Here is a 72,089-nt window from a genome sequence, read left to right as displayed (position 1 = left end):
TAAGCTTAGTCTGTAGTGGAAAAGGTGGCTGGCAAGTGGCCATAAAAGTCTGAAGTTTCACAGCCCAGTTCCAGAGTCGTATGTGTGTCTAGAGCTGGGCTGTGAAACATCAACAGGTTGCTATTATTTAAGGTATTATTAAAGTTTAAACTTTTCATAAAATCACCCCAAATGAGCTTATAGAAAGAGAAGAGGATGCATGGCAAAATTTAAAATGGTAGAGGAATACCCAACAAAGGATAACAGAACAAACAGATGTTTTGGGGGATGAGCCAGCGCAGTACAATATAAACTTGAAGAGTGTTCTTTATGAAAGTCAATACAAGATAGGAAGGTAGACATTAAGAAAAGTATTCAAAACATAATTTCAGATAATTTCAGATAAAGTATGCACAATCAAGCTGGAAAAGGGGATAGAGCGTGATGGAATGGGGGTGGCTTTTAGATAGGGTTGCCCTGGAAGACCTCTCCAAGAACATGATTTATGCAGATGTCATAACACAAAAGAGCAAGCCATGTGAAGTCCTGGAGAGAAAGTTCTGGAGGTCAAAGGAAAATGTTTATTGAAGTTGGAAAGGGTACAAACTTGAGCTGTTAAAGGAACACCAGTACATCCAACATGGCTGGAGTGGAAAGAAATGTGGTCTGAGAGGCCAGGTCAAGTGTGAATTTGTGTACTATAGTAGGGAGTTGGCATTTATGAATGGTAGTTTTTAGAATTTGATAAAACAATGAGTTAAATAGTACTGAGAATCTCCCAAAGTGTATAAAATTAAGAGAAATCCTAATGATATTTGTAACAGATTTGACCCTTAAGAGTTTTTAGAATAAAACTTAATTCCTTAACATTACCATGTTTACTTCAAACTCAACTTGAAGATTTAAAGATAGGTAGATAGATATGTATAAATATATAGATTACAATTCATGGGAAGTAGTTGAAAATTTTGAGAAAAATAGTATTATGAAACTATACTTAAATGCAAAAATCATTATAATGAGGATAAAGACTATATAAAGTACAGAAGGTAATTTCAGTAATTCAGAATGGGTATGATGGCAGCTTGTATTAACTGGTGAAAAATCTCTAGTTTTGACAATATTTTGAAGAAAGATCCACAGAAGAATATTGATAGATTAATTATGGAAGGTGAAGGAATGAAAAGACTTGGTGATTGATAAGAGAAAACACTTTATGTTTTTATACTTAATTTATTGACCAATAGATCCAATATATTTTTTGATACACAAAATAGCGACTTGCTCATGGACAAAACACATACATGTTTTTAACATTAAATAAAATTTTGGCTTGAAAAAAAGTCTCCTTATGTTAAAATATTTAAAGAAAAAGGTAAATTAAAAATATCAAAGGTCTTGAAGACAATTTCTCAACTTCTTTTTCATTCTTCTTGAGAACAAAAATTAATAAATAAAAGCTAAAAAATCTAAAACGTGTTCATAGGATCTAGTCATAATTATATGTGATTGTATGCTAATGGTGATTATAAAATAAAAATGATATACTATTTCTACCACCAATGGAAAGGATGAGAGCAAGCTAATCATATAAAATATGCATGCAAGGAAAGGTATTTAAGAAAATATAAAACTGGGTGAAATTTTCTGTGAACATCATATAAAGATATGTTTTATTTGTGTTTAATATATTCGTGTATATTTAAATTTTCTAGCTCTCTTTGAAGTAATTAGGCTAAAGTGAAGACATTGTGCCTTATTCTCAAAAGTTTGAAGGTCAAATATGTTAGAATTACCTGAAGGATTTCTCTTAATTTTATACACTTTTGGAAAATTACCCAAAGCTCTTTAACTCGTTTTATCAAATCTTAAAAAACACTATTCATTAATTTGACATATTATATATTTTGGTCTATAAATAAGAAACTAAAAACACATGACATTCTTTGATTGAGGATTAAATAATTGGAATAGTATACTGTCAATTTTCCACTTGTCCTAATATATAGAAATATAAAAAATATAGGCAATTAAAGGATCTGTTTTACTAATGATATGGATACTGAAGATCTAGTATCCCTAATTTTAGTCATAGTATGAATATCCAGATAAATAACTGTTATATTTGAGATTTATAAGGCCACAGGACAGAAAGACAGAGTCACCGAGGCTGTAATTATCAAAAGGAGTTTTATTGTCTAGCTTGAGCTAGGGTCTGAGCCCCCGGAGTGCCAGCACAGTGGCCTCTTTTCTGGACAGGGACCCTCTTTTATGTGTTAGTTCCCTTTTTATAACTCAGTTGTTAACACACTGGTCATGCATCCGCCCCACAGTGATTTTTACTTTATTCTGCCCCTGATAGGCTCTAACCTGTTTTGGGTCCTAGTTGAGAGACTCCGGTTTCTGTGTTTTTTGTCTTTTTCCTCTGTATCTCATAATGTACTCATAATGCCTTGCGGTTAGCAAACAAGCAGTAAACAGAAGCTGGAAGGTGTCTTTTGTTCTTATAGCCCAGTATCTTACATAACTGTGGCTAAACATTTATAAAACACAAAATATTTCGTGTTTTTGCATGAAAATATATAATCTCAGTTGTCTCCTTCCATGTACATTTGGAAAGGTTTAAACTTTTCATACTTCCTGATATGATAGCTAAAGCCTCTTCCCCCCACCCCCAATTCTTCTCAGCTGCCAACCATATCTGGAAATGACTAATTCAGGAATAAACGCTATGTATTCAAGGGACCAAAATACCTAAATTCACCTTACTTCTCTCCTTGCTAGTCTGATGTTCACCTACTTGTGTGTCTTAACTTTCTCACTTTTAGTTCCCATTAATTTTTCTATGTTAGTAGGTCCTTGTTTTGTTTTATGAGCATGTTGTTGAGTCCTTTAAATGAATCTGCTGTTTGGTCTTTATTAACTTAAGTGTGAAATAAGTAATTGGAGAAAGGGTATTAAAAAGTTTGGTAACATTCTGGTTTAACAATTTATAGCATTTTCATTTTTTATAAGCACAAAACTTTTGGAAGTTATATGTTTGTCAAATAGGTAGATTTTAAAATATACAATTCTATAAAACTGCATTTCAATATGGCCACTATAATAATTCATAACTATATTAATTTCTGGATTATCCTACAGTGCTGGAGATTTTAAATACAAGCGAGAATGATGGACTATAATTAAGTGTATTTGTCCATGCCTCCTGGAAGCCTTTTACAGTCTATTAATTAGTAGGATTTTTACAATGTTCTCAGTTAATGGATTCTGTCAGATTCAAGCTCCATTTTTTTCTTTTTTTTTTGTGGTTGAGGGCTGTTTGTGAGTTTGAATTAAGTGTTATCTCAAGGATGTGTGTGACTATTACTAAATGCTACTTATCTATCCCTTTATTCGTTTTTAATGGATAGAAACTCAGAAAATTTATTGAGGTTTTCACAATTTTGGACCAGTAAAAATTAAAAAGTACTTATTGTATGCATAATTCCACATGGTCCATAAAATAGTACTTAACCCTTTATTAGGGCTAGCATATGTCAAGCAGTATGTCTTCTCAGCACAGCAGGGGTTTTTTTTGGGGGGAGGGCAAGAAAAACACATCCTTTATTCCTTTAATTCAACATGTACATCATTGTTGTAGATAGATAGATGATAGATAGATAGATAGATAGATAGATAGATAGATAGATAGATAATAAATACAGTTCTCTGGTCTTTCTCATGGTTCCTGGGAAGGAATTTCTAAACTTTTGAGATACTCCCGTCACTAGGTAAATCTCAAAAGTTTAGAAGTATAGGGTGGCCCTCGAACCACACCTGAATTGATGCCAAGAAGATGACTCAGGGTGTGGACCGGTCATACAAAAAAGATTACCATGTAGTTAGAGAATTGGGGCTTTGGGCCACATAATATTAGCTTGACCTCCTAACTTTCACAGAGGAGACTGAGGGTGGATATTGATTTCAGTCACATGGCCAATGATTCAATCAATTGCACCTCAATGAAACCACAACAAATACTCCAAAAACTGAGGCTCAGGTGAGCTTCCTGGTTGGTAAACACATAGATGTGCTGGCTGGGTGACACATCTGAATTTCACGGAGAAAGGATATGGAAGCTCTGTGCTCAGGACCCTCCCAGACCTCGCCATATGTGTCTCTTCATTTGACTGGTCTTCATTTGTATTCTTTACAGTAAAATGGTAATCATAAGTATACTGCTGTACTGAGGTTTCTAAGTCATTTCAGCAAATTATCAAAACTGGGGGTCAGAAGAAACTCCAAATTTGTAGCCAGTTAAACTCCAAATTTGTAGCCAGCCACTTCCAAATTTTTAGAAGTGCAAGTGGTGGTGAACCAAAGACCCCTGAAGTTGTGGCTGGCATCTGAAGTGAGAGCAGTCTTGTTGGGGACTTGTGCTAACTTTGGATGGTCTCTGTCAGAATTGCATTGCACTGTTGCAGCCTTTCAATTTATTTCTACCTAGAACTCTCCATTTCACTCTGGAAGTGCAGCCTAAAAGCCTCTAAGAAAGTCAAATTCTAAACTTTGTAAATGGTATCAGGTGTCAGCTGAATGACCTGATTCTCTGTATTGTGATCACTGGTGCTATACTCTTCATTATATGAGTGAAACAGACAATAATAATGTTGTGGAGAGGGAATATGGCTCAGTGAAAACAGAAAGCGACTAGGTGTTACGAGTTGAGAATTCTCAAAATAACTCTATCACTAACAAGATCTGTGGGCTTGGAAATAATTGTCAATCACTCTGGACCTGTTTATTAATCCAAAAAATAAGGAAGCTGAACTAAACAACCCACAACATTCCTGGTAGCTCTTAGGTAGTAAGATTCTTTGAATTTCAATGCCTCAGTTTCCTTGTCAGCAGATGGGAGTCAATCAATCTCCCTGAATCTCATGCAACTATGATAAAAAAATAACTGAACCATTTCTCTCTGTAAAAAAAAAAAATAGACTTTATCCTCTCTGAATATGTTATGATTCTCTTAAAATTTCCGTAGAAATATTATCAAAAAAATAGTAATGCTACTCATTTTAATACAAAGCAGTTTTCCCTTAGTATTCATCAGTGAGCCGAAATGTAATTTACACAGAAAGAAGTCGAGACAGAAATGTGTCTATGTTTGATTTCTACTTGGATATAATTTTAAAAATTAATATACAATGGCAATTTTAGTTAAAATATGTTTACAATAAGTGTCATGATAGCTGCTTACTGACTGAATGTATGTGTTCAATTCTGTTTTTCTTTTTTTCCACTTCAATTCTGTTTTGTTTTGTTCATTATTACTCATCTCACTCTGGCTTTTTGAGGGAAATTACTCATATCAGTGCACAAGCCAAAGTACAAATCATGACACTCAGTCACACATTAACCCACATGTGACACTGAGCACTATGGGAGAACTAAGGAGCTATGAACATGGAGTTTGGAATCAAGCAGGGCCATATTTGTGTCCTAGCTGCACCACACACCAGCTATGTGACTTTGAACAACTTACACTAACTTTTCCAAGAATGGTTTTCTCTTCTGCAAAATTTGTATTTTACAAGACTGCAAAATATTGAATGTTTAGTGTAGTGATTAGAAAAGAATATACAATGGATAAATGGTAACACTTTTGAGGTGATGATGAGGTCCCAATTTTTTGTTGGCTCCAGTTTTTTCTAGCAAATGATCAGTTTGGGCTGGATAATTGCTAAGGGCAATCCCATCTTTAACATTCAGATTCGTGTTTTTTTCTTTTTCGTTGACATTCTGTCATCACCTCACCAAATCAATGTAATTTACAGGATCACATTATGTAATATGAAACCTCTGTTATTTCATGAAAAGCAAAAAGTTAACTCAAAATATTTATATCATCCCTGGTATTTCACAATAACTCTGGTAGAATGATGGAGTAGCATAATAGATGCTTTGACATTATTGTGTTGCCACACTCCTCCCCATCATATTTTAAGATGTTCATATACTCTGACCTGTCCTCTCTGGGACATATTGTCACATCTTGTAAAGGCATAGGTACATTATATAGTGGTAGAACAATGTTAATTTTAAAATGAAGTATCTCCACCTTAGTAGTTGCCCAAGATTTGGTCAAGAACTCTTGTTGAAACAGGAAACTTTTTACAAGCATTTGCTTGGCATACCAGTTAAATAGACATTCCAAATTAAAGACTCATTTTCAGTAAGTATACAACATTGTGTTAAATGAAATGTTCATGTGAAAATTTAGATTAACCCCACAGAATGACTGGGGAATAATAATGGGTTTTACAAATGAATATAAATACAAAATTTAGTTAGATTGCATTTACTTTTTGTGTTTTCACAATGAATGATTTATCCATTGGGATTCACATTCAAAAATTTACCATATAAATCATTAGAACTGTAGTCTATTTTGCAGATGTTGAACTTTGGATATTTTCATTCTTAATGCAGAGACAGTCACATAAATTGGATGCTAAAGATTAAGAATTGGATTTTCTAATTAACAACCAATTTAAGTATATATTGCCAAGCTTTGGATTCTAAGTAGTTTGTTTTTCAGAAAGAATTAGTGTTTTGAGTTTCTTTAAAATCTCAGCTTCATAGCATGATTATTATAAAGTAAAAATAAAAATCCTCATCTTTAAAATGGTTGAGAAGGAGGACAAAGTGACTCAAAAAATTATTTATTTAAACAGCTTATCTTGGACTAGTGAGAAAAAAAAAACAAATCCTATAATGGAAATTTCCTATTTGCTAATGAAACTATTAGAAAAAGATACTACTTTTTCAGAAAAGCCAAAATGTTGTCCAAGTGCTCCAACTCTACATTTTTTTGTGTGCAGCAATTTTCAAGACTATCCTCATCCTCTCACTACAGATTTGATTTTTATAAGGCTCAAATTTTCTTTGTATTGAACTTCTGTTGCATTGTAGTCTCAAAATAAGATTTATTATAGCACAAATCTTTTGCTAAGTGGAAAGCTGAGCCTGCAAAATGACTTGATAGTACGGTAGAAGAATGTCAAACTTTCAGACAGAGAAATGTTTTTGTAATATTAGTTGTTAACAATCATAACATGGAAGTTTCCATTAATAATAAGAATTTAATGGCCAATAAAAGTTGTATGGGAGAAGGAGAATGAATATAACAATATGAAAAATTTGACAAAAATGCTGTATACTTTGGCTTATCACAAAAATGTTATTTGAAATGAAAAATGAAAAAGATATATGAAATTAGATTTATTTTTTAGGTTATGATAAAAATCTTAGAAATGGGCCATATTTAACTTCATTTACAACTTAACTGGGTATGTATTATAAAATCATAATTCAAAGACAGGATGTAACTAATTACAATTGACCTCTATGTATGCCTATTTCCCAGATGCATTGTTGAACAATTCATCAACTAACACAGAGTAGAGCTTTGTTTTCCTTTATTATTCATATATTTTGCATTAATTATCAGAGATAATTGATTAGATCTCTACTGCATATTTTTTTAGGTATAGAAACAAGCTATGAATCTTCCCAGAAGGCAGGTGGTCTCATTTCTGGCCAACTACAATCATATTTTTCTTACTGGATTTCTCACTGTCCATTTCCTCAGGCACTAACAAATCATACCAAGTGTCTGTATCTGGCTCTCACTTTTCCTTCTGTCCCTGGTGTTATTAGTAAGCCTTCTAACTAGGTAATAAACAATGTGAGAGGGTGAATCAGGAACAAAAAATCTTCCAGTATTCTCTGGTCAAAGATGTTAGAGGGGTTAATCTTGATTCTTTAGTTGTTCTTCCAATAAATTTTACAAGTTCTCTCCAAGCAGTATCTTTATTTCAAATACTTTAATCATACTAGATATTCATTAAGATGTGGCTGTTGTTAAACTTGGTGATTAGGGCACAATGAGTCAAAAGTCATATAAGTCTTCAATTATAAAACATAGGAAACAGGCAAGACAAAATTCACAGACATATAATTTTGGGTACGATCACTAATTTCTTTGTGTAGAAATGCATAGGAATACATGAGGAAAAAAGCAGATGTATATCCAACATCCAAGAGATATATTAAAAATAGGCCATCAAAACACAAAGACATGTATCTTGGGTGACACTGTTTGAACCATAAATACCTTCATTTTATATAAATCAATAGCTGGTGTTAGTCCTGTTTAGCTCATAACATTCATAACATCATTAACTTAAATATAGTAATTTTTCCTTTGTGTGTTTATTGATTATATCCATAGCTCTTTTTTCATTAATGTGAGCTTTTTGATGGGCAGCTTTGTCTGCTTCATTAGTCACTGTATCCCAAACCGTTGCAATAGTGCCTGGCCCACTGTAGAGCTCAATTAATATTGGGGGCTGAATAATAGTGAATTCTTATTATACATTATTTCTAGTGGGATGACATTGATGCTAATATTTATTTATATAGCACTTCACAAAAATTTTTGATATGGTATCTTTTTAAACTTGCAATAGCACTAGGGATTAAGGTATGCATTATTTTTTTCATTTAATAGTTGAGAAGACAGGGGTATAAATAGTCAAAGATCTAGAAATTGGATCTAAGTTATCTCACTAAACAGCTTGTGTTCTTTCACATATGATCTGATTTTAGAAGACTTAAGTTTTGCTCTTCTAGTTGCTATTTTATAATGATCAAAGACTGACTATATTCCATGGGACAAATCAGTCCATTAATGAAAACAAAAGGAATTGAAAATATGATCTAATAATTAAGTCATTGGTTTGATAATTAATACACTATGTGATAATTTGCCAAAATAAATAAAATGTTAAATTATTCTGGAAAGGTCTGTCAGCATTTGATAGAGCAACTTTGAACTAATACCACTGAGATATATTTAAATAACAATCAATATTTATTACTACAGTATTTTTATACATGACTAAGCCATTGTTTAAAACTTAAAGAATTAATCTGTTTTGTTGCAAAAACTAATAACCGAAAGCTAAAAATAAAGTAAATGTTTATTTTGATCTATGAGGGACTATTTTTATCTCTAATATTTAATAATAGAGATTCAAAGCAAATTATGACTGCACATTGAAAATTTTATTTCTACATGCTAATTCAAGTATATGTGTGTTTTGCCTGGCAGGCCAATATGGACACAAGTGAGGTAGGAAAATTTGAAAACAAAAACAAAGCAAATCAACTGTGGATTTTACATGAGATATAATTATTTGGTCACAAAATTCGTAACTAATATCAAGGGTTTGTTATTTCATATGTCTAAAAAGTAATAATGTACTCTTTGTATCACTGGTTTGTGGGAGATTTGCTAATATAAAATTTTACTATTCTCGTGTACATATAGTATCACATAGGTTGAAGAGTTAAATAATAAGCTTATAAACAACAATATTCATTTTTCTTTCCTCCTATAATTCATCTATTATGATTCTTTATTATGAAAAACTTTGATTAAAAGGAATAAGCTATTATTAGTATCAAGTTGGACCAGTCAGCACACTTCAAACATAGCACTGAGATCAATATGATAGATATGCTGTATTAACCTTTTGAGGAACATATAAATATAAACATTTTGAAGCTGAAATTTTAAAGCTGAAGACCTTTGGAATCCAAATTTAGAGCTTGGATAAAATAAAGCCTTAGTAATTCAAGACTAGAATGGCTCTTACTCTTACAGAGTTCTTACTAAGTTATCTTACTTTCATTTCCCTAGTTCAGGATTTGGCCATTTTCTACTTCGCACGTTATTATTTATCCCCAAATACTAAGCTGGGATCATTTTATGAGAAGACAACTGCAACTGATGTTTATTGATAAGATTTATCTGATCTTTTATCCAAATTTATCTTCACAAACTCATCAATGGCTCATTTTATTTTATTTTTTGCTATTATCTTGATGAGGAAAGGACGTTAAAAAGTAATTGAATTCAACTCTCTGTTGAAAGAATTATTACTCATACTGATGAGAGTCATTTGTGCAGAAAAAAAATCTGTTATTTTTTTTAAAAATCAAACATTTCAAGAAATTATTTATTCACCTTTTAAATTCTGATTACTTTTTTCTGATCACTGAAAAATATAAGCATTTTAATGGGATTCGTGGGTTGCACAGGAAAGAAAAGCATGGCCCTTTCATAAAATGGAGCACATTATGATTATATCTGGGTTTAGAATTGAAGTCAAAGAACTGTTTAAGAAAATGTATGAGCAATTATTGAATGGAATATCACTAAAGAATATTGGAGGAGGAAGAGAGAGAGAAAAATTTCATATTCATCAGAGATTTTGCTAAAGGCTGGTCCAAGGCGATTTTCTCATTTTGGGACTCAACCCAATTTGAAACTGTTTAAAAATGAGAAGTGAACTTAAGAAATGTAAAGGATTATTTTTCCTACACACTAATAAACAAAAGTCAAGTGGGTTGCCTTAAGCATTTTAGACATAGTCTATGTGATTTTATCAGCAATAGTAATAGCATGTGTGGAGTGAGGAAACTAAAAATACACAGCCTAATTCCTCTTGACCTCATAAAATGTTCCAATACTTTAAATAGGCTTAAGCACATTTCCAGAGAAGAGGAATTTGTTTTTGCCAGTGGGTTTAATTAGTATAAAATACTATTCATATAATATTCACCAGCTGTAGGTTAGAAAATCATTTGTTTCTATGAATTGATAAAATAGTTGCTCATTAATATTTTTGGCCAATTATTCCTATTTTACTATATTTTTGAAAGTGAATTTTAGCAGTTTTAGGGAGAGTGGTAAAATGCTGCCATGGTCATTTTTTTATTTCAATGTCATGCTACATAGCTGTTATTTTAAAGTTAATTTTAACGCTTTATCTCTATTTTCAGTTAGTCATATACCTTACACTTTAAGGATAAATATTATTATAGTTACTAGTAAAAAGAGAAAGAAATGAATGATATTGATTGAAATTTGAGTAATGAACTCTATCTGAAAGACCCAATGATGAATCTAGCAGCCGTGATCCATAGCTTAAAGCCCATATCTAACCAATCATGATTAACTCTTTGTAGGTATGTTACAAAAATAGTAATTCAATCATGTCGATTTTCATTGAAACCACTGAAGTCTCTTGTAATTTTAAGTAGAAGCTTCTGTGATATTAAAATATTATTCACTCAATGATTGGATATTATAACTGCATACTCTGCCAGGTAAACTGTAGTTAGTTAGACTCTAGCATAAAAATAACAAGTTTGTGTTCTATAAAATTCCACTGCCCAAGTCATTGGTTGTTTGATCTTCTGCAATAATTTTTAAAGGATGGAGATCCCTTAATTAAGACAGTACTCAGTAGCTGTACAAACATATATTAAAAGGAGTACAGAAAATACCTGTAGAGCTTTCTGATTGTGTGAGTCCTAAACTACTCATCAAAATTATTCATAGCAAATACACAAAACAGAAAAAATAGGCTAGGATTATTTCTCTGAATTTTCCTTTGGCAATATTTTGATGTTCACAGAATGATGTGACAAGTTATGGCTTTATGTCTGGGTTCTTATTTAATTCAACATGATGTTTGAAGAGGAAAAACAAACAAACCCCATAACTTTGTTTTTAAGCAGAAATTACTCCAAGTAAATTCCACAGATATCAGTCAAATTCAATAATTCTGGGTAAGGTCCACTGGGCCTTGTAAAATGCTCATGCATTTATTAAATGCTTAAGTCACACACTTCTATATAGGTATATTAGTTTGGCCAGCTGTGTAACTGTTTATCCTCTTATACTAAATTCTTGCGAGAACAAGAGTATTCTTGTTGACATCTCTTAAACTGTTGCTGTCCCATAGGGTTCAAAGCAATGAAGCAAGAAATTGAGTTGAGGGGGTGGAGAGGACTCCTGACAATATCAGCAGCAAACTGTTTTGTGCTAATCATCAGACATGGCCTTGGAGAATTCTGGGTCATCACTATGCCTCTTTTGATAGCTCTGTTAACCTGAAGGAGTTGGCCAAAAGAATCCCCAACTGTCAATTAAAAAGTGAAAGGAAAAAGTCGGACATTTAATACTATGTCGAGTAATAGATATCGTATAATAAACAAATAAGCATTTTCACTGTTTCTTTTACAATAAACCAATTGGATGGAAATCAAGTAAACATAGATGTGCTCAGAAATGAACTATTGTCTTTAAAAACTAATATCCTAGAATGCAAAACTCAACAAATCAATAGTAGGGAGCCTCGTGTATAAACATATAAGAATACATCATTACAATGCAAAGAAACTTACTTATATTTACTTATTTTTAGATAATAATTCGTTCATTATATTTTTAAAAAACTGTATATGTAATGAATTCTCTGGTAGATTCTATATGATATAATAGAGGGTAAAACAAGATTCCTGATCTCATAGAGTATACATTCTAATGAAGTATTTTTCTATTTATGTATTTATTTATTTTTTCCAGCATATTATGGGGGTACAAATGTTAAGGTTACATATATTGTCCTTCCCTCCCTCTCCCTTCGAGTCAGAGCTTCAAGTATGTCCATCCCCCAGATGGTGCGCATCGCACTCATTATGTATGTATATACTCATCCTCTCCTCCTTCCTCCCACCTGCCCAACACCCGATAAATGTTATTCATATATGTCCACTTAGGTGTGGCTCAGTTAATACCAATTTGCTGGTGAGTACATGTGGTGCTTGTTTTTCCATTCTTAGGATACTTCACTTAATAGAATGGGTTCCAGCTCTATCCAGGAAAATACAAGAGGTGCTATATCACTATTGTTTCTTATAGCTGAATAGTACTCCAGCAAGGATGCACTTAGACTAAAGGTAAAGGGGTGGAGAACAATATTTCAAGCAAATGGAAGCCATCTAATGAAATATTAATAAGATATGCCATTAAAAGCTAGAAATGCCGAATACACAAATAGTGAAAACAATGAAGGCAGAAGTCTGATCTGCAGAGTCACTAAAGAGAATCAATATAATCTCCTTGATTTAAATCACCAGGACCTATCCTTCAAAAATATGTCTGTCCCCATGTGAGAGGCTTTTTACTTCTTAATACTTTTAAGTTAAAAAAAAAAACAAAAAACTGACCATACTTGTATCAGAAAACAGAATGTCTATCTTCCCAAGTGGAGGCACCGTTAAATGCAAATAGAAATCCTGTTTCAATGCTCAAATCTGTTTTGATGCCATATTTTCAAAATGAACTGAGATTCATTGTAGAGAGATAAGTAACTGATGACTTTTTAAAGAATAATTTGCACTTAGAGTTTAGACAGATGTTTTTACAATGGTTATCTTTCTGGATGCATCTGTTCAGTGTGTTTCTCACATTTCCAAAAAAAAAAAAAAGTGACATTTTGAGCTGTAACTCTGTCATCTAATCACATGGAAACCTGCCAATTCTTATTAACATCTTGACATTTCATTCCTATAAACTTATCATAAGTTCTCCTGTAAGATAGATTTAAATTCATGGAGTTGGGCCTTTTTTTTTCTGTGTGTTTCCATTATTAAAAGCTTGATCCTTTGCATCTTACATCAGCAAAACTTTTAGTCAAGTAAATCAGCTGTCGTCCAGAATACAAATTTATAGATTAGGCCCAGAAAGTTTAATGGTTTGCTATTTGAGATACAATAAAAAATCTAGTGAAAACAAAGAGATTAAATGTTTGTTAATGCTTTCATATTAACTTCTACACAAGATAACTCTGACATGTCAAGTCTCATATAATTGGACATTACCGAGAGGAGGTGAAATGACTATATTTTATGACCACAATATAGTTCTGTTGTTTAACAGAAGGTGTTAACCTTTCTATTGCTACAAAATTAAAGGTTTAAACTGGAAACTCATATCAAGACAAAAATAAAACCATTATTTGAGACTGTAATAAGCCTAATCAAAAGGCTAAAAGTGTTCCAAAGATTACTATCAGGTGTATCAAGATGTAGTACATGGAAAATGTCACCATGATATTTTGTCTGTGTTGCAAAGGATTGGAGAAGTATGAACTTAGTTCTAATGCAATATGTAATAAACACATTGAATGTACATCAATGAATGTAAATAAGATGATCTCTATCTAAAGGGCTGTTAAAATCTTCTCTACAAAAAAATTATAATTTCTCAACAATTTGTATTAATGTAAACTTGAATAATTAAAAATAATATATTAAAATACAATGTGGTAAACTTACTTTTCTTATTATGTGTTTGTGTCAAAGACAAAATTAACAAAGGCTACTTATTCAAAATGTATGCCAAAGAAACTCATATGCTGCAGAGTTCAGACATGTTAGAAAAGAGTTCATTTTATAGAGTAAAAAGAGGAAATACTGATACTGCCTATGATTATAAAAACCGTTCTATTAAGGTGGTACTTTGAAAGGAAGTTCAGAGGGACCTCAAACTTGTCTTCACATATATTTTGCAGTCCTTGGTTGGCTACAAAACAGAAGTGTGCAGTTATTTCAAAAGAGGAAGAATTGTTTATTTTGGAGGTTGGTGTTTTCTGCTGCCAGCCATTTCTTGAATCAAGTCAGGATTAATCAGGTCCTTTTGGAATGGTCAAACTCTCACTGTGGTTCCTGTAGTTATGACTGTTGTGTCCAGCAGTTTTTTTTATTTGTTAGCATAAGTTGACATTTATTAACCATGCAGTGACTGATTTGAAGTTGGAAAGTGATGGCAATGAAAGGTATCCTGCAATTAAGTCAGATATACAGAATCCTCTTAAAGTATGCAACCAAAATGTGTTGTAAATATTGTGGCTATTTGAAGGCAAAGAACCTATGATTTTAAAATGTCTAACTCTGTAACTATTTTAATTGCTCTGATTTGAAAATAGAAAATACATTTTGTTGTCATATAAAAACAATTTCTCTTCACATTAACCCAAAAAATATCCACCAGTTGAATCACCATAGAAAGCATGAAATATAATTAACTTGTTTCTTATAAAAACAACTCTCAAGCTTGCATATACTCCTCATTTTTATTCAGTAAATAAAAACTGTTTTACCTATTCAAGATATGTATCAGTGAATCAACAAATACTTAAGGGAAGGTATTTTGTTCGTGAAGTGAAGAATGAAAGTGGTCCCTGCAAGTGTAGGTGCTCACAATCTACTGAAAGATAATACACACGTACCAAAAGATAAGAAATATTAAAAGGTAGAATAGAGTTTAAGTATTTCCTGAGTCTGACAGCAATTATAGATGAGTTGAGAGGTAACAATAGCCCTAAAGTATGACTGACTATGGAGTTAAAGGAGACATTCCTGAGTTCCAGGTGGTTGAAGGGGCTGTAGAACAGGGATTGTAAGAGCCCCGTACTTTGTCTATGGAATGCCCTCAATAAGATTCCACTTAGCAGATGGATGTCTCAATGAAGATATGAATAAATAAATGAAGTGCTTCTTGGAAGAATGGTGGAATTCCAATACAACAAAGCTGGATGATGAAACAAGTATTAAGAATACATTTTTGTTGTTGTTGTTTGAGACAGATTACAGTAGTCTAGCTTTTACTGCATCTGTGTGAGAACTAGTGAGAAGAGGTTAGAAAAATTAATTGGGACAATGCTGTGGATGCTAAATAGATGGGACTTTAACTAGGGATAAAGTCTTATCTATGTAATGACTGTGTCCCTCAGTGTCTGGGCCTTCTCTCTCCTCATATTGCTGCTCTCCCTTGATATCCCTTTCATAACCAAAGTTCAATTATTAACCATTCCATATGGTCACAGCCTCCCATGTCTATATCTCTGTCTGGAAACATTTTTTTTTTATTTAGAGCTATATGTAAAATATATGTAATAATAAATATCTAAATATTTATTATTAAATAATATGTAAAATTATGTACATAATTGTACATACAAATGTACAAAATATGTACAAAAATAATGTGTAAAAAGGCTATATGTAAAATACATGTAATAATAAATATGTAAAATGTTTAGAGCTATATGTAAAAGTACACATCAGGTGGTTCTATCTGAATGTCCTATACATATTTCAAATCCAAGACATCTAAAGTAAACATATTGTGTTTCACTCACTAACTTGTTTCTCCTCCTTTGTTTCTTATTTCATTAAGTGATCCTACCTAATATTTTCCCTTCGCATCTGCTTCATTCTCACTTTTCAATCCAATGCATTACCAAGTCCTGCCAATTCTATGCTATATGTTTCACATCCATCAATTTTTCTCCAACGCATCTGCAACAAATTTAGACAAGCCACTGTTCTTCTCTCATCTTGGTGACTACAACAGCCTTTCAGCTTCAGAGCTGACCCTTTTCCTTCAATCTTGTTGCTTTTCTGGTCCTTCTCCATTTAACACCTAAGATGATCTCTAAGAATGCATATCTCACCATGAAAGCATAAATTAATTTCAGAAAGAATAAATGCCTGATGTAAGAGTCCATAAATAAATTCATGAGTAAAGTTTAACATGGCTGTATATTACTTCCCACCATAGTCAGAGTGAACATGGACTCATCATTGCCCTTTAAACGCTCCTTTTTTCACACTTACTCAATTTTCCTTATCTGTAATGCCTATTCTTCCAGATCCACTTATTAAATATACACCTTTTCCATAAAATTTTAATCATATTAATAACATTTAAAAAATATAAATAACAGCAAATTAAATTTCATATACTCATTTACAATTCCCAAATGCTTCCTCAAAAAAGGTCTGAATTATTCAGAGAAGACATCATGAACAATACTTAAAAGTGATACCACATCTCAGAGAATTTAAGTTGTCAGTATAAGGTTTCAAGGTTATTAAATGGTCCCTCCTCCTGTACACCATAATTCACCGTGAGTTCTCTTTTGGGAGCTCATTCAAATAGTTATGGCATTTAGTTTTAATTTTTTTGTGGCACTTGATAACAACAACCCCTTACATTTTCCACAGTATTTTTCTATTTACATAACAGTGTTCTCATGCTGAACCCTCATTTTCCTTTTTAAATAAACATTCTATATTAAAAGTTTCATATTTATAAAAATATTGCAAAGACTGTACAGTGAGTTCCCATAAATATATACCTGATTGCCTCTATTATTATCTTATATTAATATAGCACATTTTTGATAGTTAATGAATCAATATTGATATAGTATTATTAAGTAAAGCAATACTTTACTCACATTTTCTTAAATTCAGAAAGAAATTCCTTATTTTTAATCTAATGCCCTATTTGGGTTCCATGATCCCATCTAGGATACCATGTGACATTTAATTATCATGTCTCCTTAGTCTTCTTTTGACTGTGATAATGTCTCAAACTTATTTTGGATAATATGGATAGTTTTGAGAAATGCTGACTCGAGTTTGTTTTGTAGAATATCCTTCCATTAGGCTTTGTCTGTTGTTTTCATCATGATTATTTTTGTGTTACAGTATTTTGGAAGAAGAACATAAAGGTAAAGTGCCATCCTCAGTATATCATAGTAAGAGTACGTACTATCAACATGATTTATCATTGTTGATGATAATCTTGGTCACTTGGCTGATCTTTTGTCATTGTGTGTCAGATAGTTGTAAAATTACTGTTTTTCCCCTTTTCAAACTCTACTCTTTGGATGGAAGTCACTATGTGCAGCTGACACTCAAGGAGTTAGGACTTACGCTCTACCTGCTTGCAGGTAGACTGTTTAGAGAAATTATTGAAATTCTCCTGCATGGGAGATTTCCCTATTGCCATTTATTTATTTATTCATTCAATCCATCATTTATTTATATCAGAATGGACTCACAGATATTTATTTTATGCTTTGGATTATAACCCAATACTATTAATACTTTATTTTGTTCCTTAAATTGTTCCAGCTTTGGCCATTGGGAATTCTTTCAGTTGGCTTTCACTTCTCTTTTATTCTCACACCTTCTTGCAGAAACTTTCATTCTTTTCTTCCCCAGTGTATACAGTTGATCTTCCTTCATTTTGTGTATTATAAAATAATATAAACTATTTAGCAAGCAAAACCATCTTTATCCCCTGTACTGACCTTTCCTGGTGCCAATCTCCAAATATGAGAGAAACTAACACTGGTTAATCTTCTATAGCTCAGGTGTTACATTAAATTTTATGATAGTTCCTCAGTTATTTTGTGTGTGTGTTAGTAAATCTTTGCCCTTAGGCATTGGATTGTTTTGTTTGTTTGTTTTTATATTCACCATAAATATACAATATACATTTGGTATATTGTGGTCATTTATCCATGTATAAGGAAAGAAAAATTGAGGAATGATACTGAGAAGGAAATGAGACCTTTACCATAATCACCTAGTTTAAGGACTATATCAATTCAGTCCTCAACAAGGTAGAGTAAATCAGTGGTTTAAATCAGTGGTTAGAGTACATCATCTGGAAATCTTGATAAAACAAAAGTCATTGGACTCTACCTCTAGAGTTTTGATTAGTAGTTTTAGGGTGGGCCCAATAATTTGCATATCTAATAAGTTTCTAGATACATTAGTTTTCTGGAGATGCCATAGGAAAATAGCATGGACTTAGTGTATTAGACAATAGATACTTATTTTCTCAAAGTCCTACAGACTGGATGTTGAAGATGAAGGTTTCAGCAAAGTTGGTTTCTTCTGGGGTCTATCTCTTTGGCTTTCATATGGTGGCCTTCTTGGTATGTCATTACATGGTCCTTCCTCTGTGTTCAAATGTCTGATGTGTCTCATTTCTCCTTACAAAGACACTGGTCATATTGGATTAGGGACTTACTTTATAGGTATTTTTTAACTTAATCACTACTTTAAATGCCTCATCTTCAAATATAGTCACATTCCAAGGTACTGCGAGTTAGGGCTTCAACATATGGATTTTAGGGTGACACCATTACTTTTATAGCAGCATATTATGTTAATGTTGCTGTCTGGTATGACATATTGCAAATTAATGGTTTAAGTTATGAAATAAAGCCAAGAATTTGCTAAGAAAAACTGACAATGATCATAGTAGGTAATAGTGAAACACCAGTAAAGAGAAGTCAGAAGATGACTTCTGGATAGAGAGGTTCCTCTTTCTCAACATTGGCTGAAAGTGACAGTCACATACCAGAGGGGTTGGGGAAAAGAAGCTGAGTTGGGATCAGGATGATGCTTTGTCTCTTACTTTCCATGAACTCTGAATTAATAGAAGGAGTATATCTGTGTGAGGGATGTTTAAAAGCACTAGAAATTTAGCCCCCATAAATAATTTACTAATCACTGCTTGATGTATTGTTTTCTTCTTTCTGTTTATTTTGTAGATAAACAGAAAATGGCTTTTTGTAGATTACCCTTAAATGTGTTTATGATTGAAGACAACTGGGTTTTCCAGACTTATGGTGGCATTCAAGTTGGGAGTATCATAGTTATCATACCAATTAAGAATCTTCATGCCATAAAATTTTTCAGGATAATTGTGGCAAAGACTTCTTCAGAGACAAGACAAAAGTATTAATAGGTAAGTATTTGTGCTCATTTCTAATACAGTTCTCTTTTTTCCAGCTAATTTCCTACAGCTTTGAACTTTGAGAATATTTGTCAAATGTAAGCTATTCAAATTATAAATTTAAATTCAATTTAAAATTCCATCCTGTTTTACCCTATGTTCACGTTTTATAAACTCTCTCCACCAAATGAATAAGAACAGAACCATTAAAAACCAGGCAACTCTAGGTCACTAGGAATGAATAAGTACTACCATTGAAAATTCAGGTTGTAATTCTGACTTCTAAAGATTTCTTTTAAGTTTTCAGATGCTTCATTATACTGCGAAAGAAAATAATTTTGTGTGTACATGTATTGATCATTCTTTGCTTTTCTATTTGCTTGATTTGGCTGTTAATTTTATCCAGCAAATAGGTGTTTTTACTAGATATTTCTCCGGATATCTAGTTCTCCATGTTACCAGAAATATATTTTCTTTCTTTACTTTACCTTTATCATTGCCAAGTTTCTTGAAAGTAGTAGTGTCCATACCTCCTAGTGCTACCTCCTTTTTGTCATTTTTTAAATTTGAATCAGTCTTACACAAGTGTTACGTATTTCATACTACATCCTATGGTGAGAGCAAGAGATTGGCAGCAAACCCACCATCACTGAGACCAAGGCACAAGAGAGGTATGTCAGAAGAATCATTTGAGAAACTTTCATAAGTATGGAAGAGAAATCAATGTAAACTGAGTGTATTACCTTTTCAAACCTTCTATGTTGAGTGTGTGCATGTGTGTATGTACACATAAAGACGGAAGGAGGGGGCTAACATATCATCTCAGTAAGAAGCCTTAGAAATAATTCAGACTCTTTTTTCTTTTTCAAGTCCTACATAAGTCACTAAATGTTACCATTCAAATTTCTAATATATTCTTTATTCAGTCCTATTTGATGGCCCAATTACATCCACCCCACCAATAGCTATTGCCTTATTTCAGACTTTTAGTTTTATCCCTCAGGTCAGGAGTCAGAATGATATCCTTATTTTTTTCTCTTCACCCACAAGGATGAAATTATTCACTATCTGGCCTTGTAAGAAAACGTTTGCAGACTTCTGCCCTGCACTAACGAAGCAGTCCTTAAATTGTCATTTTCCCTTATTATTTTTCCCACTCCCAACTGGTCAGTTTGTTGCCCACTTCTGAAAGCTTGAATTATAAACTCTTTGTTGTAGTCCATGAGGCCCATCCTGTCTAGCTACCCCCAATTTCAGTCACATCTTATACTTCTTTCTTCTGCTTGTTCTGTATTCCAGTAATCCTAAACAATTTGGAGTTCTGGAAACCCACCGTGCTCTCCACGGACATGCTGATCCTTCAGCCTAGTATATGTTTCACCTTTTTTGTCAAGTGGAAAAATTCTTACTTGTATTTCAACAATTAGCTCAAGTACTGTGTCCTCTCTAAAGTCTTCCAAATTAAAATACAGTAAAGCAAAGTGGTCAAGAACATGGATTCAGGAGCCACTGTGCCTGAGCCTGACCTCCAGCTTCATTATTCACTATCTGTGGTACTTTGAGCAAGTAGTTTAAGTCTCTAGTCCTCAGTCTCTATTTTGCAAAATGAGAGTGCTCATGAGAGGGCAAACAAAATATGAAGGTATTTGCTTTTAATTTGCTTTTTCTATCTGCTGTCAAATGAAACTCAGATAGGTAAAACAAAACTACTGCATTTAGAAAACTACATGGAAATGATGCATGTATCTTTGTGAAAATACAATCAAGATAGAGATAAGGAAAAAGGAACATAAAAATATAAAAAAGAATTTTTAAAATGTGACAAGCTATCAGCTAGATTTGGGTCACGTAGAGAAGTCTTTTGTTTACATCAAGTGAAATATCTGTCCAAAGCATTCTTTCCTTCCACTGATATGTTCTCAGTTTTCCATTGGAATGATTGACCTTTTGTTAACTTTTGAGCCTTGTGCTATGCCTATACTATTACCTTCTTACATCATTTCTGAATGCTTTTGGATTCAAAATATTCACAGCCAGATAACGGATTTACTAGACCGTTGACTTGTTTTTATGCTGGTGTCTTAATCAATCTAAATTACTAAGCATACTTTTAATACTAAAATAATTAAGGAAATTGCTCAAGAGTTTGCTTCAAGTTTATAGAATATATGAAGCTAGCTGCTGTATATCTGTCTACCTACCTATTATCTTTCAATCAATCATCTATCTTTCAAACTACCATCTCGGTGTGTGTATATGTGTGCGTGTGTACTCTGATAATAAGAACTCACATTTCAGATTGTAATATTATTTTATATAGACTAATATTGTTTTAGATACCCTGGTTGTTCTTTATATTCCATATTTTTTCCCAAAGAACTTATTTTCCCCAGCCATAAAAAGTGGCATACAATTTCATACACTTATACATGTAAAATCACACTTACACACATATACACAAGTTGATATGCACTAGAGCACATTACCTTCTGCCTTTTTCATACAAACATAGCAATTTTATTTTTTAAGGCACCTGATCATGGACCATGTCTGGCTGCTAACTATTGTTTTCCTTTAAAAGATGTAAAAATTCATTGCTTTGTTATTTAAACTATATTTACAAACTGATGTAGAATCACTAATATTAGATAAAAGATTTTCTGATGTGTGTATAAATCCTATTTTCCTTTCCATTATTCTGTTTATAGGCTACCCTAAAAATCCATTAAAATGTATTAAAACACATCTTTGACCTCATGACTACAAATTCCCTCTTATCCATTGTTGGCAGCCTAAGTTGGAACTTGGTTTATTTCCCTTTAAACTAATAGAAAAGAATAAAAACATAGTTCTAACTCAGAAACATAAAAATCAGTGAGAAAAAGAGTAGCTGTTTCAGAGGTAGTGTTATCACCACATTCAGCAGAATCTCTCAGATTTATTTGAGTTAGTGGTTTAAAAACAAATTCCACTAATTTCTGCAGAAAATAAAGGGGATTAATTTGTTATAGAAAGAAACAAAAGCTAGCTTTAAAGCTTTTTGAATTTAAGTATAAAAATGAAATAAAATGTATCAAAATATGTAATATACTTCAAAATGTTCTTTCTTGCTGACTTAAAGTGAGTATAAAACTCACTGGTAACAGTAAGTACACAAATGCAGAATACTCTATTGTTTTAATTGTAGTATATATACTATTTTATATCATGAGTAAGGAGAATAAAAGAAAAACTATTAAAAATAATAACTACAACTTTTTGGGAGATAGTATAAAAAGATATAAATGGAAACCACAAAAAGTTAAAAGTGGGGAGTATGGAGGGAGCTAAAATGTAGAATTTTTTTCCAATAACAAGTAATGAGATAGAAGCAGTAATAAAATCTGTCAACAAAGATAAGCTAAGGACCCAATGGCTTCACTGCTGAATTCTACCAAGCATTTAAGGAAGAAATAAGACCAATCCTACTTAAACTATTCTAATAAATCAAAGAGGAGGAATACTCCCAAACTCATTCTGCAAGACTTGTATCACCTTAATATCAAAAGCAGACAAAGACACAACCAAAAAAGCAAACTATAGGCCAATATCTCTGATGTACATAGATGCCAAAAACCAAAACCCAAAACAAAAAACACTAGAAAGCAGAATTTGACAACACATTAACAAAATTATTCATCATGACCAAGTGGGATTCAACCCAGGGATGCAGGGATGGTTCAACATATGGAAACCAATGTGATGCATCTTATTCACAGAGAAAAGGACAAAATCCATATGATCATTTCAATTGATGCTGAAAAAGCATGTGGTAAAATTCAACATCCTTTCATAATAAAAACTGTCAAAAATTGGTGAGAGAAGGAATATAACTTAACATGATAAAAACCATATATGAGAGTCCCACTGGTATATCATATTGAATGGGGAAAAACTAAAAGAGTAGAATTGCAATGTTCCTAACACAAAGAAATAATAAAAACCTGAGGGGATAGATGCCCCCCTTACCCTCATGTGATTAACACCAACTGTATGCCTATATCAGAACATCATATGCACTCTATAAATGTATACAATCATTATATACACATAATAATTAAAAATAGTTTATTTTTTAAGAAAAGAACTCCAGTGAAAACTATCTTTTGTCAGACCATTAATACTATAGTACTATTTGGCAGCTCAGCTTCTCATTGGCTGCACCCAAAGTGATCAGTCATTTTCTTCTCACCACTGCCAATTCTTTCTACTTTTTCATTATAAAAGTCTATGAGAATGTGTGGCTGGATTAAACTTCTTGGGAGACTTCTATTAAGAATGCAAAATTACATAATGCTTTCTTTTATTCTGAGTGGCTATAAGAGGCCATATATGGATAAAGGCCCTAGGGACAAAACAGGCCTAAATTTGTATATAATCAGCCACAGGATAAATTTAGATTCTCAAGATAACAAAGCAACATTAAGATAAAAGGAGGAGAAGAAAAATATTTCATATATTCACTGGATACATCTGAATCATATTAGGTATTTTCTGTATGTTTGCCGTTTTTAACATCAAAATAATTAAGAGTAATAAATTTGAAACCAAACTTAGGTTCAAAATAGATTTTCTCCAAGTGCATGTTTTTTTTTCAAAAAAATTTAGCATTTTGATTGTCAGTCTGCCAAATAAGTTCATAAAACTTATACTAAGAGCTTGCTATAATGTTTAATAAAATTCTAAATGTTCGGTAATAGGTACATAGAATTCCCTCAAAATGGTGGTTTTCATTATGAAGACTACTGTAGAATATTAAATAGAGGTAGTTAATAGTGTAAATACATTGTATGATCTGGCAAATGTCCCAATAAGGAAAACATGTAGTAGAATTAGCCAAGTTATCACTGATTCTTCTCTTTTCCTACCTTCAAACAATCTTGACATCTTGTATGCATTATTCTGGTATGTATAAAGTCCTTCAAATTTTCCCCCCAAAGCTTCACTCTCAACCAGGGTAAGTTGATCTCAGAAAAAATTTAAAAAGCCTTCAATGCCAGTGTGGGCAAGTATATTTGTCTTCTAGGGCTGACATAACAAAATATCTAAGTATCTGAGGCTGGGTGACTTAAACAGAAATTTATTTTCTACACTTGTTGAGGCTAAAAGTCTTAAGATCAAGGTGCCATGATAATTGGTTTGCTGTGAGACCTTTATTTCTGGCTTGCAGATGGCCTCTCACATGACATTTTCTGTGTGTGTGTGTAGGAGGAGAAAGAGGAGGAGAGATAGAAAAAGAGAGGAAGAGAGAGAAAGAGGGAGGGAGGGAGAGAGAGAAATCTCTTGTGTGTCTTCTTTTTATAAGGATACTAGTCCTATTGGATTAGGGCTCCAAACTTAAGACCTCATTTAAACTTAATTACCCCCCTAAAGGCCCTATATCCAAATACAATCACATTTGGGTTTAGGGTTTCAGCATATGAATTCTGGGGGGATACAATTCAATCTATAACAGCGGCCAGCAGTAGTGGCTCATGCCTGTAATCCTGGCACTCTGGGAGGCCAAGATGGGAAGATTACTTGAGCTCAGGAGTTGGAGACCAGCCTGAGCAAGAGTAAGACCCCATCTCTACTAAAAATAGAAAAGTTAGCCAGCATCATTCTGTTTGCCTGTAGTTCCAGCTACTTGAAAGGCTGAGACAGGAGGATTGCTTGATCCCAGGAGTTTGAGGTTGCTGTGAGCTAGACTGACGCCATGGCACTCTACTCAGGACAATAGAAAGGGACTCTGTCTCAAAAAAAATCCATAACAGCAGGCAAATAAGAATATTTTAAGCTTTGCAAATCATAAACAATATTTCACAAAATGAAGACATAAGTAGTGCGTACATGTTTTAATTTTTTACATCATCTTTAACATTAAACTACAATGATTCTTAACAGTTTTTCATCTGTTCCCACAGAGCCCATATAAAAATCTGTTTGTTGTGTATTTGGTTTTTCTTTTTTAAATAAAATAAAACATTTAAGACAATTATCATATATGCTTAAAATCTATTAAGATAACTAGAGAAAATTACTCTACAATATTTTCTACATTTTTATGCTGCAATATGTTTGGTCCTGGAGGTGGAATAAGAAGATATTCCTAGTTTGGTATTAGATCTAAGAATTTATGCTAAGAGTCAAGAATATTTCTATTTTCCATGCATGCAAAGAACTATGAAACAAACCTGAAACATATATTTTTATAGAAATCATTTTGTTTATTTCTCCAAATAACTTATACAATCTAGAAATCTAGAAATGTGGGTCAAAGAATTCTGGTCTACAAAGAGTGAAAAAAATTTAGTTTTACAAATGTTTTCAACCTTTTCTTGCAACTTCTAGTGAAAGTCATGCTTGGAACTTTAGCAACATTTGATATGCCAATGTGTCCTTACTACAGTATTCAACACTTCTCAGGGATTTGAAAATAGAGCTATGGTAAAGAATTTGGGATTGATTCTCCTCTAAGGCTTGTGAAAAATAATGTATTTAAGGACCAGAATTAGAATTTGCCAATTTTCATTCATAAATTCATTCAGTCATGTTTTTGAAGCATGCCAGGAATATGAAATCCATCAAATTCAAAAACTAAAATGAATTCAATGAATGCAACTCCAACAGAGATGCATTTCTAACTAGGAGATTGGAGAGTGAAGGAAAAATGTATTATTTATTGAATTTTTCTCACATAAAAAATGAGAAACTTTAACGTGGATAAATACGAGACATTAGTTTGGATAAGAATTGTACATTCCCCAAATCTGTGCCAGCTCTGAGTCTGGATTGTGGTTCACAGGACGAGTGTTTGTACTGCTTCTTTGTTTATTCTGGTTCAGTCTGCACCCTTTGACAATGACAGGATTAAGGCAATATGACCTACTTTTGCAATTTTTCTTTTTTTAATAAAAGCCCTCTTCTGTAATTCCTGAAAAAGATCTAAGCCAATTACATACTCAGCAGCATTTTACATGAGAAGGATCATTAGAATCTAGAAAAATATTCTGCAAAAAGCTGACATTCTTAATGTTAAAAAATGAATCACAATCTTTTTGCTGGAATACACATTTTGATGAGGCCACATGTTTTATGATATTCTACTGGAATATTCCACTGAGCAGAAACAGGAGAAGCCTTCTGCAAGGCATTGTTTCAATATGTTTTTCAAACTGTTCTTGTATATTGATTAGCATAGTGGTTCAAATGATTCTTTTTGGAAATATATTGAATTTGGATGATAAATACACATATTGTTATTGAAACTACTTTAATAAATATTAAAGTATACTTGAAGAATTGGTAAATTAAGACAGTGAATAAAAACATAACTACAGAATAAAATGCCTTATCCCCCCAAACCAAAGACAAAATGACTGTAGAAGATACCAGTCTGCAAGTTTAATTTTTCTAATTAAGAAAATACAGTTGACTAAAAAAAGTATAACAGTTTGTAGATTACAGTATGACTTTTATTTTGGCTTAGAAAAATTATAGCCCAATTTACTTGTGGAAGAGAGCAAAAAATGTAACTGTGCATGCCATTTGACTCCTAGGGATGCATATTCTGTAGTTTGGAGAAAAGGCCCAGAGCCAAGCTTTTAAACAAGCCCCATGAAATTTCAGGTGCAAGGTTGTAAGGTTGATGTTTTAAGCATTGTGGACTAAAAAACTATTATAGTAAAGAATGAAACATTAATTTGATACAAAGTGAGCAATATTGCTATGAGGATAGTGAAGGTGTTACCCTTTTCATTTTCCCTTCCAAATAAATGGTTATTGACTTTTCTATCATTCTCTTTAGTGTGAATGTTCTATATAATGGAAGCCTAAGGAAATAAATGGTCCCTGACCTATGATGGTCTGACTTAAGATTTTTCAACTTTATGATAGAAAAGATATATGAATTCAGTAGAAACTACTTTGAGTATCCATAAAACCATTTTGTTTTTCACTTTCACCATTATTATTAATAGTAAATTACATGAGATATTAAACACTTTGCAATAAAATAGGGTTTATGTTAGATAATTTTGCACAACTGTAGGCTAATGTAAATGTTCCATCTTAATGTAATATGTTTAAGGTAGGCTAGACTAAGCTGTGATGTTTAGTCTGTTAGCTATATTAAATGCATTTTCAATTTACGATATTCTCAATTTATGATGGCTTTATCACATGTAATCCATCCCACAGTAAGTAGAGGATCATTTGTATTTATTTCACATTTGTGAAAGAGAAGGCTATGCTCATTGGCTGACAAGTTTAAATAATTATAAAAAATAGTAATAAAAAGAGTAATAGGGAGAATTGAGAAGAGCACCTCAAACATATAGTTACCATTGTTATTCTGGTTTTATAAGTAGAGATTGAGGGGGACTCTGTAATACTGGGGGGACTCTCTAATATCTAATACTGAGGCAACTTGCCAAACCTCATATATTAAATAAGTGGCTAATCCACATAAAGAGAAAACAATCAGAACATCTTCTCATTACAAAAGTAGAGAGGATAATGCACTCATTGCCATAAGCACTAATCTCTCATGCCATATTTAGTTGTTATTTTAAGCACAGAGTGGCCAGCATCACAATAAGAAATATCTTTACATTTAGTATTTTTTCATTCATCTTTCTGAACTCAGTACCCAGTTCTTAGTGAGAGCCCATAATGTTTACTTACATAAATTGAAGTATGATCATAAAATAGTGAGTGCTGTTGTTAGTTTTTTGTAGTAATGAATTTCAGTCCACCATGGATGTGTTTGACCATTAAGATATGAATATTTAAATGAACTATATAAAGGGTGGAGATTATAGATTATTTTCATATTTTCATTGGCATGCCAAGGCATTTTCCTAATGAATAATTATAACAAGTTTTACAAATTTTCTTTATCAATGGTGAATAGATTAATCTACCACTAGTGAAAATATCACTTTGGCTATTTAAAATTAACAGCAGGAATGTTGGCATAAGTAATATGTAAGTATTTAAAATAGCTAAAATATATATTATTTCACTATACCAAGAAAAAGATTGCATCATACATCTATAAATTTTCTCCTAAGCCTAATATGGCTTCATAAATATCTATAAATTATACTTATTGCATATTTCTAGCAAGATATAAAGAACAAAGAAAAGAGTCACAGCCAATAGGTTTACACATTAGTAGAAGGAAGTTCTTTTTGGACTCTGTGGAATGAATACAAAGAAGCCATTAACACATTTGTATTTCTCTGGTCTAAACAAACAAGTCATTTCAAAACGCATGTTCTAAGCTATTTTATGCACATCTTGTACGACTGTCCATTTTTCTGGAGATATGCATGGGGACTAAATAAAATTCTTCAGTACCCTTAATTCTACACTTAACTACATGGGGTTATGCACTTTTGACACCTTCAAGGCCTTTGTGGTATTCTATTTCATTAGCAGAATATCTGCAATTTATGATCAGGCACTTTAGAATTTTAACACACTCTGAGTTCCATTAATTTCTTTCCTTTTTTGTTTTTTTTTTCTACATTCTACATATAATAGTAAATGGACCATTTCTGTTTCACACACATATTTCTAAAACTTTTCTCCCCATTCTCTCCTCTTTTTTTTTACTCTCAGCATAGTAAGTCCAACTGATTTCATGCCAATTAGAGATTTTTTTTTTCATTTTAGTTCATTTGAATTTAAGTTGTCTATGTAACACCGGAAAATTGCCTTGTAGAGGACTGCATCATACAGAAAAATAGGTGGAGTGGTTTACTGAAGTAATGGATTATTTCTAATTTTCTACCCTTATGGGTCAAGATGGAATCATGTGAAGTTGCTGAGATTGTCTCTACCTAGGTCATTTACAGCTGCAACTTGGAAGTGATGAATTCCATGAAGACTCTGATACTGCCAAGAACAGAGGCTGGGTTTTCCTGGTCTTGATGATTATTATCTAAACATTTGAGCTATTGGACATTAGCAATGTATCATTCTGTAAAATCTGAGAAAATGAAAATAATTTTAGAAGATAGCTATACACACTTTCAGGAAACATTGAATCTTCCCAGAGTCTTTCAAATAGCATCTTGCATTTATTAAAGCATCTTAGCTCAAACTCTACAAATACAATGTTGCTTTATGTGTTAGATAATAGGAAAAGCCTAAAAGTACTGATTTTGCTCTAAAATGATAGTAAGTAAATCATTAAATGGAAAAAGAAGAGTAAGAAAATTCAAATAGCTATTTTACATTTTACTCAAAAATATAATGGTATATGCTTCAATAACAAGATTTTTAACACTTTAATCAAACACATATGTTTAATATACTCTACTCTTTTCCTCTCATGATAGAAAAGTAAAAGTATTTCTAACTCATCCTCTGCATATGTAGATTGTGGTGATGATACTCGTGGGTTAAGGATTCTACCAGTCTCGGCTGTCTTTATCCATTTCACATAAACTCTTTAGCACCTAAGCCAGAGATATTTGTTCCTCTTCCTTAATTATTGCTGGCCTTGCAGTTATGTCTTGTGTCTGAGTGAAAATTCCTCTGTAAGTTCACAGCTAGAAACACATTGACTCACATCATAAAGTAAAACCTATATTACTTTGCCTTCATTTTGTCATAGCTGTGAGGTGTCCCAGAGCTAAGTTTTATTCTCCTTTGCTCGCTGCTCCCAATTTTTTAAAGATAATTTTTCTTTCTTCTTGTATGATTCTTATATTTTTATCTAAATTTTAATAGTTTTATCTCTAAAACATTCTGGTAAGCCATCTTACATCATTTTTGAAAGCATTCTTGCCACAAACAATTTAATGAATTTGAAGAAAAAGCAAGTAGAATAGCCTATGCTGAACTATGGGAGTAGCTTTTGAATAGGCATCTGAACAAAATATTTTCCTTGATGAAATCCAAAATTCCACTGTTGTGAAACAAATGATTACAAAAAAGAATAGCATTCTTTCCTCAGTAATTCTCTGTACATGAGTTCATCAAATTAATTTTCTTAAGTGACTAACAGATCAGGCAGCCAATGAGGTAAGTGTCTTTGATGAGGTGGGCCAAAGCACAAAAACCAAACCAATTAAACCAAATCAAATGTAAAACAGTAACCCCTAAAAAAGAAGGGATAATGAAATAGAAAAGCACATTCCTTTCTTTTTTTCTGAAATCAATCTTCCCTTCCACTACTATATAGAAGGTATGAAAATAATAATAATAAAAAAAACACCCTCATACTGTGTGAGACAAGTAGGAGGATAATCACAAACTACCACCATAATGCTTTACTTAATCATCAATTATTTTCATGAAGGAAGACTCATCAACTTTTGGGTCTCCATGCTGCATTATGGGAAACTCTTTAAATTTCAGACAAAAAGTTTAAATTGTTAATAATTTTTATTGGTTATGGTTCCTCTTTAAAAATATTCCTTAAGAGAACCGTATACATGTTTATTTTAGTATTTGTATTAGTCCATTTTGCGATGCTAAAAAAGAATACCTGAGACTGGGTAATTATAAAGAAAAGAGATTTATTTGGCTCACAGTTCTGCATTCTATACGAGAAGCATTGTGCAAGCATCTGTTGTGGTGAGGGTTTCAGGAGCTTACAATCAAGGAGGAAGGCAGAGGGATGGCAAGCAAGTCACATGGTGAGAAAAGGAGCAAGAGAGGGAGGAGGTGGTACCAAGGTCTTTTAAATAACCATTCTCATGTGACCTAATAAACCAAGAGCTCACTCACAGTCTCAGGGAAGGAACGAAGCCTTTAAGGGGGGTCTGCCCCCATAAACCAAACAACTTCCCATCAGGTCCACCTCCAATACTGGGTATTAAATTTCAACATGAGATTTGGAGGGGCCAAGTAGGCAAAGCATATTACTATTTAAAAGTGGTGGTTATGGTAAAAGTTTTTAAAATTGTACTAATAAGCCTTATATCATTGATCCTAAATTTAAATGTTATTTATTCCCCATCTTTTGTTCACTAACTTTTATTATATTTTTAATATTGGCCTTGAAGAATTTTATTTATTTAATAAAGCTGTTGCTTATATATATCAAAATGATTTTCACAAATTGTCATTGGCTATAGCCTGTTGCTTTTGTTTTGGTTTTTTGAGCTCCTTTATCTCTGGAGTTATGTATACGTATCCAAAATTTATGGGTAAAATCAGATTACTTGTCCAGCTTCCATTTCACTAGTAAAAATTAGACCTTGCACAGCTATAATTAATTATGCTTAGCTTTTTCTTGAGCGAAGCAATGTGGAGGACTAACTCAGGCCCTAGAGTACCATTTCACTCAATGAAACATTCACTTTGCTTGATGCTCTAGTGAATTGAAGAATGAATACATTTCTTAAGTGCCAAATTTAACCCCATGTCTTACAGCATGTTTTGGTAAAATGTATTTCAATTAAAAATGACTTATTGTTGGGACATAACAGAAAATGAGAATTTTATAAAAAACAGAAATAAAATGCTCTCTCTGAGCAAAGGATTTCTTTTATTCAAGGGATACTTGTTGAGTAACAGTGACAAATTTATCAATCATACTATGCTCTAGGGCTAGATACACACTTATTTTTAAGGATACTTTTTGCTAGCTACAATTGAAAAAAGTAATATGCAATTTTAGTATAAAGAGGACAGTTAAAGTAAGCACAATTGACTAATACTTAATCTCTTTTGCACAACAACATGCCAGATTGTAAGCATGACCCCACTTTTTCAGGAACAAGTAAAAAGCTCACTGTGAAACCAGAAAGCGAAGACCTTGTGCAATGTGAGGGAGATGTTTTTATAAGTAAATTTTAGATAAAGGGAGTATAAATCTATACCAATTCTATAATCTCTTTATAATATGAAGTATCTATTTTAGGATTATGTCTGCTTAAAAACATAAACTAGCTCAAATATGAAATTTCTAGTCACCCAACAATAAAATGTGTTCGTCAAAACAAAACAATTGGTAAGACTGATTTTTTTAAGAAAAAAAACAATCGATTTCTAGTAATTGCATAAACCTAACTGTAAATTAAAAACCACATTCCAGATAATTCCATCATTCTTAGAACCTTCACCCTAATCAAGATTTTATCTTTTTTGTAGTATTCCATGTACTTCGTTTATAACCAAAGTTATTAATACTAGAGTTTTATATATTTTATTTTATATGCAAGAAACATTCATTTGAAACTTCAAAGTGGGAGACAATGAAATTTAAACGGATACAAACTCATTGATGATGTCTGTCAAATAAGACAAATGATCCGAGAGTAAATGAGTTTATTTTGTTACTGTTTTAAAAGATGAAGGGGAGTTGGGGCTGTTAGAGGGGGAACCTTATCTTGAGTGACATCTAGTGGACTATTATAGAATGCCATTTTTACAAGTAGAAGCTACTTGTATAAGGTGACTATAATAACCTTGGCTCTTTATCACACTACATGTTGCATGTAGGAATAATGTTGCATGTTGCATGTGCAGGAATAATAAGCGTCTACTCAAAAATATCTTCATGTAAGCAATAAAATTATTTGTTTTAAATACAATGGAAATTATGGAGGGCTTACAAAACTCTGTAAATGGAAAAAAACTTAATTTAAAAGTTTGTAATTATAATGTTGATGCAGTAATGTGTTATTATTGGAAAGATGATTTTCGTACTTTTGAGAGCCATTCATATTTGGGGTCCTCCTATCTTATGTAAATAAATCATATATATATGTGTGTGTGCATATATATATGTGTGTGTGTAAATATATTGTGTGTATACACACACACACACACACACACTGTACTTTTAACTTTAAAACCCCAGTCTTGGAATCTTTAAGGTTTCTTTTCTTTGCTAAATTAAGAAGTTACATCGTTTAGCCAAAAACATTTATGCTCACTTGTATATTTTCTTTTGTGATTAATTGCGGCACAAAAGTCACACAGTTTTTTGTTACTGGTAGAACATTGAAATATTTTCCCTTTGCTCCTTGACTATCATTTTTAATAATGTATAAAAATATGCCTATTATTTATGACTTTTCCATTGCTTTAGTTTTAATTAGCTCTTTTGCCTTTGAGGCTATATTGATCACACGGTTGTTTGATTGCCTTTCACATCATAGTGCATCTATTGATAAAACAATATTTCAGCAATTGACCTTCATTTTGTCCCAGTATCTCTTTGTACAATTTTTGCTCTATTCTGCTCTTTGTACACCTTCTGTAACCCTGTTCATCTGATCAGAATCTTCCTTTTTTGGTTCATGTTCCTTTTACATATTCTAAATTGCCTTGCATTATTCTTACCACCTTAATGCTCTCTTTGTCTATTTAAATGTTTGCCACTAATCCCAGGCACTCTTACAAGAGAGAACAGTTCTGTGATCTTTAATTATTTTCCTTAATAAATCCTTTATCTCTCTATTCAAACACTGTTTACTCATTTGTCATATTCACTTTCCTGCTGTTTCTAAGGTTATAATTGAGTAATCAAAAAATTTAATTTTAGTACTTCACTTCTAGAATATTGATAGTTACTTAAGAGAATTTTCTTAACTAGCTTTAGTAACATTTTTTAAAAAATTAGCAAGCATCTACCGAGCTCCTACTATATGTCTGGTTTTAGCTCAAGTTATTTTGGGACTACTGAAGAAAAATAGCTTGTTTTGTACGCTCTCAAATCATTAGTCTAATCAGATTATCTAATGTGAAACAATAACAAAGACAATATATAATCAAGCACTAAATTTTTTGGTATTAACCTAAGTGTGACAAATTTAGAGAAGGTGGAGAACAATAAGGAATGATATTAAAGAATTTGGGAGTGGGGAGAAAGTAGAACTTACTGGCTATGATTTTAGTGTTTGTGCCACTCCCCGCTCCAATTCATATATTAAAATTCTAGCCCCTACCTCACTAAGTTATGGTATTGAAGGTGGAGCCCTTTGAAAGGTGATCAGACCATGGGAGTGGAGCTCTCATGAATAGAATGAGTGTCCTCCCAGAGAGCTGCCTCGTCTCTTGCACGGCATGAGAACACAGAAAGAAGGAACACTCTCTGAACTAGAAAGCAGGTTCTCACCAGACACCAAAACTGCAGCCACCTTGATCTTGGACTCCCTAGCCTCCAGATCTGGGAGTAATGAATGTCTGTTGTTATAAGCCATCTAAGTTATAGTATTTTGTTATAGCAGCCTGAATGGACTGAGACATTCTTTTAAATCATTTGAAAATAAATTAAAATAAAATATTTTATATGATTTATTTTACTAATTTTCCATACTTACCTATAGTTTCTTATACACAAATGCCTCCTTAAATAAACTTTGCTTCTGCAGTATCATTTTTATGTTTTTTAGCAGGTAAATAAATAATAAACTTGTATTTAAGATTAAGTGAAAATAATTGTGAAAGGATTCAGGAAAGCCCATTGTTATTTTCTAGCACTGTTAAACATTTGGTGTGATATCTTTAAGATCCCTTGTCCTAGAATATAGAAAATAAAAATATAAATTTTATATTTGTTGATAATTAGGCTCACATGGTAAAAAGTTGAATACATTTGACTAGTTACTAGAGGGAAGGGAAGTAATTAGTGAGCTTACAGAGAAAAGGGAGGAAATTAGTGAGTTCATAGAATCCAGGACAAGCATGAGACCCAGGGGAGAAAAAATAGAGTGTGCCGGAGGGAAGGCGCAGCAAACAACTTAATGAAATCCAGAAGTATACACTGGGGTGTAGAAATACAAAATAAAACAAAACCAATCATGTAAACATATTTGACCACTTTGATATCAGAAGAAAAAATCATGTTGTAGGTAGTAAATGTGGTAATCATTGTTTTTAACAAGGAGCTATTGACACTTTTTGAGAAGTAGAATAACCAGATTAAAGTACTATTAAATGTCATAAATCTAATCATAATACCTATCAGAAAAGGAAACAAAAAGACTGGGAGATCATTAAAAGAGTGTCACATAGGCGTAGGTCTATAATTCAAGTGAGCCTTATCTAAAATGTGGAGTGGTAAGTTTAGAAAAGCCAAAAGAGAAAGCAGAGACATTTCAAGAGGAAAAAAGCTTAATAAAACTCTAAGACTAATTGAAATTATAGCAACATGGGTTTTTATTCGAAGTTGCAATATATAATTCTAGCTGATTAATTAGATAAGAGTTAATTAAAAGCTCACAGGATCATTTGGAGAACTGGAAGCTGACTCAAGCCAGTGCTTCAAGGAACAATATGTATGAAGAAACCATGACTATTGCTGTTACTCTGTGAGACCTGGAGAAAACAGCTTCCTTTGCTGCCTCTGTCCAGCAAAAATGGATCTATTAAGGTGTTTTATTTTATAATGTTGATTTTCAAATTGAAGTCTCACGTGCGCAAGTCTGACTGGCAAAGCCTCTGTTACATGCTTATAGGCCACTGCAAAGAAGACTGAAGAGGTGAAATAGACTCATTAAGCACAAGATTGCTCACACATGGCAAGAATGTTCAAAAGATGCTGTTCAGGATATCTTCTGGAAATAGTGAACTGTATCATTTTGAAACAACCATTTTACTGAGAATAACCAGAACATGTGGAGAGGATTCAACAAAAAAATATAGGTTTGAGGTCTGAAGGCACTGCAGAATGTCTATGACAGGAAAGGTTTTGGACCCCACAGTTTTCCAGATAGATGACATGTAAATATGGCAGCACATTTTTACTTGAGGAGTTTGACAATTCAAAACCTTTAATTAGAAGTTTAGAACCTGAGCAGAGGTTTGGTGTATTTAGGACGAAAAATTACAATTTGATATGTTCTTAAGAAAGAGAGAAAATACCATTCTACAGAGCCTTAAATTCCTTTTATAACTTTAAATCTATAGTATCTGCTCTTCAATGTGGAGTACAGAAAGATAAACTATTAGATAACCTTTGAACAAAAATTAATAGAAAACTCATATAATAGAAATGGACCTGGAATAGGGTAAGATATTAAAGTTTATCTAAGAGAATATTTAAAATAAAAATAGCAAAACAGAGAATTGGAAAACCAAATGAAAACATTAAAAATACCAAAAGAAAAACTATAAATAAAAAATACAATAACTGAAATTAAAACAGGATAAATGGGTTTAATAACAAATTAGACATAGTACAAAATATGTAAAATGAAACAGACCACGAATGGAGAAACAAAGAGATGTATAACAATAAACAGAGTATATACAGCATATGGGTAAAAATATTTAACATTTGTGCAAGTGGAGTCCTAAAAGGACAAAATAAGGAAGAAGCAGACAATATTTGAAGGGATAATGTCTGAGAATTTTCCAAAATTGTTTAGTGAATTATTTTAAGAAGCAGTTTTGATATCTTAAATTACTAAAAGAAAATAACTGTCCATTCAGAATCCTACATCCTTCAAAAATAGCTTCCAAAAATGAAGACATAGTAAATATATTTTAAGAAACTAAATTAAAAGTATGACAAAATTTTTCACCAACTGAGGGACACTAAGGCAAATACTAAAGTGAAATACTAAATAGAGTTTTTCAGAGAAAGAAAAAAATCCCATAGAAAAAACACAATTTGCAATAACAAATGAAAAGTAATTGAAAAAGTAAATAAGAGAATAAATATAAATGAATGTCAATTGAATATTAAGTTTTAAAGTATGACATTAATATCTTATATTAACGTTCAAATGTTTAAAATATATAGAATAAGAAACTTCCAAACTGTTTTCAATAGTAGCTTTATCATTTTATATTTCCCCCATCAGTGTATGAGTGATTCAGTTTCTCTGCATCCATGCCATCATTTGGTGTTATCACCGTTTTTTATTTTTGTCATTCTGATAGGTATGTAGTATTATCTAATGATGATTTAATTTTCATTTCCTTAATAGTTACTTCTGTTGAATATCTTCTCATGCGTTTTTTTTTACTATTTGTATAACCTCTTCATTAAAATGTCTGTTCATGCAATTTGCTATTTTTAATTGTCTTATTTCTTTATTGTTGAGTTTTAAGAGTTCTTTATAAATTCTAAGTACAGTCTTTTATCAGTCATGTAATTTGTAAATATTTTCTTTTAGTTTGTACTTACCTTTTCATTTTCTTATTTTTATTTTTATTTATTTTTATTTTTTGAGACAGAGTCTCACTTTGTTACCCAGGCTAGAGTGAGTGCAGTGGCATCAGCCTAGCTCATAGCAACTTCAATCTTCTGGGCTCAAGCTACCCTCCTACCTCAGCCTCCCAAGTAGCTGGGACTATAGGCATGCGCCACCATGCCCAGCTAAGTTTTTTTTTTTTTTTTGTATATATATTTTTATTTGGTCAATTAATTTCTTTCTATTTTTAGTAGAGACGGGGTCTTGCTTTTGATCAGTCTGGTTTCGAACTCCTGACCTCAAGCAATCCTCCCGCCTCAGCCTCCCAGAGTGCTAGGATTACAGGCGTGAGCCACCACATCTGACCTTCCTTTTCATTTTCTTAACAATATTTTCTTCAGAGCAAACGTTTTTAATTTTGATAAAGTACAATTTATTTTTTTCTTGCATGGATTATATTATTGGTATCAAGTCCAAGATCTTATCAGTGAGCCTTAGTTCTCAAAGATTTCTATGTTTTGTTCAAAAAGTTATGTATTTTGATATTTTTCATTTAAGTCTATGATCACCGTTCAGTATATTTTTGTATAAGATGTACAATTTAGGTCAGGGTTCTTTTACATGCACTTAGTGTATGACCCAGCAATTGCATTCTTGGGCATTGGCTTTGTCAGTTCAGGATGCCATAACAAAATGACATAGACTTGGTAGCTTATACAGAACAATTAGACATGTCCTTCTAATATCGTACAGTTTACTTCTTACTGTTCTGGAAGCTAAGTCCAAAATAAAGGTGCTAGCAGATTCAGTTCTCTGGTGGGAATCTCTCCCTGGGAGGGCTCTCTCCCTGGCTTGCAGATGACCACCTTCTTGCTGTGTTTTCACATAGCAGAGAGAGAGAGAGAGAGAGAAAGAGAGAGAGAGAGAGAGAGAGAGAGAGAGAGAGAGAGAGAGAGAGCGAGCAAGCTATCTGATGTCTCTTCCTATAATGGCACTGATTCCATCATGAAGGCTTCACTTTCATGACATCTAATCCTAATTACCTCTCAAAGGACACTTCTAATATAATCACATGGAGACTAGGGCTTCAAATATGAATTTTGAAGGGAAGCAATCATTCAGTCTATAACAGGTATTGTTTCAGGAAAAGGAAAACTTATGTTTATTTAAAACCCTGCACACAGATAGATGTTCATTGTGGCTTTATTTTAAAAGCCCCAAACTGGAAACAACCCAAATGCCCTTCACTGGGTTAATGGTTAAACAATCTTGAACATCCATACAATGGAAGACTATTTAGTAATAAAAAAGGAGAAGAGTATCAATATATGAAATGACCTGATGAATCTCAAAGGCATTATTCTGAGTTAAAAAGCATATTTTAAAATGTTATATACTATATGAACGTGTTTATATAATATTCTTGAACTGACAAAATTATAGAGAGGCTGAGAAGACTAGTGGGTGGCAGGAATCAAGGGCTGAAGGTTAGAGGGAGAAATTGCTGTGGCTACCAAAAAGGATCTCTGTGGTAACTGCACAGCTCTGTATCTTGATTCAGGTGGTGGTTACATAGATTACACATGCAATAAATTTGCATAGAACTAAAAGGAACACCCACACAAATGAGTGCGTGCAAATTTGATAAAGCTGGTAGACTATACCAAAATTCATTTCCTAATTGTGGCATTTTACTATTGTTATATAAGATGTTATCACTGGGGAAAACTGAGTGAAGTGTATAGGAGTCCTCCCTCTATTATTTCCCAAAACTGCATGTTAATCTATAATAATTTTGAAAGAAAAAGTATATAGACAGAGAATTAAAATACAGGTAATTAGAAATGGGAAAAGAAAACTAAACCAAATGAAAAGATAGAAATGAAAATAAAGTTTACAATAGTAACTGATAAAGGTATATTAGAAAGAACCAACAAAACTAAAAGTTGCTTCTTCGAAAAGCTAATAAATGTATAAGATCCTGTCAATACCAACCAAGAATAAAAAGAATACATACAAAGACATCTGTACTAGAATGTTTATAGCAACACAATTCACAATTGCATAGATGTGGAAACAACCCAAGTGTCCATTAATACATGAGTGGATTAATAAAATGTGGCATATGTGCACCATGGAGTTTTACTCAGCCACAAAAAGCAACGGTGATCTAGCACCTCTTGTATTATCCTAGGTAGAGCTGGAACCCATTCTACTAAGTGCAGTATCCAAAGAATGGAAAAATAAGCATCACATGTACTCACCATCAAATTGGTGTCACTGATCAACACCTAAATGCACATATAGGAATAACATTCATTGGGTATCGGGCAGATGGGAGAGGGGAGAAGGGAATGGGTATATACGTACATAATGAGTGCAATGCACGCTGTCTGGGGGATGGACCCACTTGAAGCTCTGATGGGGGGGCAAGGGCAATATATGTAACCTAAATATTTGTACCCTTATAATATGCTTAAAGGAAAAAAAGAGAAAAAAATCAATATTAGGAATTAAAAACAGGGACATTATTACATATAGTCTAGATGTTAAAAATACAATGAGACATAATGAGCAAGTCAATGCCACAAATTAATGAAAAAGCATTCTTAGAATAACTCAACTTACTCAAAATGATACAAGAAAATATTGAAAGAATGTAATTGGTCTTAAATCTATGAAAGAAATAGAAATTTCTAATTGAAACCCATTTCACAAATAAAACTTCATAATCAACTGGCTTCACTGACAATTTTGACCAACCATTTAATATAGAATAACATAAAACATATACAAATTTTCCTAGGGTATGATAAAAGCAGCATACTTTTCAACTTACTTTATGAGGTCAGCATAACTAATAACAAAACCTGACAAGAACATTACAATAAAGAAAATTTATAGACAAACTTCTCTCATAACATGATGTAAAAAATTCTAATTAGGATACAAGTAACTGAATCTAGAAATATTTTTTGAAAAGGAAATATATCATAAAAAATAAAAATCAAGTTCCTTTTGCTATCCACATTCATGTGGATTAATTTCACAAATATAATGTTGAGAGAAAGAAGCCAGAAAAATAAAACATTACATAGTGTATAATTCCAATTGTATAAGATATAAACATAGGATAAGCCAATCTTGGTTTTTATTGTCTGATTTCTGATAATCTCTGCAAAGCAGGGGATAATGATTGGAAGGAATCACAAAGGGCTTCTAGAACTATGGTAAATCTCTATTATTAGTTTAGGTAATCGTTACATAAGTATGAACAATCCTCTGCTACATTATACTTTTATTTAAAGGTCTTAAAAATAAAATAAAGAAATATAAGTATTGGGTATCTAGAAAACATGGCAAGCATTTACTTCTAACAGAGAAAAAATGAGTCAAAGATTATGTGAGAGTGTTATAGATGTAGTGCTACTGAAATAAAAATGTTTTTTGAGAAGAAACTCAGTTTGGAAATTGGATGTAGAGCTAGATTTAAACTAGTTGGGCTTACGGTGATATTCTAGTATCCCAAAAGCAATGTTCCTTAGGATGTTGGATATTAGTACTAAAATAAGAACTAAAATCTGCTTTCTACAAGAAGCAATGTAAAAAATAAATAAATAAAGTGAAGAATTATTTTTTAGAATCTTTACTTTAGGGCAGGAAAAGAAAGCAAGTCAGCAAAGAAGTATTTCTTAAAATCAAATTAAAAGTAAGACAATCACAATGTATTACTCTTTGTTTAAACTCTAAGTTGCTAACCAACTAATGAGGTTGGGGTTAAGGGTTTCTCACTGGAATGTGGGGAATGTACATTGAAAGGCAACTAATAACATGAGTCCTACCTATACTGCCTGCCCAATTACTGGTTTGGCAGTGAGTTGCATGGATTCCAGAGGAAAAAAAATACAAAGTCTTTGTAATCCCAGAAGACTTTCTGGAACATTAAGGCATGATTTGAAAGCAATACTATTAAATATATAAGAAAAAGTAGAAGATTATGCAGATGATGTTGTGCCAAATTTTATTTGAGGGGCAGTAAGTGGCACAGTGGTACTAGTGAACATAGTCTATATTGAGAGCTGTAGGAAATTAAGTTTGCAAAGGATTATTGAAAACAGATGCTGGAGTGTACTATTTCTAGCAATTCTCTGTCTTACCAGCCTTATTTATTATTTTAGGCAAAGTCTCAATTGCTTATTAAATGATGAGCACAATGGAACCTACCTTTGCAAAAGTTTCATTTTTTAATGTAAAGCAGAGCTATTAATTCATTTTTATTACTTTCCATCCCTATATCACGCCAGAAATTATCCATTTTCTCACTGGACTCTCAAAGATCTTATCTGTCTTCAGGGTACAGTGGAGAAGGATGGTATGGAGGAAAATAAAAAAAACAACCTTTCTTTGTAAGTTTCATGCTCCCAGGACTAAAATCTCTTCTCTGTAGAAAGTCTGCTTTCATGAGGGGGGATTAGAGCAAAGCTTTCATCTTCTAGAGCTCCATGGGCTGCATCCTCTGCTTTCAGAGTTTTAATATTATTGGCATTTGTTGTGTTCTGGTCACTGGTTATATTTGTCCAAATCTCCACCTACAGTCAGCAGTTTTTCAAGTGATTTTTTATTTTATTCTCAACTATCCCCACCTACCTTTTTTTAAAAAAAATCACTATCAAGATTATTTTTAAACTCAGTCTCCTTTTTCTATTATCCTTGGACCCCTAGCTGAAAGATCAGTGTATAAAAGGCCTTCATGCTTGTCTTCACATTTTCCCTCAACTTCTTCTTGAACACCCCCCTTGTGTCAATAGGACTGACAATTGTCTAAAATCTCTGCAACAGATGGATCATTCTAAGTTTAGACATTTGCTGGTTTATTTTATTTGCCAAATACAAGAAGAGAAAAATGGAAAGAATATCTTTATTTGCTAACACCCACAATAGCCATTTTACTTCTTAAAAGCGGAAGTCTATTTAATAACACTAATTCTATGGAGCAATCTACTACCTCGCTAACATTGTAAATGTTGGCTGATATATACCACACTTTATTACAAATCTGAGATCAAATAATTTAATAATTTAAATTGTAGCCTTCTTAATAAGCATGTTGAACTGATCCAGACTGCAATGACCTCCCTTTTTCACTATAAAGCAAAATATGAATGTAGACATCAAATATGAGTTAGTTTTCACCTTTGCTCACAGTCATTCTCCGATACAATCAATAGTGATCCTGAGGAAGGAAAGCATACCCAGTAAATTGCAGACGATATACCATGATGTGGATAGATGGAATGCAGTAGATAATATTTCAACAACAATTATGCTATAATTATATAAAAATGCTATAATTTATAATTATAATTTATAAATTTATAAATTATATAAAAATGCTATAATTAAATTCAGTTAAATCAAAATTAGTATTAAAAATATAAATGATATTTAATGGGATAAGTTTAAATCAATGCTCAAAAAGGAGAAGGAAACCAATTATGGAATCCAGTAGATATCACAAGGCATGCATCATAGCAGGCTCAATATGAGTCCTTGTTTTTCCTTTCTTTCATTTATTTATTTATTCAATGTACATAGTGGGAGGAAAGATCCTTAGATTAAAGCCTGCTCCTTACAACCAGATGCTCCAGGTTGAACTTTGCTGTTTCCTAGCTTTGCAGCCTTTGTCCAGTTACTTCATATTTTTCTATTTCAGTTACATTATCTATAAAATGGTACTAATGGCTTTATATTATATAGTCATTTTAAAGATTAAATTCATTATTATATAATAGAAAAAAGTGTAGAGATCTCTAATTCCCATCTTTGTCTTTGTCTTTATTACCCTACTGATATCACTGTAAAGTCACCAAGAACATTCCTAGCTAAAGCCCATAATTTGTTTTCAGTCCATGCTTTTCTAGACCTGCTGATCTTTCCATCCAAGCCTTAGCTACCATGATATTAAAATCTACTGTCTTTGTCTTACTTCTCTCTCTTATCCTTCTTTTGGTTTCATTTCTTTACTAAAAGTGCACATATTTATTGTGTAATTATGAGATAGGCTTGCTGAGTAATCACTGCTAAAGATCTTAGTCTCTGCCCTCAAAAGGATGCTTCTCTAGTGGACTCTAGAGAAATGAACTAAGATGAGAAACTGGGTGATAGGGTGGAGAGATACGAGGCACAGAGAAGGGATTGTGTATGTGAAGAAAAGACATATCAGTTGAGATAAAAAATATTAGTAGTTAACTAAGGTGAGGAGGGGGGCAAAAAGTTGCCCTGGGATATACAGGATGTATAAAAGTTTAGAACTGATAGAAACTATTGTGCCTCTAAGGGACTGAAAGAGATACAGCAGGGTTACATTTCTGAGTGTTGTTGCTGGTAGTTAAATGGGAAATGTGGGTGGCAATAAAACAAGGAGATGAGCTTAAAGAACTAGGTAGGTGCCCCATCAGTCAGAATTATATTTCGCCATGGTAAGGCATTTAAATTTTATGCTAAAAGCCATATGGAAAAATTAAAAGATTTTAAGATCCATCACTGGCTCTGACTTGAGTTACTGCAATCACTTATTAACTCAATTCTTTGCTTCCTGTCAGGCCAGGGTAATAAATTTAAAAATTCAATCCTGGTCATGTAACTTTGCTGCTTTCAGTAGATCATCAGTCTTAAGACCCTGTGCATTCTCCCATGAAAACACTGCACAAAAAATATCTTGTCACATGTCTCTCCCACTCACTATCATGACCCCCTTGAGGCAGATTATCTAACCAGCATAACTAACATCTACCTCAATGTCTGACACATAGTAGTTGCTCATATTTATTTAATAATGAATTTAGCCATTAGGGATGATTACAATTTGAATTAGAGAAGTGGATTTGATATCTTTAAGTTATTTTCAAAGCCATAATTGCACAAGTCCAATTGTTTATAACCAAAGTTTGATCTCTGGATCAGGAGCATCAACATTACCTAGGAACATGCTAGAAAAGCAAGTACTTGGGACTTATATCAGATCTCCCGAATCAGAAACTCTGTAGAAATGCCCAGTGGTCTGTTTTAATAAGCCCTCCAGGTGATTTGGATGCCTACTAAGGCTACAGACCACTGTCTATGCAATTAATGTCTCCCTAGGGAGTGGGTTTGTTTTGCAACATAATTGGGCCACAGTTACAAGACTGCTGCCCATTACTGAAAGGATACTAACTTATTTTTCATTCTCCTTCAAAGAATGTCTTATATTGCTTCTGCTGGTGCAAATTGGTATGTTTTCTGTGGATTCAATAATAACATCTTTTTTATATATTTAGAATTTGCTGCTTGACTTAATTTATTTGCTCACTTCCATTATTCTTTATAAAACTCTGGCTGTGTTTAACTGTTGATAAAGATTCAGAACATGCTACCTTAACTCCATTATTTATTGACTATTCTGTGTAAATGATGGAAAAAATTGTTTTAGAGCTATTAATTAGCAATAAAATTCATGTAAAGAATTGGAAATGACAATTTGGGCCCCAGACAGTAGAAGAAAACAGAATCTGGTTTATTGACTCAGATATTTCTTTGACATCTGAATCAGTGAGTCAGCCATAACATAAACCATAACAATGATTTTATTTTTCCAAAATTAGTGATAAGTATTTCCAGGTTTCAGTTGCTGCCTTTGTTTTCTTTTGTTCGTGAGCATGCTCTGACTTCTTGTCCTCTTGATTGCCTTATGAGCATTGTTTAGAAAGGTAAATACATTAAGATCAAATTGAAAGAGCAGTGTCATATCGAATACAATAGTCAACATTCTGTTACAAATTCCTACTTCACTAGGATCAACTAGATAATTCTACTCTGAAAAGTCTTTTCAAAATATAATTGATAAAGTACTTAAAGTTTCTGTCCATATTGGAGAATATAAATCAAACCCAAACAAACAACAGAAACAGTGTAGATACTTTGTTCTGCATATTAGTACATACTTATTTAAAATATACTGAACTATGATGCTTTAAATTAGGTTTTTGCTCAATAATAAGGAATTATAAGATACAGTCATTCAAAATCACCTAGATAGACACAAAGTATAATGGACTAGAAGATATAAATAGATCCTCTGTATCTTCTATATTTTCTCCATGAGTCAATCTAAGTCCTGGGAGATTTAGTGAGTTGCCTGAGCATAGTTAATTTGTTGCAAAGCCATAAGTAGAAAGCAAGTGAACTGGCTCTAATGTTAGTGCTCTTAAAGAGAATATTTACCAAATTGAATATATCCAACATATATATGCAACACTTAAGACATGGTAGATAGCAGAGGGAAATTGGGAAGTCATTTTTAAATATTGGATGATTTGATAATTTTTATAAACATTTTTGATATTTTAATTGTATTTATAATTTTCTTTTGTTCTTAAATCTGTACTTCAGGTACAAGTTAAAGAGAGCAAGAAGGAAGAAATAGCTCAGAATATCATGTTTCACTTCTGTATGTAGCGAGGAGAGCCAGTTCATTAAATATGGTACCAAATGCTCAGAAAAGAAAATAGTGATCCACTCAAATTCTCTTCTCTGTATATATACAGAATGGTTAAATCATTCATTTAATAAGTATTTATGAAATCTTAACAAGTCCCTGGTACTATCTGTGGTGATTAAGATATAGAAGGAAATAAAACAAATAAAAATTCCCACCATGACTGAACTTGGATATTAGTGGAGGAAGTCAGATAATAGAAAAATACAGTAGGAGAATGCTAGGGTATAATTATAGTGTATAATTTGGTAATAGCTAGACAAATTAAGGCAAAAGGAAAAGAATAGGAAGCACAGGAATAATATAGGATGTATATGAAATGGAATGTTCAAGATGATACTTGGAAAGCACCTGAAAGAGGTGTGAGAGCGACCATGCGTATTTCTGGGATAAATTTACCTTAGAAAGAAAAACAAGCACAAAGGCCTTTAGGCAGGAGGGGGCCTGGAAAGGAAGCACAGAGGAAAGTAGGAGAGTAGATGAAGTTAAAGAGGATTTATTAATCCTCTTTATTAATTAATCCATTATTGCCTTTCACATATTTCTCTTCTGGAGTCTTCTCTTTCCTTGAGCTAATTGTTGTATATAACCATTACACCAAGCAAGGAGCCCACTGGCCATGTTCCCCATTTATAAGGTAGACATGGACACTTCAAAAGGTACAAAATAAATAGGAGTAGGTGTGACTTCAATAAATTCCTTATGTTCTCTGGACTTTCAAGGATGACCTAGAAGAGGCTCTAGAATTATTTGCTATCTCAACCACATCATTTTTCTCTCACCCATGTTATTACAGACTAGAATCTCTGGACCAGTTTTTAGAATTCTACAGATGCCAGACATAAACGAATAGCCTAAGATTTAGTCAGTGGATCAAATGTATATAGCCTCCCAGGTTAAGCTGGCTGCTGATTAGATAAAGAAAGATTTGGCAGCAAATTCTGACTTGTTTGACATGTGCAATTGGAATGGAGGCCTGGAAGATTCAAAACTGGATAAAATGCAGAAAAGTAGAATGTTATTTGAGATGTAGCAAACATGTTGGGAATCTGTTTTCATATTGTTTCAAATCTTTTCTTGCATTGATATCAATATTGTTTAGAAGTTGAATATAATGCAATTCATCAGCATGAAAGTATCTTAAGAGTTGATCAGACAAATTTTACATTTTCTTTCTCATGTCATACATGTTATATACATGTTATTTTTAGTAAGATATTTTTAAAGATATATTTCAATATGCCTAATGTTACTCCTATGTCTCATTATTATTTTTAAAACTAGGATAATAGGGTATATTATAATATACCCTAAAATAATATAAAATATAATATATATTTATTATAAAATATAATATAAAAATATAATATAAATTTTTTTCTAACTGCACCCCCTCAAAATGCTTGCTTAGATGAGTCAGCTGACACCTGTCACATGGGGGTTACAGAAAATAAGGTAAACTTTCTGAAATCCACCTAGGTTCTGTCTTAGCTTCATCCCAACTTAGATATAGTTATTTATTTTTTCTGTGTGACATGTTGGCCATGTGACATCATGGCCTTAGTTCTAGAGGTAATTAGGGGCCTTTGGATCAGATTCCTACATTATAATTACACTTTTGCCATACAACCCTGGCAGAGTTACTTAACCTCTTTAAGTTATAGTCTCATGGTCATTAAATTGGGATGAACTATCAAATTCATTGAGTTAGTACAAAAATTAAAATAAAGTGATGTATAATGACATTATCTACCTCAAAAGTACATGATGAGGATTAAATGAAAGAATGTACCCTAAGTAGTCACCACAATGCCTTCATGTGGCAAGCATTCAGTAAAATGCTGTGATAACTATTAATAACAAATACCTTGCTTGCTAAATGTTGAGCTTGCTTTAACACATTAGGCATCTTTATTTTAAGTATTGAACATGTCCAAAGGTTTATCTGAAATATGATTCTCATTTCACTTTCTTCTCAATTGTACTTACAACATATTAGCACCTGGACTACACCTGAAGTTTTCAGTAAAGAAAACTGAGGGCAAGACAAGACACTGTCTCAACCTAACACACATTAGAAGTTGTGTTGTGTTTAAATATGGCCAATATTCATAATTTTAGAAATGTCAAGATTGTTACTTTTCCCTATAAATGACTAATAATATTAATAACAGTAAAATAATACCATTTAATATAAATTTAAGAGTTTTCAAGACACTTTCAGATATGATTTTATTCAATTCTCAAAAGAACTATATGATTCCCAGTATTCAGATGCTCTCATTTCCTGGTGGTTAAGTAAGTGGCCCAAATTTCAGCAGTTAGTACCAATAGCCAGGGCGGCTAATGTGAGAACTCCTGTCTTCAGATTCCCTGAGTTTCTTTCCACTTCATATATGAAAGGAAATACTTGGTATCATGTAAGAACTGGCACGGTAGCCTTCCTTTTCTGCAGGGAAAGAAGTCTGAGGGAAGCAAACACTAACAAAGTTACAAACGTTATTAGTCTTCTCATACCTGTAGATATTCACTGATTTTCTTAGGTTTTCTTTGAAGGGTAACAAGAATTACAGACTAGAATCTCTGGACCAGTTTTTAGAATTCTACAGATGCCAGACATAACTGGCATCTGTAGAACTGCCAGACATAACTGGCATCTAGATGATCCTAGATTAAGATTCTAGGATCATCAAAATACTTAAAAAAATGTATGAGGCATTTCTAATACTTATTTTTAAAATGTATACATAATTATGCATATATTTACTTTTATATAAAACTATATTGACAGAATAAATTATGCATATCTTTGGGTTTTCCGACCTTCACTGATTGTACTATAGACTTAAATAAGGAAAATCAGAACTTAGAATTTTAAGTGCATATTTTCTTTATAAGAATGTGTTCAGAAACATTTACTTAAGGTAAAGAATTGTCTTAAGCAAGGGAATGTGTGCATACATGTATCAGTATACGTATATGTGTGCATCGATGTGTGTAGATATATGTTTGCCAGAGAGATGGGGGCGGGGATTAAATGAATTAAGGTAATGGCAAAGTGGTATTTAAAAATTAAGCAGTATTAGTCCAAGATGAGAGAGACTAGGCCATATTGCAGCAATTACTTACTGATCTAGGACATGGAAATTCTTGGAAGTAGATTAAGGTAAGAAGAGAATTATTTTGCTAGCCTTGGGGAGGTAGACAATAAAAATAAACAATAAAAAAATACATAAAAAATATAAAAGTTAAGAAAGAGAGTCTAATTTGAAATAGTGAGTTCTAACTGGCACTTCTCCTTCCACCCTGTAATTGTTGCTAGCAGTTGGCCACTTCTGCAAGTTAGTCCTTGCCTGTTCTGTATAGAAATGGTTTGTCCCTCCCCTAAAATCATAGTCTTTAAAACAAAAAGATCAGGTTTAGGGGGTACATATGTGAACTACGAAAGGTGCATTTTCCTAACTTATTTTTAAAAACTAGCAATGATAATGCAAACAGAAAAGATACAACTAAATATTGTTCAGACTGAATTTTACATGACACATATGCAACTCATTGAATGATTCAATCACAAGTTAGCCTACTGAATTTCTTAATTACAATTACTTTTAATAAAACATGGTCAATGGAGCTTGGATGCATTCCATCAATTAGAAAGGAATGGAAGGAACGTAAACTCTGTGTAGGTTATGTAAATTTTTAAAATCTTTTCTAAGCTTATGTTTTTGCATGAATCTAAATTTATATATCTGTAAATTGGTCTAAAATAAGGAAAAGCTATTCAATAAACCAATTCTTTAATCAGCAAAGCTTCAAAATATCCATCAACAAGAATTCCATCAAATAACCCTTGAAAGGATAAGTTGCATAATGATAATTAAAAGTTTCAACAATACCCATTAGGGTATTCTACTGCACCATTGATTCCACTAGTATCAATTGCTTTCAGTTAGCTGAACTTTTGAGTGCTTATTGAAAAGGACTAATAAACCACAATCAATTTTCTTTTTAACCTCACAAGGGTAGCTTGAATGGATTCAATGCTTCCCCTCCCCCATTTTTCATTTCAGACACATAACTAATAGGACTATCTTAAACATGGACTTTTCTAAGTCTTTTCTCCCAAAAATAAAAATGAATAAAAACATATGAATATATTCTGTCTGTGATGGAAATATTTGCTATTTTTTAATCATATTTTACATCATTGTTATACCTGTAAAACTCTAAGAATGTTCCTCCCTTTGTTTCAGGCTCAAAGAAGCTATAGGGTGAGACTATTAAACACATTTGTTGTTACTCATTAATGAATTAAATTTGCCTCAAATGTATTAGGGTGTCCATGTGAACAGTTTTTAGAAAATAGACAGATAGATAATAGACAGATAGATAAATGGCTTAAATGTCCAAGATTAATGCTCTCAGGTGTCTGGTAATGGCAGAGCAATATTGTCTTAAACTGATGATTTTAGTTCTTTAATCTTTGCTCAAGGATATTTTGTTATCATGTCAAAGTACAGATCTATTGTCTCTGTACTTAAAAAGAAAATCAAATTTTTTAATAAAATGGAATAAATTAATAGACTAAAAATTACAAGAAGAGAGGTATGTAGATATGATGAGATTACTGCCATTTGTACCTTGAGTTTTCAATCCTAATTTGCTCTAAAATAACACTATAACTTCGAGATATTAAACAAAATGTTTAGAACATACTTTATTTCATTTCAATAGATTTAGGGGTACAAGTTATTTTTGGTACATGGATGAATTGTATAGTGGTGAAGGTAGGATTTTAGTGTACTTCTCACCCAAATAGTGTACATACTTTTAGAAAATACTGAAGATATTAGGACAGATTAGTTGAACATCCTTATTTTGTCTTGAATAGTTTAAAGTGTTTGAAGAGGTATTGTAGTTGGTAATATGAATTCAATTATTTTCTGCTGAAGCTCAAGTGATGACATTTTGTTGAATTGTAGGTTGAGATGTTTCAAATATATCTTGAAATCTTACTATGAAAGGCAATTCTGAAGCATGTTAACACATTACTTTTACATTGTATATGGAGTTGTAAAATAAAACACTTTCTATAATTAATTTTAAAATGGCAAAATACTGACTTACCCATTTTTTTCAGTCAAAAAAATTCCACTCAAAATCCCAGTTGCCATCACATAATCCTCCTTTAAAGGGAGGCTTCAGATTTGCATATCATTGCTGACATTTAATTTTCATTCAATATTATCTGAATTTAGAGAGCTCATCCTTCGCCAAATATGCACCCCATGAATTTATTGGAATCTTGACATAAATTGGAGTTGCTCACTGAAATGTCAAATTTTTGCAAATGAGTACAAAATTTTGTAGTCGTGGTACCTTGAATGTGTCTGGTGTATAGTAAATTCCTGTTAGGTGCTGTTGGCTTGGACTGTTAAAAACAATGATTATCAATAATTATTTTAGAATTCTGTGGGAGGATGTGATTTGAAATGATACAATTAAAATAATATGTAATGTAAAGTTTTCCAGAGGTGAAAGAAACAGAGAGAGAGATAGTGGGGCCAAACAACATGACTTTATTGTGCACTCCCGGATAAGGTTCTGGGGTCCCAAGAGAGGGGTGACCAAGAAGTCGATTCTGTTTGGAGGGGGTGTGAGCCTTTATACTGTTTGGGGTGGGCTAGGAACTTTTGACAGAAAGAGCTAGGGTGACTTTTGGTGGTCATTGAGAAATAGGAGGGGCTGGCGGTATTTGTGGAATCTAGGAACGGAAAACTTTCTTATCTGGGTGGACATCCAGGTGTTGTTTCTTTTTCAGCAGTGCCTGGCAGTTGACCTTGGAAGGTCTGGTTATGTGGGCCTTTTATTTTTGATCTAGGCAGGGGAGGGGGGCCTTCCACCAGCCTTACATGTAACAAATCATGACAAAATATAATAAATCATAATATGATGTGATTCTCAACTTGGAAAATCCCAATGGGACACATTCAGTAGTGTGTGATCAATTTTTAACAACTGGTACCCCTGCCTACCTCTTCTCTCAGACTGTCTGATTTTGTACTCATGGTCATGACCAGCTGATTATTTATACAGCAATAAATATATAGCAATTGAGGAATATAGCATCAAGTGTAGATTTCAACATGAATGCATATTTAGCCTGCCATCCATGCCAGATTATGTGTGAGCTGAGCTCTCTTAAATTATCTTAGAGAATTTATATTAATTTTTATAATACTCTCTGAAGTATAATCACAGGAAACTAATATTATTTACTAAATATGTTAACTCCAAAGAACACTTTCAAGGACAGTAAACACACAGGACAAGGTTTACCACTGAGAATTTACTCATTGAAATTGAGAAACTTCATCCACTTTCCATAAATAAATATCACTGTGGTGACAGACAGAAAAGTAAATTTCTATCCATACTGAATAATAAGTCTTTAGGAAAACTGTCATTTGGGAAAATGTCAGGCAGTTCATTTAAAATGAACATAATCTATGAGCTAGTAATTTTAGAGACATTGTCAACAATTTATTCAAAGATGAATTTAGCAGTCTTTGATCCTTTCTAACACTTCCTTCTCTTCAGCCATATAACTGCTTCTGCCCTTAGGGAAAAATATTAGGATGGCTGTAGCATCTTGAGCTTTCCAAGGAATGGCCACTGTATTGAATGACTGCCCATGTTTAACCCCTCTCACAGTGTATGTGCAGGAAGCTGAATCAGAGCTGTGATAAGGTCAGGATTCTGCCTCACATTTTTTTCAGGCCCTGCCGGCATATGCTCCCTCTTAATCTGGGGAGTTTAGCAACTCATGAACCACCTGTGCCCTCAGATAATTTTGCTGAGTCTGTTTTGAGGAGAAGCAGATGGTAATAGTAACTAATGGTGCATTTACTATCTCTAAATGAAAGAAAAATAGAGCTGAATATTTAATCTACCTTCGAGTCCATTTGGCTGAAATATGCATTCAGATAAGCTATTTACTCCTTGTGTGTATGTGTGTTGTGTGTGTGTTTGTAGGCAGTTTAGAAAACGATAAAATTCTCAAAACAAATATCTCACAGCAGATATCTCTTCTTTATTTCCCCACCTTGCACACAATAGTCCCATGAACATTTTCTCAGACTACTACTTGAAGTGGAAAATTAAAATCATAGATTTTCTCCCATATTGCCACCAACTCAGGAATACCTTTGATCTTAAAACTTGTCTCAAAGGAAGTGTTAGAAATATTAGCTTGGAAGTTAACACAGTCCTCATCATGTACATTTTTTAAGCCAAAGGATCCTGAACAATGCAATTTGTGTCCTCAACCAAAAAGCTGGTAAGTGGGTGACTTTTCTTAATCATATTTTTGTGCCTGTATTTGAACAAATTAACAAAATATCAATGCTAAGCTCAAGATGCTGAAGTTATTTTCCCTTAGTTCCATTGTAAATATTCTATTTAGGAGCAATAACGTTAAATAATTAAATTGCATTAAATTCTAACATTATAGCTTTATAAAATACATTTATTTATTTTACTTCCTTTTTTAAAAAAACATGATCTGTCTTTGTTGCCTGCGCTAGAATGCAGTGGCATCATCATAACTCACTGCAACCTCAAACTACTGGGCTCAAGTGATCCTCCTCCCTCAGAGTATTTCTAATATATATTACATACAATATACAAACCCATAATTTATTCATGTATATTTTATATTTATTAATATATATATTAAAACATAATTTCATTTATACCACACATATGTAACATCTGTCCACTATGAGAAGAGTATAGACTCCATAAGACTGCACAGAAGACTCATCACACACTATGATACAAGGTGTGCTAGCAGAGAGTTTCTAAAAATACATTGGAGTGTCAGAAGGAGTGATGGTCAGAGGAAACCTCACAGATGAGGTGGCATTAAAGCTGAGGTTTTAAATGGTACCTAGTAGACCTCTAGGTGATCAGATAAAGGAAGACTGGAACATGCATGACAAATTCAGAAACTAAAATTAATTAGCTGTCATTGGAGGTCAAGAAAGACAGGGAGACAATCTGGAAAAAAAGTTTCAATATGATCTGAATTTGGGGATGTAATATTGTGGTTACTGGAGAATTAGAAAATGTTTTTAATAAGATAATTTATGTAATTAGCCTTTTTATTTTAGAAAGATATTTTGACACACAGGAGAAGAGTCTGAAGGCAGAAAACATAGTTAGGAAACTATTTTGATAGCCCAGAAGAGAGATGATAAAGTCCATAGAGGTGAGGAAGAGTCTAGTGTAAGAGGTAAAAAATATGGAAGACTATAAAAGGAGGTATGAGACTGTAGCAAATGCCAGCTTACTTTTACCAGCATGAAGAAATTGGAAATAATCCAATACACATACACATGCACACACACATACACACAAAATCAACATGCCAGAAAGAGAATAAAGAAATTTGCAAATTGAGCAACAAATTGGTTCTTGTTTCATTTTTCCCTGTATAGAATAAGTTATTCTAAAAGTTGATTCAAGCATATGACAAATATTTATTATAAGCTATGTATGTGCAAATATTCATTCTAGGTGCTGGGATTTAGAAACTTAGAATCAAAATTTCTTGCCAATATGGAATTTGCATCCTATTAGAATGTCATTGACATTGCTTTGCTTTAGCCTAAAAGACAAACCAGTGGAGGAATTTAATTCAGAAGACTGTTTTGTACTAACAGATAGGATCTGCTTATATATGAACTTTCCTTAAGAGAGTAATGACTTCTTGGCAATCATAAATAAAAATTACCCCCAAATCTATTGTTTCACAGAAAAGACATGCAGAAACAAAACTCTTAATTAAAAGTTAGATAAAATAAATGCAGAAATAATTCTATAATATTGTTTTATTACTCAAAATCATCTTTGAAAAAAATGACTTGTCACAGAAGACACTTGTAATGAAACTTGTACTAGCTTTAATTTTTCATAACCCAGATTGAAAGACATCTAGAAATAAAAATCACCCGAATTTACTGATTCCACTGTAAATATTCTAATTAGGAGCAATTACATGAAGTAATTAAATCACCTTAAATTCCAGCCTCCTTGTACTATATAAATGAAATAAGAATAAATTATATGTGTAATATATATGATTTTATTGGATATACCCATGTGTGTACATATAGATATATATTATTTCTGTTTTATGATCCTAGAAGTTTTCTGTCAGATTTCTTTTTTTCAAACACATCAAATACAAAAGAAAAAAAATCATTTTTACAGACCTCAGGCCAGTGACCCAGGTGAAAAGAGAAATGAAACAAAGCTTCCTTGATGGAAGGAAAAGAACTTTCTCATCATTCTTGGCCTGGCTTTGAGCCATTTATAAAAAGTGATTTATTTTCTGAGGAAGAAACAACCAAATTACTCAGTGGAGAAAACACATTGGAGAACTAGAATTTTGGAGATAGTTACACCCAGATATGTGATCTTTTGAATCATTACACATGACATGTCCAGATGCTAAGCAATTGCAAGGAAATTTTAAAGGGTATATAGAATGTTCAAAGATGCCCTTATTTCTCAATTGTTTTCACTGGTGAAATATATCTTTTCAAACCGTTTTGTGGAGGTTTTCAAATACTCTTTTTGTTAAGTGAAAATTTTTTACAAGAAACTGTCAATTAGTACTTCTGTAGACATACTAAACGGCCAATATATCTTTAACCCATTTGGTCTACTACCTGAATTTTTGAATCTTGAATATTTAATGGGTTTATTCCTAGTTTTTTTTTTTTTTTAAGAGAAAGAGATTATAAATTTATTTACCATGTACATGGAGAGAATCACAGAGTGATTGCCAACAGGGTTCAGAGGCTTATATACCCTCTTTAAGTTATAGAAAAGAATGAAGTTACAGAAAGAATAGGGACCTGATAAAACAGGTTATGGAAGATGGAGAAGAAGAATTCCATTGAGGGACAATAAATGATTACTATGGGGAATGATTACTTAGGGAGCAGAATTTAAATTGTAAATAGTTTTCTTGGAACTTAAATAATCTTTGGAGACGCTCAGTAGGGTTACATTCTTAGTCTTTTTTCCCATAATAGATGATGCAATAACAGGACAGGGAATAAGTACAATTGTTCTCCTTGGTGGGTCCATCCTGTCTTTATGTGGTTAGGGGAAAAGTCTCTTTCAAAGCCTGCTAATCACTAAAGGTTTTTAATTCAAAATACTCATTATACCCGGGAGTCATATTTGAGTTAAAAATTCCCTGTGCTCCTTTCAACTTTTATGTATTAATTATTTTAAGGTAGTACACAGCTACAAAAATGTATTTCTCATTTTTTTCTACATCTGTTCTTGAGGATATTGGGCATTGTTTTTCAACTCATGTTTTTAATATCAAACTGTATTAGTATGTTTTACTATATTACACTACAAATTGTTTTTTTTTAAAAATAGAGGCACATGAAATAATGCTAATGGTAGCATAGTTTTGGGAAATTTTAATTTTTAATTATGGGTAAAATACCTTGTATACCCAAGTTCCACTCTCTCTGAGTATATAAAACAAAATAATCTCTGAGGAATTCATTGAATAGGTTCTCTCATCAAGAAATTACATTAAAAGGAGGAGGAGTTAAAATTATTTAGATATTAAGAACAAGAATTATTTCTTAATCCAGAGATATTATCACTGCCTTACAATCTTTTGGGGACAGCTAAGCAAAAGAAGACGAAAGTACAGTGTTCCACGGAGGAGGAGCTAGAGACAGCTTATCAGAGTCACCTGTGGTTTCCAGGTAGGACCCAGAGGTCCCCAGTTCTCTCTACAGCTAATTACACTCTATATCAGCAAGTATATTAAGACAATGAGCAAAACAGAATGTTTGCTTCCATCATCCATGGTCATTCCCACTGACCAAGAAAAACTTATTGCTCCTCCCCATTTTAGTAAATTTAGACAGGTTTCTTCTTGTCTCCATGCCCCAAGCCTCCCTTTTCTTAGAGCATTTACTCTAGAAAACTTGCAATTGTAAATTCTTCCTTAGTTCCTTTGAGATGTAAATCTTTTTAAAAGACTCCTTCCTGCTTTAAAACTCAGCACTAGCTTGTTAAATCCCTAGGAACAATCTCTTTGAAATATAATTGTAAGATACTGGGCTATAAGGACAATAGACACCTTCCAGCTTCTGTTTACTGCTTTTTTGCTAACCACAAGGTGTTATAAGAACATTATGGGATACAGAGGAGAAAGACAAAGAACGTGGAAACCAGCATCTCTCAGCTAGGACCCGGAACAGGTTAGAGCTTATCAGGGGCAGGATGAAGTAAGAATCACTGTGGGGGTGGATGCATGATCAGTATGTAAACAGCTTAAGTATAAAAGGCTCACTAGCACACAAAGGGGGGTCCCTGCCTGAAGAAAAGGCCGTTGCATTGGCACTCTGGGGGCTCGGACACTAGCTAGACAATAAAACTCCTTTTCATAATTACAGCCTCGGTGACTCTGTCTCTCTGTCCCATGGCCCTGTGAATCTCAGCCATATAACAATAATCATCAAGAAGGATAGCTTTTCTATCTACCAGCCTTTGGGGAAGGGTAGGAGCCTAACTTTAATGGTCACCAATTAGAAAACACTGATGGCCCTAGGATCTTCCAAACTCCATCCCAGCCCTTAGAGCATCTCCAGCCTTTTGTCTCAGCTAAAAAGAGCTCAAACTGAGTTCTGACTGGGTGTTCTCTCTTCTAATGTATAATAATAGCCCTCAATAAAGTCTTCCTTACATGTTTTTTGTTTGTTTCACTTTATTGTGTATAAAGTCATGCATACCATAATGTAGTTTCTTTTTTTTTTTTCTTTATTTCAGAATATTATGGGGTATAAACATTTTGGTTATAAGTAATGCCTTTTCCATGCCCAAGCCAGGGCCAGAGGTGGGCCCTTCCCTCATACAGTGTGCTCCATTTTCATTAGTTGTGAGTTTACCCCTACCCTCACCCCTCTGACCTGACCGGCACCCAATGAATATTGCTATTATGTGAGAACCTTAGTGTTGATCAGTTAGTACCAATTTGATGGCAAGTACATGTGGTACTTGTTTTTCCATCTTTGTGATATCTCACTTCAAAGGATGGGCTCAAGCTCCATTCACGATAATATAATATAAGAGGTGCTAGATCACCATTGTTTTTTGTAGCTGAGTAGTGTTCCATAATATACATACATATACTACGTTTCATTAATCCACTCATGTATTGATGGGCATTTGGGTTGTTTCCACATCTTCACAATTGTGAATTGTGCTGCCATAAACATTTGAGTGCAAATGTCTTTATCATAGAATGTCTTGTTGTTTTTTTTTTTCCCTTTGGGTAGATGGCTAGTAGTGGGATTGCTGAATCAAATGGTATTTCTATTTTTAGCTCTTTGAGGTATCTCCAAATTATTTTCCACAGGGGTTGTATGAATTTGCAGTCCCTGCAGCAGTGTAAGAGTGCTCCTATCTCTCCACATCCACACCAGCATTTGTTGTTTTGGGACTTTTTGATAAAGGCCATTCTCACTGGAGTTAGGTGATATCTCATTTTGGTTTTGATTAGCATTTCCCTAATAATTAGAGATGTTGATCACTTTTTATATGTTTACTGGCCATAGTTCTTTCTTCTTTTGAAAATTTTCTGTTCATGTCCTTTGCTTACTTATTGATGGGGTTGTTTGATTTTTTCTTGTTGATTTTCTTAAGTTCTATATAGATTCCTGTTACCAGCCCTTTATCCAAAGTATAGAAAGCAATATTTTCTCCCATTCTGTAGGTTGTCTATTTGCTCTAATGATAGTTTCCTTGGCTGTGCAAAAGCTTTTTAATTTGATCAGGTCTCATTTATTTATATTTATTGCTTCTGTGATTACTTTTTGGTTCTTATTCATAAATTGTTTGCCTAGGCCAATGCCTATAAGAGTCTTCCCAACATATTCTTCTAGAATTCTTAAGGTTTCATGCCTTAGGTTTTAGTCCATTATCCATTTTGAGTTGATTTTTGTGAGAGGTGAGAGATGGGGATCTAGTTTCAATCTTCTGCATGTAGTCATCCAGTTTTCCCAGCACTATTTATGGAATAGATGTTCTTTTCCCCAATGTATATTTTTGTCTGCTTTGTCAAACATTAGATGACAATATGCAGATGGTTTCATATCTGAGTTCTCAGTCCTGTTCCAAAGGTCTATATTTCTGTTCTTGTGCCAATCCCATGCTGTTTTGGTTACTATAGCCTTGTAATAAAGCTTGAAGTCTGGTAGACTAATGCTTCCCAATTTTTTCTTTTTGCTTAAGATTGCTTTGTCTATATGAGGTCTTCTCTGGCTCCATAGGAAGCATAGAATTATTTTCCTATGAATTATGATGGTACTTTGATAGGGATTGCATTAATTTTGTAGATCATTTTAGGTCGTATGGACATTTTAACAAAATTCATTTTGCCAATCCATGAGCATGGTAGATTTTTCCATTTGTTTACATCTTCTACAATTTCTTTTCTTAGTGTTTCATAGTTCTCTCTATATATGTCTGTTACCTCCTTTGTTACATATATTCCTAGATATTTAATTTTCTTTGAAGCTATTGGGAAAGGTGTTGCATCTTTGATTTGGTTTTTGGCTTGACTTTTGTTTTGGCTTGGATTTTGTTTTGGCATATATGAATGCCACTGATTTGTGTGCATTAATTTTGCATCCTGAGACTTTACTGAATTCATTTATCAATTCCAGGAGTCTCTTGGTTGAAACCTGGGATTTTCTAGATATACTATCATATAATCAGCAAAGAGTGAGAGTTTGATCTCTCCTTCCCCCATTTGGATGCCCTTAATTCCTTTCTCTTGTCTGATTGCTCTGGCAAGGATTGCCAGCACTATGTTGAATAGAAGTGGAGAAGTGGGCAACCTTTTTTGGTTCCAGTTCTAAGCAGAAATGTTTTCAAATTTTCCCCATTCAGTATGATATTGGCTGTGGGTTTATCATCTATTGCCGTAATAATTTTAAGGTATGTCCCATCTATGCCTATTTTGTTAAGACTTTTTTTCATAAAGGTGTGCTGGGTTTGTTCCCAGCTATTTACTCATCCCTTTATTCTCTATTCAACATATACCAAGTCTGCTCCTGTTCTCTGAATAATATCTAACTTGTCTGCCATGTTTTCAGATGAGTCAGCTGCCAATCTCAAATCTAGAATTTACTCATGTGGAAATGGAATAAAGCCTGAACAAAACTCCCAGGGGACCAGATGGTGCAAGGTGGTAAGAAGTCACACTAAATATCTTGAAATGGTACTTTTTATATATTTTATGCATATTCATTAAATAAAATTTAAAAAACATTGTGTAATTGGTACACAGAGACATCTTTACAACATTTTCACTAATATACAATGAAGAATGAAGTCACACTTAAAAATGAAAAGGATCTTATATATGTTCTTACAGCTTATTCCTCAGTCTTTCTTGATTTTAGTGTTTAAATAAGTTCCCCCCAAGTGAGTTTCAAAGTGAAATATGAAGAAAAAGCAAAGACTTCTGTGCACTATTGAATAGATTTTCGGATTAGTTTTGGATGAATGCTTTTTAATGTGAATACTATATTTAGGTGCTCAGTACAAAAGGTCATTCCATAAGCACTGTCTGATACAGTGATTTATGTTACTTTTAGAGAATTCAGAATTCTCTTTCTATCTCTAATGACTTAATTCTGCTTGGCAATTCTACTATTAGACAAAAGGAAATTATACCCTTCTCATTATATCTTTAAGAGGCTAAAATTCACCACAGCTTTGTTTTATTCAATTTTATTTGAGGCCTACATGTTTAAATGTAACCATTCATTATAATTTTAGTTAGCATTTATTTAGAGTCCTGTGCTTATTTTTATAATTGATACAGTGCCAGTAATAATAACTAATAATAAATATAAATTAGCATCACAGTGTTTTTATTTTTAAAAGCATTTTGGTTCTAAGACTAACAAAGGAAACAATAGTGACAACATGAGCTTCGAAATAAATTTTACAAAAATCAGTCAAAGTAAAATAATGTTAGTATGAGTTTTTGAATGATAATAAATGAAATAGCATTTGAATTTCTTTCATAAAAAGAGTTATAAGACAAATATGTCACCATGTCATTTAAATCTAGTGTCTGTGATGATATTCCCTTTGATTTTGAAGAGGCTGGAGCAAATAGGCAAACTTGAAATGCTTTTTAAGTTGAAGAAGATAAAAAAGCAAGCTTTTTAAAAGCATAAGAAAGGACTACATGATTTGTGGACTAATACTGAATTGGCTAGTTGGAACTAGATGATAATAAATCTGAAATTCACATACATCCATGGATTTTTCAAGTTTTACTGGATGATCTTCTCAACTGAATAAATGAGTAGTCACAGATATAAGCTGTTTTTGGATAGACAGTGTTTATTTTTTATGTGTGTGTTCTCCTTAATGTTTAACAAAGTATGTTTCAAATATTAAGTAGTTAATTTCTGTTTAATCAGATTATAAATCAAAACTTTTTCCTTATTGTTAAATGTTTATCAAATCACAAATGGATTTTAATTTTCTTGCTGGCATGCAGTGGTGCAATCATAGCTCACTGAGGCCTCAAATTCTTGAGCTCAAGTGATCTCTCAGCCTATTTCCCGAGTAGCTGGAATTACAGGCATGAGCCACCATGCCAGGCCTGATTTACAGTATTGATGACTGCATGAAAGTATAAACTTATATAATAATTCTTTTAAGTAATCAGGAAATTAATGCTTTACTTTCTCTTTCTAACAATCATCATATCTATTTTTTCTAGAGGGTTAGGCAATTCTGATTATTTTAGCCATCATATGCAATATGAATATTCATGCTAAAATGAAAACTATTAAATCAAAGTATGAATTATTTACTACTACTGAGATATGCACTAACTTCATGGAATATTACTAATTCACAAAGGCTTTGAACATCTACCTGAGGTCACTTAAGCATTTATAATTCATGATTCTAAAAATAATATTCCCCCAAATAAGAAATTTTCACTTGAAAAAGTCAATACAAATCTACTGGGATGAACAGTGAGATTGCATCCGGGTCAGGAAAATGTATTTATTTTCTCTCTGCAGGTTAGGAATGGAATGGTGACTTTTGGGTACCTCTCTTGTGAAATGGAAACAAGGCATTTGCTCCTGAGATAGTGTCTTCACACATATGAACATTTTACAGCAATTGTGAAAGGCTGGGATTATGTTCCATGCTGATATTTCAATAGCACTAGTGTCACATCACAACATGATAGGGAATCTCAAGTAGGGTAAGGTTAGAGAGTTTTGCCAAAAACAATTCACAAAATTATGACTGTGCCAGGTATATTCCTTTCCCTTTAGAGTTAGCATGGTGCAACACAAAGAGCACAAACTTAAAGCACACCCATCTAGGACATTTTGTGCAAATTAATGAATGTCTCCAAAATCTCAGTTTTATCTGTTATATACCCACATTCTAGGGATGATGGGTGTGTTAAATAAATTAATGAATATTAATTACTTAATATAGCTCTTAGTGAGCTAGTGTGAATTTAAGGAATTCTCAAATCATCAGTCTCCCTCTTGTGTATTTTGGTGATTTAGAGGAAGTTATTTAATCTCTTTCAACTCCAGTTTCCTCAGCTGTGAAATGGGAATAATAATAGAACCACCCAATGTGGTATACTGTTGTGCACATTACAAAATTGAATACATGTGAAGTGTTTCACACAATGAATAGTATATCAGAACATTCAATTCTGGTTAGCTTTCATTTCATAATCAATGTTTGTTATTTTGATTCCTATGATTTATCTGATGATAATGAAATTAAATGACTGTACTGGTGACCCACACTTCAATTTTATGGAGAAGACAGTACTTCTTTTGTGTGCTAAATTAATAATGTGCATTTGAAGATGGGATACACAATAAATATTAGGATAAATACTGGAAATTTGCATTAAAATTACTTTAAAGTACCAGTTATTCTGGGTTACTGAACTCAAATATATGTCTTGGTCTTTAAGAGGCAATGACAAGAGATCGATAATCTTTTAGAACCTTTTATAAGACTTATAAAAAGAGCATATGACAATTGGTACTGCTAATTATTTGGCTATTCTCAATTCTACTAAAAAATAAAGAGGAAAATTTACCTTGTGCACTTTTGAGGCATATTATCAACTGTAGATTTGCATTCAAATCTCCTCTATATGAGGCATGGCATCCACTTTATTTATTCAATCAATAGAAAAATCTTTACTGAGTGGCTACTACATTTGTCAGAAACTTTTCTAAGCTTTAAGCATTTAGCACTGAACAAAATAGACAAAAATCTTTTCCCTTAGAAATATGTCTGGAAAAAATATGATAAATAATTATAGTATAGGTTAAACAGGTTTAATTGATTAGGAGAAACATATACTAAGGATGTTTGGTAGCATGTGACATAGCAGAGGGGGGTTGAAATTTTACATATGGGTGCTGGGAGGGCCTTGTAGAGAAGGTGACACTTGAGCAGAGATCTGAAGGAGGTGAAGGAGTAGCCATGTGAATCTCTCAGAAAAGTCTGTTTCAGGAAGAGAGACTGAAAATGCTGAACCTTCAGAGAAGAATGGCTCTAGTGTTTTTAGAATGATGACCATTCCCGAAGAATATACTTTGAATTGCTGTCTTTGTAGGAGTCCCTAACCCACCCATCATTTTTATCTCTCTGGCTTAATCCATAGCTGGTCCAAGGAATTGGAACCTTCAGTCTGGAAATTATAGTAAACCACGCAGATGGGGCCTGCCACAACCAGCTGGGTGTTCACACAGGGGCCTTTTCCATCATCAGCTTAGAGATTTCGGATGTCTATTGAAAAAAAATCCTAGCATACAGAGGTCCTATTACCAAAAATCGGCTAAGCATCTTGTTTACGAGATTCTTAAATTGTTTACAGAATCCTTCTTTTCACACATACAGAATATTGCCATTTTGTGAGAAGGAAGCAAGAAATAGAATAGTGGTAGATGTCAAGGGAGTGAGGTTGTTTGAGGGCTGTTTCAGCTTGGTATTAATGTAGTGATACAAGGATTATTAAATATAGTCTTATGTGGCATTATCATAAGGAAGGAAAAGAGAGATGAACATTTTATCTTAGCTAGCATAAAATTGCATACAAAACTGCAAGGCAATAGAGAATTGTTATCTGTGCTAGAAGACTGCCTTATAGGTGAAAATGCATTATTAAGAAATCTTCCTGATATTATTTTAATTAGCATCCTATTTAATAGCTTCAAAAAATCCTGCACTTAATGAAATATATTAAATAACCTACATAATGGAGAATTTTAAATATATTTCTTTAAATAAAGAAAAAGTCCAAGTTGAAAAATAATATTTGTTTAAAAGCTTTTAAGGTCTAGAAATAAAATAAAAACTGTTAAGAGTGGCTATCTCTGGGTGGTAGGATTTGGAATGATTTTCTTCCTCTGTACCTTTCTGCTTGTCAAATTTCCCCGAAATGAATACTAAATGGTGTAAGAGCAAATAACTAAAAAAATGTTATGTCAGAAATGTAAATGCTTACACAAAGTTTAAATGTATAAATGAATAAATAAATAAAACTTTCTACATTATTCTGTTCCAGATGGCATTCAGCTTTTGTTTTCTGTGCATGGCATTTGAAAGAAAGAACTTTAAAGATAGGGTAATGATAATAATAATTATAATAACAGCACTCTCTTAAGGTCTGCCTGACTCCAGCTGGGTTACTTGAAAGTGAATGAAAGCAATGCCTGGCTTGTGCAATTTCACTGATCAGTTCAGGAACCATTGTTACCACTACAACAACCAGATGTCACTGCAGACTGTGCGAAAATGTCAGAGAAAATGAAGCAAATCCAAGTAGTAGAAATGAAATCTCACCCTTCAAGTGTATTCTTTCCCACCCTGAAGATTGTCAACTTAAAGACTCTTTTGTTCGTTTTCAGCATTTACTCTGCCTGGAACTCCTGGTCTGAAAATATTTCCATTTATCTCAACCTGGTATCGCAGCTACTCCACAGGCTCATTAGGCTCCAAGGGGTCTGACCAAAGTGTAGTAACTTCAGAGTCAGATAAAAAGGAGCATGAAACCTGCCCAGGTGCTGAGGGTTTCACAGAAAGAGGAGGGTAGGAGTGGGGGCGGGGGGAAGTGGAGAATGTTATTAAGTTGCAGTACAGAGTATGACATATCATTTTCTGGATAGATGGATAGAGTAATGCATGTGCTGTTCTCAGCTCTGCAGGAATAAAATACCTTTAGTGCAATCTGTTTTTTACTGCCACTACAAACAAGCCTTCTCAGGATTTTTTCATTAAAAGTAAAAGCCGACCATCTCTAAGCTTAAGCTTGGAATTTGAGTGCAATCCTCTAAAATCAGATGCTTCATAATAGGGGAGTGGAATCTTCTTTTGGGGGCTATTTTTCTGCTCACTGAGGCTGCAGAGTATTTAAGCTTTCAGAGTAAAACTCCGTTTCTTCAAATAAAAAGAGCTTTGTAAGATACTCTCATGATACACACTCTTTAAATTATAATTTTAGAGCTAAAACTAATCAGTAATATATACATGTATCATTTCTGTTTTTATTGTTTTAATAACTGATTCAATTCTTAAAATATACTTTAGGCATAAACATCATAATACCTGTGTGCATCATGTCTATTGATCTACCTTGTGATGACTCTGATCAAATTTTTGTGGTGCTATACACATCATAAACCATAACTCTGAAGTGAAAGCAAAATAAAACCTGAGGACTAATGAAACAGAAAATTAGTACAGCAATTTCAGGCAATTATAAAGTTCATGGAAGATGGAGGATACAGACATTGGAAAGAAAATAACTCCTTTCCTCCTCATGAAATCACTTTTTCATAATTTCATCAGAAATTGATTAATTGCAAATGCAAAATTAGTCAAAGTAATTCTCTCACACAATACTTCAGAGCAGGAGTTCTAGAGATATAAAATACTGGAAAGCACTGGAGTTGGAGTCTCAGTTCTATTCTGCCTATTGTGGGTTCTTAGGCCAGTCATCTTATCTCTCAGCATCTTTATCTGCAAAATGGCATAAGAACATCACAGGGGGTTTGGGACATCACCTGCGATAATATGCATTCACACATTCAAAATATAAATATGAATTGCCATGTGTCAAGTCTTCAAACCACTGGAAAGAACAAATCTGTGTTTTAGTGGTCATGTGCTGAGTTAGACAATGCATGATTGTGTCTCCCTACAGATCTTGGCATAACTGCTCCTGTTGAGACTGCAAAGCTGTGAGGAAGCTCTGTGACCCTTGTATCATCACCCAAGTTTGGAGAAGTCTTCTCTTACTAGGTCTTAATTCTCTGCTGTAGAGTTAAAAGAAAAATAAAATTAAAAGCAAGGATTTTCTAAAAGGACTAAGAAAGATAAATCTGGTTTTATGATTAAGGGCTCTGACTGGCTTAGGTTCAATAAAACAATGAATCTGAGTGGGGAGGAAGAAATGATTTATCTCTTATAATTAGGAAACCTATTCCCCAGAAAGGAGGGCAGATTGGGAATGAATATTTCTGATTCCTCTTTTTTTCCATCCTCCTTACCTTCTTTACCTTATAAATTAGCAGATTTGCATACATAAAATATACCTCAAAAAACTCAATGAAAGCATGGTTTAAAAATATGCAGCTAATTATATGAGAATGTTCATCTCCTTTCCCTATAAGGCAAATGAATATTTATCAAGTTAAATTCCAAGATACTTATTATCTGGCTTGCATTTTGAATATAATTACATTGGAAGGCAATTGTTCTGATGGGTGTAGGCAGAGATTAAAAGATTTGTATGCACTTTCTAAAAATGCAAAATAATCATAGCTGTTTTATCATTAACAGAGTAGCTCAACTCTTCCCTTCAGCTGAAAAATAATTTAGCATTAAAGCACAGAATCTCTAAAGATATTGCACTAAATGAAGATGGTCAAATAAAAACTAGATTATAATTATTTTTTAGAACCCTAAATTTATAACCACTAGGAAAAATACTTAAGATATTTAAAGGTGCTATTTAATCTATTATTTTTAAACTCAGTTTTAAAATAACTATCCCTAAATTATTCTACTAATATAATCTGGATAAATAGTATGAAAGTGAACAAAATTTATGAAATAACAAATAGTCAAGATTGTCTCTAAATTAATGCAATTTAATTATACCAGGGAAAATAAAATCAAGATTTCATATATCTACATGCATATGACTTCTATGATTTTAGAGTTTTTTTGTATATCTCACAATATATTTATAATAAACAATATCAAAATCCAGTTATCCTCATACATGTCTTATTTTCCCATCTATTTTTAAGCTTCCAGAAAACATGGATTATGTATTATATTTATTTCATTGATCCCAAGTTCCTATGAAAATTATCTAACATAGATATGTTAAGTCCTAGTGATAGAAATAAATAGGATAGAACATTTGAAAAATTGTAACAAATTATGTAATAGAGTGGATTTAATTATACTACAAGCAACTATTTACTATGTATGCCTTTCTAGAGATAAAATCTATATTTCCATATCATATTTTTCTCCTCTCATATACCTACCTATTTTAGTGAAGTGTGTTAGTGTTTTTCCGGACTAAATGTGGGATGTGAACAATATCAAAAGCCATTCAACTCCTATTGCTAGCACTACTTTCATGTTTGACCAAAACACTTGAATAATTCTAAGGAGCAAAGCTAAAATGTTGGGTGCTGAAATTTGTTAGGAATTCATACAACAGCTGCTACTGACATGATGAAACATTCAAAGTTTCAAGAAAACAGTAACTTTCAACTGAGATTAGCTCTGGAGAACTTTATGGCCAAATATGAGTAGAAATATATTACTGCTTGAAAATGAGTTGTGCATTTTTATAAAAAATACTATATGTCCTATAGTTTAGTTTAACTACAGGTAAAGAAAACAACCTTTTGGACTCTGGAGCCCTTTTATAAAATTTCTAATTAATTTTGATAAATTCCTTTTAATATGGCAAGGCATTCCACTTGGGCTTATCAGTTTAAGAGTTATACTTGTACTCAGTGGACTAGAATCTGCCCTCAGCTAGTTATGCATAACACCTGCTAAAGTTAATAGATGTTCCACATGAGTAGCTGATTTTGCCATGGAGTCATGAGGTGTTAACTAATAATGAAATTTGGCTGACACTATCTTTAATTTTCTATTTAAAAAGTGTTCATTACCTTGGATTGCCTTTTATATAATTAACTATTTTTGATGTGAGCTCACTATATTTCAGATGTGTCATCAATATTTTCTCTGATGCTATATAATCAGGGAAAGAAAATATTTATAAAATTTGATTACTAATTTTTATTACAAATGATGCAATAGCATATTAATATTAATATACAAATAGAGTATATATTTAAGACAACTTGTAAATGAACATTATATTGTATTTGCAAAATCCCTGCAGAATCTGAAAGACAAAGTTCTGTCCTCTTGCAAAGAGATATAGTTATTGACTGAATGATGAAAGTACTAAAATTTTAAAAACTATTTTTCTTGAAAAAAAATGGATAAAGAGAAGGGCAAACATGACTGCCCTGCATTAACTTAGTCACTTTCACAGTACTGGTTTCCTTTTCTGTGTTCACATCCACATCTTCCTTGTTTGTCCCTCTTGGAATATCCTTGTTTTCAACCCCTTTGACACAGAACTTTTAGAATTTAGATCCTGTCTCAGATTCTTGGTGTAGTCTTTCCTAATCCACAGAGGTTACTCTTTCCATCAAATTGTTTCTGCACTTATTATGTGTACATACTAAGATTATATCTCATGTCTGTGTCCCTTCTTATTCATACTGAAAGCTCCTTAAGCACAAGATGAGTTCTTATATTTAGAGTTTCTTCTTATGCCTTTATGCAGTGATTTATGTTCAGCACGTTTAGAAATGGACTAGTGCAAAAAAAAATTTATATTGATATAAAATCAATTAGTATGAATATGAATTCCAAATAAGGTATTAGTGTGATGCACTTGCTCTTGTCAGCAATACTAAGCACCATTTTCCTATATGAACATAATTCTTATAAGGTGGATATTCATCATAAATCAATTTATTGAAAAACAAAACAGTAGCTGGGGGATACATATTATGTTATCTCTACTATTAAATTTCAGTGTTTTCAAATGAAAAATTGCTAAATATTACTTTTCTATATCACTTCTTAGGGTTCATGTGTGCATCATTTTATTTTATAGTTCTCACTAGGTATTTTGTATAGTACACTATGTATTCAACACATTAAAAGGCTAGATAGAAATTAAGATTTCTAATTCTTTCCACAGAGAATTTTAACTTGTTTAAGAAGATAGAAAAAAAATAACATCTCAGAAAATACTACAATTATTTGAAGCACAAAGACAGTGAACAATTGATCGTGGGTCTACAAATAGTTCAGGGGAGTGATGCTATGTGCTGAGACAAAAATGAAGAAGGATTTTTAAAAGGCATATTAGATTTCATATGTGGATGAGGGATCTGAATAGAAATATCCTAGACAGATGTTACATATCCTCTGAAGAGAGATCATAGCAAAGGGGATGTGAATTGGAGAGTCATCAGCATATTGGTGGTAGTTAAATCCACTTGAGTATACACATTATCAGAATGAATGTAATTGAAGAAGATTAGAGTGTTAAGCACTGAAAGTTCTGGGACAACCACTCTCAACAAGCAAAATAGGATTTCAGAAAAAAAAAATTTAAACCGAGAATTAACAGAGAACAGAAACCCAGAACTTGATAGAGAATTTCAAAGAAATTGGTCAGTAGATATTTCTCTGGCTTTATCAACAGCCCACTTCCATTCTGTACACATTTTCTTTGTGATCTTTTTTCTCACATTCCTCAATCACCACATATATTGTCATTTTCATTTCTGATCTCTTTTCTGACTTCTGGACCTATATGTTCAGCCACCTTTGGGAAATTTTTTGCTAGTCTTCACAAGAAATCAAACTCCACTGAACTTATTAGCTTTGTCAGAGATAGCTAGTTGTCCCCTTTTCCTCAGTAATAAAATATCAAAAATATTTCTGGGCACATAACCAACAAAAATAAAGTCTAGAGAACCTCCACGACACTCCATGGGAAGAAATTATGGAGAAGAATAGGAAAGAGCAAAGAATTGTCTGAGATCAAACCCCAACACACTTGGAGTCCAGTGAGAAGGGTACCCGAAGGGGGTACCTCGCATATCTGACAGTGGGCTGGTTTGCAAGCTGCTTGAGAGACTCTCTGCCCAATGATCCAGAGGCTGCTGCCCCGAGTGAGTTGGGAGCTTCTTGTGAACTGGGCACCAGGCTCCCAGGCCCTCTGGGAAGCCTCCAGTATCCACAGACCTTAGCGAGGACAACAGGGACTTTATTGCTTCTCTACACACCATGAGCCTTTGTCCTCCCCAGGGGGCTTCTACTCTGCAGATTTTACCTTGTTTGCTCCCACATAGACATTTCCCAACTCTGGCCCAGACTGTAGGAGCCACAGGGGTCCAGTGGGTCCCAGGTGATCTGCATGACTCCAGTGCTGGACATTCTGGGAAGGTGACCTCCTGGAGTCAGGAACAGACATGACAAGAGTGCTAGCTTTCCTTCATTCAGATGTTTTCATCCCCTTCCACTTTCCCACCCATGGCTGAGGAGAGAGAAAATTGAGCCATCACGCTGAGGTTTCCACAGAGATTAGAGCTCAGACCTTTCCTCTTGGGGTCCTGTAGCAGACTGAGGGGTGCTCAGACTGTGATCTTCCTGCCCACCAGTCCTCCCTGATGTTACTTTCCCAGCGACTCCATCACAGCGAGACACAGACCAAGGGGGAAGGACATTAAAGCTGAGTGAGCACCCTGTGGGCAATTTGGAACCAGCACCCTTCTCCCTGACAGGTCAAGGATTGATCTTCAGGGCCTAGGGATGGGCCTTCAGGCCATATCCCATACCCCCAGGTCTCAATCACATTGCTCGTAGACAAGGAGGGGAGATTTGTGAACTAGTCTCAGGAGGCAAGGGAGCCCACATGGGCAAATGGGGGGCAAGTTCAGTGTAGGACCTATCTATGGCATGCTGGAGGACAGCCTCCCCCCACCAGGAGGGCTGTGCGCTTAGCTCAGGCCAGGATCCTGGGCAGAGAATCTCCCAGCCCACATCAGACTCACAGGGGAGCTTGGCTGGGTTGAGCTCCTGCCTACCAGCAGACACTGGGGTAAAACTGCAGAGGAGGGAAGGTTGGAGAGAAATGAGGCCCACTGCAGACTGCCAGATTGTAACTCTCACATTGTCCCACTTCCACAAACAGACTTGCTGGTTAGGTGGGGCTACGTCAGCCCATCCCTGGTGGCTTTGCCCACAAGCTGGAAGCAGACCTTCAACCACTGCTGAACCAGATACCTTGTCAGCATTTGTGGAGCCAGAGGGTAAGTTCACGTAACTCAGCACCACCCAGCCAAACTCCCCCACCTAGCCCTGCTATGACAGAGAATAAAGACTCACCTGAAGTTCCAGGGCCCCACCAACCACCTGGGGAATTCCAGTGATTTTCCTGAGGGGCTAGCACCAGTCACAAGAACAAAAAACAATATTGCAGCTTGTTCCTTCCAGTAAGTGCCACCTACTGGCAGGGAGGTCAATTTGCACACCCTTTACAGCGTTTACTGTTTCAATCATATTGAGTGAGGTTGATTGAGTGAGGGTGAGGTTGATTCACACCCACAAGTACCACCTACTGCTTCAGAGATTAAACTGGATGTGCCATTGCAACTCACACTGTTAAGAAGACCATGGGGTT

This window comes from Microcebus murinus, chromosome 1 (assembly GCF_040939455.1).
Source record: "Microcebus murinus isolate Inina chromosome 1, M.murinus_Inina_mat1.0, whole genome shotgun sequence".
Classification (NCBI taxonomy): Eukaryota; Metazoa; Chordata; class Mammalia; order Primates; family Cheirogaleidae; genus Microcebus; species Microcebus murinus.
This window is presented reverse-complemented; position numbering follows the sequence as displayed.